This window comes from Adiantum capillus-veneris, chromosome 7, assembly GCF_014529385.1.
Source record: "Adiantum capillus-veneris isolate H3 chromosome 7, ASM1452938v2, whole genome shotgun sequence".
Taxonomy (NCBI): domain Eukaryota; kingdom Viridiplantae; phylum Streptophyta; class Polypodiopsida; order Polypodiales; family Pteridaceae; genus Adiantum; species Adiantum capillus-veneris.
Window position 1 is genome coordinate 86,805,946 of NC_140937.1, and position 72,089 is coordinate 86,878,034.

Sequence of the window (72,089 nt, forward strand, 5' to 3'; positions counted from 1 at the left end):
GTTACTACACTAATATTATTGAAAGGCATCTTATTTTCTTTACACGCATCTTTCGACTAATACATGCTAGGTATCTGCTTGGCATAACGTATTCTTGGGACTAGTCTAAGTGTACAACTCCATTTCAATAGTTATATTCCATTTCAACTGGAAGATGCAATCCGATGTTGAGCTTATAAAGTCAATTTTTTCAAATCATCAATCGCAACCTTACGGGGGGGTCCACTTGATGAATGTAGTTCTTGATAAAGATAGCTTCTAAAATGCAAGTTTATATTTTTGGAAGATCCTCTAGCTAACATATTTAAGCATATCAAGAGGGTTTTCTTAAATACATTGTGTAATGCACGTAGCATTTAATCTAAATTTGTAGAAAAATGACACTTAGTGTCTAGTTTTAGTACCAAACTAGTGTTAATGAATAGAGGATGGTTTCTATAGACAATAAAGTTGAAAAATCATTACATACATCAATACAAATTCTCTCTTTCATCTGTTTGTTATGCGAACTCTATCGATTTTTTGTCTGTCAATCTATTTCGCTCTCCCGTGTCACGTCACAGGTCTAGATGAATTTGTGCCAATGGCCTCATCCTCAATTTGGCTTTGAACAGTGTTGGTTGTGCTTTGTTTGAAGTGGTAGAATTTGAAATCTCAAGATGGCCTTTGCAACGTGTCTATTGCAAGATACTTTGTAGGCTTGTTTATGTGTTTTGAGCTTTAGGGGCATGGTTTGTTGATCTTTGTTTGCACCTTGACTATCTGGTTTCCTTGATGGCATTTTAGCTTCATCTACCATTTGGTGCCTTATTTCATCAATTGGCTCTATTATCCTTCGAGATTCTTGAGCTTCATCAAGTGTTAAGAATCTATTAAAGGAGACGATTGGGGAACATCAATCATCTAGCCTTGACACAAGACCAAGTGGTCTAAGTAGCTTATGACTCTTTAATTCTTTGGGATTTGATCGTCACACAAGTTTAGAGAATCCCAGTGGAATTTCTAGCAAGCTTTGAAGGGTTTCTAAGGGTCTTGAACATTTGGTTCATCTCCTCCTCGAGGGTCCGACTTCCAAAAATTACCTATAGTACGTTCATTCAAGGTGTACTATTGAAATCCCTCTACACACGCATCTTCTCGTAATCTAAAAGACTCCTCTTCCTTGATACCTATAAGCTTTTATTGGATTTTTTCTTTTTAACCCCTCTTGTAAATGTAAATCTATAACCTTTTGATATTAAAAAACCCTTTCACACGTGATGCACATGCTGCATTGAAGTGGCCCCCTTAAGGTTCACCTAAGAGAATACATGTGCTACACATATGGCATTAGATTGAACACAACCTCCGCATTGAGTATAGGGCTAAGAGTTGCAATTCCAATCCATATATATCACCTAACTCTACATATACCATTTGGCCCAAGCTAGAGTCTAGTTGTTTATGCACTCGTAGAGATACCTTCCACCTCAAAGAGAGACCCTAGCACAAAAATCAATTTCCATTCCTTCATTGTGCATATTTATAAGACTCATATGCGTCATGAGAAACTATGAACATGGTAAAATTTGCACTCATGCTTTCTTGCCTCCCAAATTGGCATGCATGGTTCCCAAATTGGCATGCATGGTTAAGACGACCCCCCCCCCCCCCGTATTTGCTTGTGGCAAGTACATCTCCTCCGAGGACATGGCAATACGTTTGTTGGCAAATTGCCTGAAAAGTTTTATTCACTATACTAGTCACTTGTTCCCTCTTCACGACCTACTCATATCACTTCACTTGGGAGGAGTTGATCCTAAGACTCTATGTACATACTGTGGAAAAGCAAGACATTATGCTACTAAATGTTCAAGAGACGACGTGATCAAAAGAAGGATTCCCACCACAAGGACCGCACCAGTACTTCTCTTGGAGCACTTCTCCGCCAACTGCTCCTCGGCACTATCTAACACGGGGTATTAAATGAAGCCCAAACCATGGGATCCATTGCGAAGGACTCCGAGCGGGAATCACTAGATGCACAACACCGTCAGATTTTCGAGAAGTATACAAGGACAAATTTAGTAAACTAGGACATGGGACAATGGACGCCCAAGTTTCGGTGATGGCTTTGAGCCTTGGTTGCCTCTATCCTTTACTCTTCAAGGGGGATACCGTATATATTAGCCTCTTCTACGTGTGTCTCCCACAGTTGTCTCTCACCGGTGAGCTTACGCTCATCTTTTGTGGTTCCCTCACTTCAATGATTTTTCCATTTGGCCGCCTTCATCAGCTATCGTGTACGACTAGATTGGCACGGGCTTACTTTGGTCTACATCTTCCCATTGGTGTTATAAGGATGTTCGTGCTGTGGATTTGGCACTTTTGTTCTTTGGATTTTACACTCTAGTATTGTTAGGCGTGTTGCACCTTCTTCAACATTTGTTGATGAAGGGGGGGTGTTAGAGGCTTCATCTTCCAGATGCTTATCATCCTTCTATGTCTTACTCACCCTTGCACATGCCCGTTGGATGTGGGTTGGCCACTTGTACACTTGCCAAGTTGGAATTCTAAGTGCACGTTAGGGGTTTCTAGTGTAATTTCCCCATGTGTAGCACCTCTTACACACATTTCCCTTATTTTTCCCCTATGGATTTCTTATGCAGACCGACTTTGCCCCTTTCCCGCTATATGAGGCCATGTGGGGGCACCAAGGATTGTAGTGTAGTGTGTGGTCCATGTACCAGTGTTGCTTATTTGGAGTTATAGAGCTTGCCAAGCTTTCATCTTCTCTCTCTCTCTCTCTCTCTCTCTCTCTCTCTCCCCCATTGCCTCATTCTCTCATCGGATAGATCTTTGAGGTTTCTTGGGATAGTTTCCCATGACGTTAAAAATTCTCTTCTTCTTCTTCTCCTCCTCCTCCTCCTCCTACACACTCTGACAGGGTCTGGCTCTGTCAGATAATAATAAGGGTTACTATCAATTCTATAGTTTTCAGGTCTTGTAACGCAACTGTTGAAACACCTTTCAAAGTAAAACCTAGCCAAGACCATGACCTTGCTTTAAAAAATACCAACTAGTGTGATGTTTTAAAAGAAAAACCTGAGAGGTTGCGGATCTTCTACAGTATCCATGTTGAATTGAGCTCAACAAGCACAATTGCCTCACTTTCTCCCTCACGTGCAATAAAACCCTTCACTCTTGATCTCTTCCCTGCGAGTGCGAGTGCTACAACTGAAAACAACAAAATCCAGGGCTACAATCCAAGGCACTCTCTATCTCTCGTGTCCATGATGTAATGGTCCCAAGTAATATCATATGGTAGCGGAATCCACAACATACATGAGTGATGAAGCCATGGCAGAAATTTGCTTAGAGATAATAAACGTCCAAAGTGCTCTGGCCATTATGTCATTGCATGCAGAGGGAGTAGAGCAGAAGAGCCTAGAGAGATGACATTGGCACAATGGAGAGGGGGAGAGAATCGAAAACCGACCGCCCCAAAACCAAAGCAAGCCGAAGTTGCAACCACCACCACAAAATTAAGGGGAAAGTTCCCACTATGAGGAGGCCCCCCAATTGAAGGAGATAGTTCACACTATGAAGTGCAAGCCAAGCACCACAGCCCAAAAGTTACAACAAATACCATGGAGTGAAGGGGACCCTTGGTCCCACAAAGGACATTAGTTATAAAGTATTGACACTAATTTCAGGCACAAACTACATATATTTTGATAACATCAACTGCTACATCTTCCGTGAATTCTCCATCTGTCGTGCAATTCATGGCATCTCCATTTGAGTAAGGTACTGCTTTATCTAGTCATGATTCAGAAAAATCAACTAATACAATCAATTGCAGTTCTTACAACAGACATCCCAGTATGATTGCAGTCTCACACATGAGGCTCAGTCTTACACATGCAAGCAGGGTTGCTTTGCACTGGAAATTTACCTGTTTTGGGGTATTGTAGCTGCTTTTTATGGGTGAAAATGTGAGCTACCTTGCAAAACAATACACTAATTTACGATTGAAAACGTAAAATCCTTGTAATTTTATGGGCAAAGGTGCCTGTCCAAAATCAAGCCTGATGCAAGACTACCTTAAGCACGTTATTAAAGCGTTCTGGCAAGGGATGGACTGATTATATTTAAACCATAGGACTACAATCATTACTTCTGGAAGACATAAACCTCTTTGCACTCAATTGGAACCATGCTCTCTTTCCTCAAAGCCTTGCTGCCCAGCTGCACATCATGCATTCAAAAGTAAATGTATATTGCTTCCAATTCTTATCAGCTATTGTACATGCAGACTGGACACAAAACTTGAAAGCTGTGTACCCGACACAGTTTAGCAGGATGTCAATAATCTGAATCCCAAGAGGGAGCAATCCAACCAAGTTCTTGCTCGATGGCCTTGATTCGCTTTTCTTGAGCTCCAAAATCAGTGATTGGGGTAGTGAATGGATAAACATAGAGGACCTTCTCTGCCAGTGATCTGTAAGTTACCACATCACTTTTCACGAGAAACTCTAGCACATCTCGTCCAAAAAGTCCATCAACCTCCACTTGCAAGAATTGACCTGTAAGATGGGCTCTCTCTCTCTCTCTCTCTCTCTCTCTCTCTCTCTCTCTCACACACACACACACACACGCGCGCGAGCGAGCGAGGGAGGGGTGTGTGCAAATTGCATTTGTCCAAGGGGGCTGCAAGGTTGTAAGAGCTCCCACGCAGTCTTTACAACCCTACCCCACATTTGTGGCTCGGGTTCGATGGATCCGCCTACCGAAGGGGAAGGGCCGGATGTAGATAGCTACACCACCCCAAAAAAAACAACAGCTACATTTAAACGGAGAAACAGAGATACTGTACTATCTATCTCTGTACTATCACCAGGATCCTTACGAGTTGGGAAAACCTCCAGGATATATGATGAGCTAATGATGGAGAAGGTCCAGGTGATGCTCAAATCAGAGCTAAACTATATGAGGGATGACATCAGGAAGGAAATGCACGCGAGCGCTGAGAGCTACAGGAACTCCATGTATGGAGACATGATGAGAGAACTAAGGAGAGAGATCCGGGGGATACAGAATGAGGAAATTCAGATCTTGAAAACGGAATTACGAAACCTAATCAAGGCCGAAGTAAATGTAACAGAATGCGTTAATGCAAAAGAAACTCGATGAGGCAGTAGCAAGTTTTGAAGCATGGAGAACAAATATGGAAAAGCACATGGGGAAAAAGATACAATAATCGAGGAGCTAAAAGGAGAACTTGCGGCTTGCAAATCTGCAACTAAGGAGAAGGGAGACGACCAACCTTCGGTGCTGAAGGAGCTCGAGGACATGAAGGATCAGATGAAAGCTCTACGGGAAGGAGATGAACAGAAATCGAAAACGGCATCTTCATGCGCGGAACATCTTTTCAAGACACAAGAAAAGGTTGATGAAGCAGAGAAATGGATTGAGGATGCGAAGAAAGGGAAGGCCCAGATGCCCGAGACCGCACCTACCTCCACCATTATTAATATGACGATTGAGGAAGAGCAGAAAAGGAAGAATCGGGCTCTGCATGTGCGGGTCACAGGAGTCAAAGACAAAGAGAATGTAGATGAAGAAGTGAAGGAACTGCTACAACGCATGGGCATCACAGAGCCTACTCACACAAGTGCATGGAGAGTGGGCAAGAAAGGAATCGATGAGAAGGGAAACGTAAAGGATAGGGCACTTATTCTCCGCTTCCCGAATATAGAAATAAGGAAAGAATTTCTAAAGAAGAGGCCAACCCTTAAAAAAACCGGTATTTTCCTGGGAGATGACCTTACATTGGCACAAGTGGCACACATGCAAGAGTTGATGCCAGAGATCAGGGCAGCAAGAGAAAAGGGGAAAATCGCTTTTTATAGGAGGGGAAGTAGTGGTTCTGGAAAAGCGCTCATCATGACGGTGCGAGACCTATGGGGCGACGCTCCGGATAGCGGCATGGAATTGTAATCGATCATATAGGCTAGATGAGGTGCCTTTGAAGACAGCTTTAGGGACAGAGACATAGTTTTCTACTCAGAGACACACCAGATACCGGGACAGCTTATGCCACATGTGAAGGGTTATTTATGGGAAACAGCTGGTCGACCAGACAAGAGATCTCTATGGGGTAGCCGGGGTTCAGGAGGAGTAGCAGTCTTATTTAAAGAGGAGCTGAAACCACTACTACAGATTATCAGGAAAGATGAGCAAGCAAGGTATATGTGGGTGAGAATGAGAGACGAGACAGGTAGATTTCTATATATCGCTATATGCTACTTCCCTCCAAGTACATCAGTCTACTCCTCACCTAAAGGACTCCCCTTTCTCCATATTGAATAATGACATATGGGAGTTTCTCTAGAGATGGAGACATCGTTCTGTTAGGAGACTTTAATGCCAGAACGGCCAACTCTCAAGCAATATTCTATGATACTTCTGAGGAAATGCTCAGAGAAGTGGATTTATCACAGAGGGGGCTTACTAGAAACTCACAGGATAAAGAACACACTGAATATGGGAGACATCTGATGGAGATGGCAACTATACATGGTTTGGCCATACTTAATGGTCTAGAGAAGTTCCCTTTATCTGGGGGATTCACACACTTCCCGCACAGGCATGGGGCCAGTACAGTGGATTATGTCATGACTTCACCAAGCTTTATTTCTAGTATCGAGGACTTTAAGGTGGGACCCAGACCGGTTGCGATTGCAGTGGATCATGCTCTCTTGACGTTATCAATCTCCTTCCAATACAATGCCTCTCAAGTACAAAGGAAGAAGACACACACAAGACATACTTTCACGCCAAAGACTGATTCAATCTATGTGGAAAAGATCTGTAATAGGATGTGGGGAGCCGAGCCAGTATATACTATAGAGGAGATTACTTCTCAGTTAACAGAGATACTACATGGAGCAGCACAAGAGGCATACCCACATACTCAACCTAATCAGAAGAGAGGATCTGGGAACATGCCTCAAAACAGTTGGTATGACGAGAAATGCAGAGAGACGAGAACCCAGGTCCAAAAAGAGCTTACACTTGGGATCATCACATATAAGCAGTCTTGGATTGCTCTTCGGCGTATAGTACGACGCAAGAAAAGGGCATTTTTAGCCAAACTGGAGAAGGATTTATATCAGCTCTTCTTGAGTCAAGACTCACATGAGGCCTGGCGTTTATTTCACGAGCACTCACCGCCTCCGACAATTACTTCTCCTAAGATTTGGGGTCAATATGTAACATCATTATATATAGTATCTGGACAGCCTCCATTACCACATCCGCTAGAGCCATGCCCTGCTACTAGTACTTTCTTTACTACGGAAATGGTGAAAAAAGCCATTGATAAGATGAAGACAAGAAGAGCATATGATCATGATGGTTTAGTAGCAGAACATCTGATCCATGCCAGGGATCTACTTTCAGAAGTCCTTGCTCGTCTGTTTAATCGGGTCATGTGTGAAGGATTACCTGAATCTTGGAAATTATCTACTATCGTACCTATTTTCAAGTCAGGGGATCCTATGATACCCGGGAACTACGGTACCATTATGGTAGGTCACACATTGACCCGACTATACGCATCCATTCTTGAACAAAAATTGAGTAGGTGGGCAGAGAATGACGGCATAAGGGCAACAGGACAAGCTGGATTCAGGAGGGGTTAGATCATATTCTTACGCTCAGAGCCATTATTGAGGAAGGAAGAGCAAGCGGGAGAAGGATGTATTGTTGCTTTGTGGATTTTCGGAAAGCTTTTGATACAGTACCAAGGGCCAGATTGATGCGCAGGATGCAAGAGTTAGGGGTCCCCAAAGAGATTATTTGGGGGATCATGGCCTTATACAGGTCAGTAACTGGTTATGTACGTACTCCAGAAGGGGATTCCGACATTGTTCATTCCACTGTTGCAGTAAAGCAGGGATGCCCACTGTCCCCTACTTTATTTGGTATGTACATAGATGAGGTATCAAATTACATTGATAGAGAGGGTGACAGAGGTGCTCAACTTGCAGGGTCATGGATCCCTTTGTTGTTGTATGCAGATGATATTGTATTGATAGCAGAATCACCAGATGGAATGCAGAGGCAGCTAGATGCATTACATAAATTCGCGGAGGACAGTGGACTGTCGGTATAAACTTGGGTAAAACCAAAGTTATGGTGTTTAACACCACACCGCAGTGGGTTAGGAGATCGGCACCTACATTTGCATATGGCCAGGATACAGTAGAGTACACAGATGCATACACATACCTTGGTGTGGTATTTGCAGGACCGAAGTTTACTCTTAAGAAAGCAGCGGATGCTAGATTGTCCAGAGCCTCTGCGGCCTTGGGAGGGTTGGAGAGGATGTGTTCACAAGTGCAGTTTCAGGAACCACGAACAAAACTTTGGCTCTTTGATACTGTGGTGGCTTCGGCTATGCTTTATGGGGTCCAGATTTGGGGACCATCTGTGGATCAGGATAATTAGAAGTCAATAAAGAGACCTTTGGTATCTATGATTTCCCGAATGATTAGAGCCAAGGCCTCCGTACCACACGCGATTACCCGAGCGGAACTAGCTGCCCCTCCGATAGAAATTGAAGCTCTTACCAGATCAGTGTCCTTTATACATGGTTTGTGGGATACAAATAATTGCCGATATACTAGACTGGCCCTCGGATCCTCTCGACAATTAGCAATGAAAGGGGATACATCATGCTGGTATGCGCAACTGTCCTCGTGGTTTCAAAGACACGGGTTCAGTATGGAAAGACTACCCCCCTTCCAATACACTCTTGAGGCTCCATCACTGGCAATTACACGAACGGAGATTAATAAAATCATCCGTCAGGATCTTATACAGTTGAATACTAAGAGGACATGGGTAGACCCTACACAAGAATTGGGCACGAAGATGGCCGACTACAAAGAAAACTTCCTACAGCTATCTGAAGATGGATTTGTGATTCGCCCGAGCTACATGGATACCCACCTGTCTCATGGTTTGAGATGTGCTATTGGTCAAATTCATACATCCTCACACCGGCTGGAAATTGAATTTGGCAGATTTAGGGGAATCCCACCTGAGAGCAAAATTTGCAAGTTATGCGGAATGGAGCCGGAGACAGAATTACACTACATATGCCATTGCACCGTATACTATGAGATACGTGGGCGTTTCCATTGCCTATTTAAAGAAGGCTTTGGACCTCTAGATAGAGTCATGCAATACCAAGATCAAAGATGCTTAGCCTTGTACCTACTGGAACTACATCGGCACAGGGACAATCTAATGAGAAGACAAAGAGCACTACAGCCTCAGAGGCAGATCACAGATTTCTTCGAATCGAGAGAAGCAGGAGTGGAAGGAGAAGCAAGAGGCCAGCAGCCAGTACAAAGGAGTACCCACATTCATACCAAAGGCACCCTCATTGACAAGGCGATTGAGCTTAGGAAATCGAGACGACCACGACCGAGATGCAGAAGCACACTTCACCGGAGGAGACTACAACAAAGGATTAGAAGCATTCTAGCCAGACAACTAGAATGCTCCTAAGAAGTTTATTTAATACTTTGTATTTAGTTTTTCACATTTATTTTCACACTTTCACACTTTTCACACTTAGTACTTTAGTACTAAGGTACCCAGACATTGTAACAGATTCACCACTTTTGTATCAGTTTGGTCTCATGGGTCATTCTGGCCTTTTGAAGACGTTAATATAACATTTCATCTCATCTCAGTCCCAGAGACACATTACAGATTTCTTTTCACTAGATATGGGACAGCCAGAGGAGCAGCCACCACTGCAGAGCTCGTCCCACACTCATTCGACCACTACTGGCACTCTCATCGACCGAGCATTGGAGCTACAGAGATACAGACGACCGCGACTGAGGAGAGGAGCTACACAGCATCGACGGAGACTACAACAGAAGATTCGAGCCATACTCTCTCGACATCCAGAGTGCAGATGAGGATGGATCCTCACCATTTCTTGCATCTTTGTTTCACACACTGTTACATCCAGTTTACCGGGTACCTATTGTATCAGCTGCTACACCCACGTAGTTTTAGATTGTAGTAGTAGTAGTAGTAGTATTTTGTTCCACTTCTAGTTCTTTTCTAGTTCTTTTGTACCCAGACATGGTATTAGATTCACTATTTTGTAACTGATTGGTCTCATAGGTCATTTTGGCCTTTTGAAGACGTTAATATAACATTTCATTTCATTTCTCTCTCTCTCTCTCTCTCTCTCTCTCTCTCTCTCTCTCTCTCTCTCTCTCTCTCTCTCTCTCTCTCTCTCTCTCTCTCTCTCTCTCTGTGTCTCCTGCCCAAATAGAGGAACTCAAAGAAAGACTGAAAAAAGAGTGCATAGTGGAGCTCAAGGAAGACATGATACACGAATTAGATGCAAAGCAAGGGAATTGGATCGAGGTAGTAAAGAAAAACATCAAGAAAGAAGTGCGGGAAGAGAATGCGAAAGAAGATGTGATAAGGGTTCAGGACACACTGGAAGAGAAGAAGCTACGTAATGCACGCAGGCTAAACGTGCGTATTACTGGACTCCCAGAAGGGGCTTCACCCGATTCAGATGCGCAGGAGTTTTGTCGGAGCATGGGATACACGACCATGCCATTCACACGGGTCTGGAGAGCCGGGAAAGATGCAACTAGATCTAGAGCTCTTATTTTACAGATGCAGTCCAGGAGGACAGACTTGCTTTCTTTCGAAAGCGAGCCATACTACGTGGGCGGCCCGGTGAGACCATATATATGGATGAGGACTTGACCAGGATGCAGATTGAGCATAGGAGAGCATGCATGCCCCAAATCCTACAGGCCAGGAGGGAGGGTAGAAAGGCCTTCTACCGTGATGGTAGGGTCTTTATCGATGGTCGCCCTACTAAATAGGGCCACGTGGCCTATGAGACATCAGTACCACCAGAGATATTGATTAGAGGAGCAGTATGGAACTGCAATGGCTCTCTATGGACGCGGCCAGACATGCTAGAGGAGGTCATGGAGGGGCATGATTTCATATGTATCACAGAGACTCATGAGGGCCTGGAGAGGGGACTACCTCGTATTACCGGATTCCAGTGGGAGTCAGCTTTCAGGCATACTACACGCCAGAGTACAGCTAGAGAGTCGGGGGGAGTGGCTATTTTATTTAGACATACTCTACAGAGTCACATTCAGATCATGAGCAGGGATGAGGAGGCCAGATATCTATGGGTACGTCTGGCGATATCACATCAGAGATGGATTTATGCTATTTTCCTCCACGTGGATCTAGATACGCTGGTCAGGAGGGTGCGGGATAGGTCAGAGATAGTGACTCCCCATACGCGTCTCTATCAGAGGATATCCTACATTACTCCACACTCGGAGAAGTCTTCCTCATGGGGGACTTCAACGGGCGCACCCAGACCAGACAGTGTGAGATATATGACATGGAGCAGCCCGATATTATGAGGAATCTTGACCCGGAGGAGATGGGGATCGGCAGGTCTTCAGACGACACAGGCCAGGATACCACAGGATATGGTAGATACCTTCTAGAGTTGGGCAGCAGACACCATCTCGTTATTTATAACGGGATGCATCGATGACCAGATTCTACCGGACTGACTTGCTTCCCACATGGAGGAGGGGGGAGCACTATGGATTACGTCTTGGGACCTCTATCTGCTGCACACTTATTACAGTCATTCAGTATTGGACGCTGCCCACTGGGAGCTGACCACACCTTTCTTAGCTTTGCACTCTCATCCTCCGTCTCACTTGACACTCCACCTCCTACACACACTCACACCACGATCCACTTTACTCATGAGCTTTTAAATGTCTACATTGATCATCTCCACTCACGCTTGCTCTCCCTTGACCCTCATGCCCCAATCAACACACTTACCACACAATTCACATAGATTCTCCATGATTCAGCTCTTCATAGTTTTCCTCATAGCACTCAGACACACCCATCTCGAGTGGGGTCTATGCCACAGAATGGCTGGTATGATGATGATTGCCGTGAGCTCCGCAGAGGTCTTCGCGCAGCAGAGGCTCGTGGCGAGATCACACACAGACAGGCACAAAGGCGCATGCAGTCCCTTATCCGCCATAAAAAGGGGGAATGGGAAGAACGTCAGTATTGGGAGTTATATCACTTGCTCATGAGTAGAGATAGTGGAGAGGCCTGGCGACGCATCCGTGAGCGAGGGCGCCCGACATCTATACATGATCCTCACCTTTGGCATGATTATGCAGAGCACCTCTACCAGATACCAAGGCAGCCACCTATACCCACACCACAGAGACCATGACCGATTACAGCATCATTCTTTACATCACATATAGTGAGCAGAGCCATCTCACACCTCCAGCATGGACGAGCCAGAGATCAGTCTGGATTACAGGCAGAGCATTTGATTTATGGGAGAGATACCCTAGCACCACTTATTGATCACCTCTTCAACAGGGCTCTAGTAGAGGGATTCCCGGACTCGTGGACAGAGCATACCATTGTGCCTATCCACAAGTCAGGGGATGTTATGGACCCGGGCACATATCGCAGTATAATGATAGGGCCCATGCTAGCCAAGTTATATGGAGCAATATTGGAGAAGGCATTGAGCACTCTAGCTGAGACGGAGGGTCTTAGAGCTCCAGGCCAGGCAGGATTTCGGCGATCTTTCTCTACCATAGAACATATCTTCACTCTTAGATGTCTGATTGATCAGACTTGAGCGAAGAAGAGGAGATTATATTGCTGCTTTGTGGACTTCCGCAAAGCTTTTGACACAGTACCTAGAGAGAGGTTATTCAAACGACTGATGGATCTGGGTGTGAGTGAGGAGATGATTTGGGGGATATATGCATTGTATGAGCATGTTTCTGGCAGAGTCAGATGTCCAGGAGGTATATCAGACACTCTTGTTAGCACCATTGGGGTGAAACAGGGGTGCCCTCTTTCACCTACACTATTTGGACTCTATATTGATGAGATTGTGGACTTCATTCAGCACAGAGGAGGAGATGGAGTGGAGATAGGTGGGACTACAGTACACATATTGCTCTACGCGGATGACATAGTGCTAGTAGCAAAGTCTGCTGAGGGGCTACAGCAACATCTTTCAGCGCTTGATGATTTTTGCTTACAGCGAGGGCTTTCAGTAAACCTTGGTAAAACCAAGGTTCTTATCTTTCATACTTCAGCACAGGTCAGGAGGCAAAGTGCATTTATAGTAGCAGGAGGGAGCATTGAGATTACAGGGTCATATGTTTACCTTGGCGTGACCTTCACAGCAGCATCAGGGGCATTCTCGATGGCACAGGCAGCTAGAGATAGACTCACTAGAGGGTATTCAGCACTGGCATTGATGGAGAGGCAGTGCCATCAAGCACACTTTCAGGAGCCCCGTACAAAGGGGTGGCTATTTGATACACTGGTCACACCAGCACTCATGTATGGGGCTGCGATACGGGGCCCAGGGCTAGCTGCTTCAGTATGGACTCTAGTGGAGCGACCACAGATACTCATGATCTCTAGACTCATTCGCAGCAAGCCCTCAGTACCACATGACATCATTCGAGCCGAGCTTGCTGCACCACCTATGCTGGTTGAGGCACTTTTTTAGACTGTATGCATGCTACACAGACTTCAGAGCATGGACAGAGATCGTATTGCATACCGAGCCTTATATTGATAGACTGTCGCCACTACAGTACGACACTCATGCCCCCACCTATTCCCTCACACGATCTGAGAAGAATAGGGTAATTAGACAGGAGATATGACACACCTACATTCAAAGGACATGGGTTGACCCAGGACATGAGCTACCATCGAAAATGCTACATTACCGCGAGCATTTTCTACAACTATCAGAGCAAGGGTTCATTGAGACCCCCCTATACATGCAGAGATATATGCCACATCACCTTTGGGTGGCCATTAGGCAGCTTAGAGTGTCCTCGCACCAGTTGGAGATTGAGAGGGGCAGAGCCAGAGGCATACCACGAGATGAGCGTATATGTCCCATTTGTCATACAGAGGTGGAGAGCGAGGAGCACTTCATGGTGAGATACCCAACTTACTCGGAGCTCATAGTTCAGTTTGGCATAGAGGATACACTCCAGCAGTGTATAGCGAGGAGTGACCAGATCCACCTAGGCCGCTTCCTGACCATTGCTTTTAACATGCATGAGCAGATTCTACAGCCACGACAGCAGGCAGGTGCGAGTACACAATGGACTATTACAGAGTTCTTCCAACGAGAGGTGTCTAGACAAAGACCTCCGACTCACACGAGCGGGCTCACGCTTCAGTAGGCCGACACCCAGAGAGCGCGTCGTAGACCACGAGTCCCTGGCTATCTAAGACGGCGACCATATCACGACGAGGTATTGCGGATGCGGGCACTACATCAGCACCACCTGGAGATGAGGTATGCATCTACGCATTGGACCACCACGCGGCAGGAGGCTCTTCGACCACCCTCCCCTATGTATGACATTCTCCACCCACCCCCTATAGTATGCTTTTAGCTGGACATTGCCCACCATCATGTGGCCTTGTATTATATTGTGTAGTCATTTTCTGTTGTGACAGAGCTACACACATGTGCCTATACTGCTATGCTGCACACACACGGTACCCACTATCCACAGAGTCGGAGCTACCATCCACTCTCATACACATTCACAGTAGGCACAGTCGGTTTATTCTTTCTTTTCTCTCATTTTACCGACACCCAGATCACCACTTTTGTATATGATTTGGTCTCATAGGCCAACTTTGGCCTTTAGTAATAAAGCTTTTTTCTCTCTCTCTCTCTCTCTCTCTCTCTCTCTCTCTCTCTCTCTCTCTCTCTCTGTGTGTGTGTGTGTGTGTGTGTGTGTGTGTGTGTGTGTGGCAAGAAAAGGGGCTGTATTCTGTGTACAAAAGAGACCTCAGGAGATGCTCAATGGCTTTATCACCCACAGGAAGTACAAAAGCGAGGTAACAATGTGTAGGCTATCATCAAAGTGGTCTGTACGATGAGTGTAAAATGAACCACTAGGGAGGTGCATAATGCCATGTGATGTGGGCATGATCCCGACTGAAAAGAACTAACGATCTTGCCCATATCAAACAATCGATCTTCTCAATCTGCTTCTAACTCAATTTTTAGGAAGACGAGGAAAACGAAACCGAGCGAGGGTAAATCTAACAAACCTGAACTCTCTCTTGAGGAAAAAGCCTCTCAAGGAATTGTGGGTGGGCAATTAACAAGCAGAAACAAGTTTTCTATGCTAACAAATTATTGGCTATGGTCTTCATAACACATCTCACTCCTGAGTATCTTTCTTTCAATTCAGCCTTGATTACTTCCAAGGGGACTAGTGATTTGTTTGACCCAGGAGCTTGTTCCCATGGTGATGGATCAGGAGAACGAGTTACTCATGTTTGGATTTAGAGGGGGTTCTGAGGCACAAACTAGATAGTCATCCAAGAAACCAACACAGAAACAAAAGGCATAGAAAAATGATACTTCCCCGTATTGATGACACACTCACACCGAATGGTGTATACGCAGTGAAGCTCTAGCCTATATGGCTAGCATAGTTTCCATGGACCTGGCGGACTCTGGGGGCAATTGTGTGCACTTGTTTGCCATTGGGTTGATATAATTGTCTTTCGTAGGCAGTGCAGTTTTTTGTAGAGTGGTGGTGTGCTTGCTCAACTTATCAGATTCTATCTTTGTTCTTGGAGGCCCCAAATCCCTGGTCTTGTGTACCCACGATCTAAGAGGGGGGGCACTAAGAGTTTTGGAGGTCATCTCTAGGGTTTCCCGCCTACATCTAGTGATGTAACTGGCTTGGCACTGACAAGGCAGTAATCTCACAGCAACACACCAATAGAACTCAAAACTTTAACACTTAATTCGAAAACACCAAGGTAGTCACGACACGAAGTGGCTCCAGATGCACTTGCCCCAAAGTCTAGCGCCCCTTTCGGTACTTTTATTTTAATGATTCACAACGAACTGCCGGGGATCCCAATTTAAGATTGTGCTACCAAGCCGATCTGCAAAAGTGGCTCCCTAGGCTCACTTATAAAGGCCCTTGGCCAAAAAGCAACAAATACAAAAGTTGGCGTTGACTTGAAAAGCATATGCAAGAAAAACTAGCGCTCAAAAAGTCAACGCCTAGAAAGACCTATTTGGTGAGAATTTGAGAGCCTCTCTTGCTAGTAGGGTAAACCTCCAACTTAAGGACAGTGAAAGTGAAATCAATCGCGCTCGTCGCCTGAAGATGCAAATGAGTTATTTGAGAGCTCAAAAAACAGGAGCCCATGCCACAAGCTATGAGGCGATGGTGGCGAATCGCAGCCGGATTGCTACAGGAAAAAGACAACATTACTCTAATTCTTACACAAATTTGTCATGTAAGAAAACAGGGACCCAAAAGCGGGACACACTGTCACAAAACGGGAGCGTACACGAGCACTTGAAAATCTGAAAATTAAAATACTTTGCAAATGTGAGAGAAGGGAGAAGATCGACACAGTATTGGGGACCAGAAGATGGGCTGGTCCCCCCCCCCCCCCGTTAAGAGTTTTCTTTTATTCAGGGAGAATTCGTATACAAGCACGAGAACCCGAGGAAACCCCTCCGTTCTGTAATCTTAGACCCAAAGGTCGTACTTTCCCATAAAGGGCTTGGGCACAAGGCCGTTCCTTCCCGTAAGGGACTTAGGCGCGAAGCCGTACTTTCCCGTAAGGGACTTAGGCGTGAAGCCGTACTTCCCATGAAGGGCCTTCCCGTAAGACGGGAGATTCCTGCAAAACAAACCACACAAACACGCGACAACAATCCGTATGGCGAATCCACAATAGTTACCTGTCGATCTTGCGCGGGAAAAGCGACTTCCGTGCTTCGTAGTCTCGCGATCTCTTGCGGCAGAGTCTTCTCTTGCTGATGTTGGTACCTCCCGTGAGTGAGGGCATGTGGTGCTTTTATAGCTCCCCTGGCCACGACACGAATAACTGCTCACGTAGAGATCACGGCCGTTTTTTTGTTTTTGTTTTTTTTTTGTTTTTTTTTTTGCGTTGTTCTATCCGAAATAGGGAGAGAGAATTCGCTGGCTGGTTTTGTTGCTTTATCTTCTAAGTGGCTGCCCACTTATTAAGTGGACGGCCGGCATATTTTAAAATTGGTCTGAACCTGCCCAAAAACTCAATAAAACCTTATAAGTTACAACCAATGCATTTAGCAACACTTCCCAGGCGTCCCTGGATGCAACCACATGCACGAATGCAATGCAAACATAGATTCCTCGCGGGAAAGCGTCTGCCTTCCCGCGATTGTTCCTGCTTTTCGTAAAAAGCTTCATTGAACCCATCTTTATTCTTGTGCTTGCGTTCTTACGCGTATTTTCTTACTCAGTTCGGATTTCCTCCTTAGCCTACAGGATGCCCCCTTACGGATGCACCCGTCACCCATCATGTGACGCATCAAGGGCACTCGTAACCCGGCCCTTTCCACCGAACTTACGGAAACTCCTTCGCGATGTTTACCGTCACCCATCAAATGACACATCAGAGTTGTCCGTTCCTGATGGCAGTTCCTGTAGCTACAATCCTTTAACAGTTCTTAGTGCACACAATAAAATATCTTAAAAAAGAGATTAATCATTAAAAATAAGAAAATAGTCCAATTAGCAACACACACCTCCTGGGTTGCAAAAGTGCAGCAAGCGGCGAGTATTTAACCCACAATCCAGCGAATAGAAATAGGACATCTCAAGCTTCAGCTAGACCACCCCACCTCTCACTCCATTTGTGACGTCCCTTTGGTGCCCAACAGTACTTATTGTTTGTCATTAAAATGGGGGGTGTCAGAGTATTGGGGGTTTTACTCTATAGTTGCCCCGCAAGACTTCTCTCCTCTCTCTCTCTCTCTCTCTCTCTTTCTTTTGCCTTGAGGTCCCGAGCAATCACAAGTGGCATGAATGTGCTATTTTGTCATTCCGAAGCTGGGAAGAGAGCGTACTATGCATTTGAGAACATGTTTAATGCGGGGAACGTCAAATATTGTTCTCAAGAAGTACCTTTTTGACACATTGGTGACACCGGTTCTTCTTTATGGAGTTGAAGTTTGAGAGGAAGCATCTCAAAATCTCAAATGGCACATATTCAATGTATTGATCTTTACTATACCAAACAGCGTACATAGCAAGATCTGTACATACAGATGGATCTGTACGACCTTTTTTGGTTTTTAAATAAATTCAAAAAACGCATATTTGTGCATGGGCAATTTGGCCTAGTGAGTTTTTTGGGATACGTGGGTGTCCAACCTTGAGTTTTCAAAACATTTTCCTCTATAGTTGAATGTCACAAAGAGAATCTTTCAATGCAAAGTGCTCAAGCTTCTTTCCTTTGTACATTCACAATCATCATATCATACCAAACAGATCTGCTAAGTTCGATGTTTTTTTGTGGGCACTATGATGAGCCTTTTAGAGGTGACGAAATCCTATCCAATATATCATTGATCCTCGGTATTGGAAACCTATTCTTGATGGTGATTTTGTTGAGAGCTCTATAGTTAATGTACATTCTCCATGATCCATCTTTCTTTAATACGAGAAGCACTGGCGAACAATAAGGTGATGTAATGGACTGAATTAGACCCTTTTCATGAAGCTCTTTCACTTTGTTCACGATTTCTGAGCTCTGCTTACTCTAAGGTGGCCGGTCGGTGGTGTGCTGTCGGGAATCAAATCAATCGTGTGATCTTCACGTCAATGAGGAGGTAGCTCTACAGGCAAACCGTCCAAGAAACAATTTTCTAGAGCTTGCAAAAAGTCTCGCCGTTCTTTCTCTAAGTCCGACATATTTAACGTCTTACTTTCATTTAGTTCATTCAAGTATATCGAGTAAGCAAAAAGACTGGATTTCATTAAGTTTGAAACGGCCGCAACTAATACAAGTGAGATGGACTTGCCCTTTAATTTTACATCAAGAATATTGTCTTTGCCCTTCTTGTTCTTCAACGTGGTCTTCCTTTCGACCATGACACCGTTCTTGTGGTACCAAGGGATTCCCAAAAGGACGTCACACCCCTTCAGAGGCATGATCTAAAAGTCCTCGTGCTCTACATACCCCCTAACAATGCAACCAGAGTTTGCCTATGACAAATGTAATGGAAACATCCCGCCCTAGAACTACCTTCATCAATGGTCCCATTTCCTCTTGTGTGATTCCAAGCCGAGCCGCCAATTCTGTCGAGATGAGATTGGCTTTGGCTCCTCCTTTGAAGAAGATAAGAACTTCCTGATCACGTACTCTCCCCCCCCCCCCCCCCCCCCCCCCCCCCCCCCCCCCCCCCCTCCGTAGAGCTCCGTACTCTCATCGGTTTGTTTTGCCTCCATCAGTGGTCCCATTTCCTCTTGTGTGATTCCAAGCCGAGCCGCCAATTCAGTCAAGATGAAGTTGGCTTTGGCTCCTCCTTTGAAGAAGATAAGGACTTCCTGATCACGTGCTCCCCCCCCCCCCCCCCAAAACTCCGTAGAGCTCCGTACTCTCATCGGTCTGTTTTGAGTCAACAGTCCCCACAAAATCTGAAACCAGTCTTGACTCTTGCCTTTGTCTTCCCTTTCTATGCTTACTCCTTTGTTGCTTTGGAACTCTATGGCTTATCCTCGGCCTGATCGTTGGACGCTTTGTCCGGACACTTCACAAGAACGTGCCCCTGTTTCCCACATCCATAGCATTTGCCCTCTTTATAGTAGTACTCAGTACGCTGCTTGACTGACAACCTAGGGCCGGTTAGCTTCTTCTTTTGTTGCTTCCCCTTCTTCTTGTTACCATTGTACGGAGTTGGCCCCTTTTGAGAAAACACTGGCATGTCCGTGCCTTTTGTTTTCCTTTCTTTAATCGCTCCTCCGCCGCTTTGGAACTCTTTGGCTTGTCCTCGGCCTGATTGTTGGATGCTTTGTTAGGACACTTCGCAAGAACATGCCCCTATTTCCCACATCCATAACATTTGCCCTCTTTTTAGTACTCAGCACATCGCTTGACAAAAAACCTAAGGCCAGTTGGCTTTCCCTTCTTCTTGTTACCATTGAACGGAGTTAGTCCCTTCTAAGCAAACACTGGCCTATCCGTCCGGTACGTCAGTGTGCCGGCATGCATACCAAATCTCTGCTTGGCGTGACACATAAGTCTCTGAATGGAGTCCACCTTCTTCTACAAATAGGATCGCGGTATCTCCTTGGGCAAGCCACAAAAAAACCGCTCTACTTGTTGCTTGAAGGTAATTTTCTTAAAGGAAGAGGCTCGCAGAAAGATATCCCCAAATTTCTAGTCATCCTAAGATGATTCCACGCTGTGATAACATCCTCTTCGTATTCTTCAATGAGACATGCAGAGGTGAACACGTTTGAATTTTATCCGCATTGTAGGCACTTTCTTGCGTAGACGCAGTGTGACATATAATGTTTCGTGGTTTCAAATGTTTCGGGGTCCCAAGGTTTTGAAACGTTTCGTTTCGGAGCAAGAACAACATGAAACGGAGGTTTTGTGTTACATGTTTACATATAGTCTATATACACACAAATACATACACATATATACCTACATATATAAGCGGTATGTATATATGTATGTATGCGATTGTGGGATGTGTCACATGTGTGATCGCAAAAGGGATTCATACACATACATTTTAGTGTTCGACGTGATACAATACATGTCCATATGGAAACCATATACAATTCGATGAGAGAGAGAGAGAGAGAGCATGTAAGGTGCAACGGAAATGAATGTTGTTCTTTCTCAAGATGAGTGTTCCATAATTTGCTCAAGGTTCCTTTTAGTTCTTATGGAAGGGAGAGCCTTCCGTTCTTAATGGAGAGTGCTATGATCACGAACAAAGTGAGTGGACACTGTGCGTGCAAGTGTATGAGACTGAGAGATAGAAAGAAGAGAGATACGACACCAGAGACGTAAAACCCTCCTCCGAAGGCCCCACTCTCGTTGGCGAGAGTGGTCTACGATTGATTACACAAACGGGTACAATGATGATGCATGAAACTGATGTAGATCTAGGCTATGTCGACGATGACAACCGGGATGGTGATGACGATGATAGGGCTGAAAACTGAATGGTTCTAACTGCTGTCCAAAAACGCTCAATGCTGAAATCTGCTGCGAATGAAGTGCTGATTTTCGGGGCTGTTTTGGTGCTGCTGAAAAACGCTGAATTGGCCTGATGAAAACGCTGAGGTACTGCTGAGTTTTAGGGCTGAAAACGCTGCTGTCCTGCTGCGATTCAATGCTGAAAACGCAGGCTTATCTGCTGCGGGTCAAGGCTGAAAAACGCTGAGGAAACAGCCCTGCTGATGATGGCAAAAACGCTAGATGCAAAGGTTAGGATGCTGTCCTATGTATGCTGAAAAACGCCAAGGCAAGGGGCTGTTGGCGATGATGCAAAAGGGGAGTACGGTCCGGTATCTGCTGAAAACGCCAAGGGATCTTGGAGAGTCTTGCTGAGAGAGGGGGAAACCTGTCACCAATGGCCTGCTGTTCTCCTTGCTCATCTGCCATTTAGGGCTAACCTTGGTTTGCTTATATATTTTCTTACCCAATTTGCCCTACCTACTTTCCAACAAAAGTCACTTAAATTAATAAGTGAAAAATGTCAAAAATAGGTAAAATAGGCTAAATGTACTAGAAAAATCCCCTAAATGATTCTAATGGGGGAATGCTTATGATCATGCTGTGTGCAACCAGAGGATATGCATCTATACTAAGTGACTGGGCATGCACGGTCTACGAATAGACTCACAAAAGTGCCATATCACTTCTAATCTAGACTGACTGGAATGATGGAACCCTGTTATGCTGTAGCTTGTCCACGGACACATAGGGTTGGATGTGTCACGTGACATCCCCTCCTTTTTAAAGTGAGGTACTAAGACCGAGCTGCATGGCTTCCTTGTAGTCTGTCAACAACTCGGGATAATCCTTGAAAAACTCTTCGTCTACCCACACCGCTTCATGGGTTCCTCGATCCTTGAACTTCAAAAAGTATTGTCTCACTTGCTTCTTCGAACCATGTCGAAACTGATGCAACAACACTTGCTCCGGCTCCATGACTTTAGCTTCATCGATGATCTCCGGTTCTTCTTCTTCCGAAATGTCCTTTAGAAGTGTTCCCTGAAACACTTTCAACCAAGCAACATGGAAAACGTTGTGCATTGACCATGAGTTAGGCAACCGCAATTTCATTGAAACCTCATTTATCTTTTTAATGACTGGAAATGGACCATACATACGAAAAGACAACTTTGGACACTTCTTTCCAATTTGCTTAAGACATTGCTTCATGATTCTTAAATACACCCAATCTCCTTCCTTGATCAAAACATCCTGACGATGCTTATTAGCCTGTCGTGAATAAGATTCCTGAGCCTTGCTTAGCTGAAGCTTCACACTCTCAGAAATCTCATCCAATGACTGACTTTCAGCATTGGCATCAAGCATTTGACTGACCGAGCGAGTCAAAAGTGACTGGAACGGACAGCCAAAAGCTGCCTCATACGGAGTTCGACCAATAGCAGAAGAAAAAGAGTCATTCAAAATAGCCTGAACCAATGGGAGATAGAGCTCCCACTGAGATTGTTGATCATGCACATATGACTTTAAAACATCAAAAGCCAATTGATTGTAAATTTCTATTTAACCATCTGACTTTGGATGAAAAGCCGATAAAAAATTCAACTTAGTGCCAAAATTTTCAAAGAGTGCGCGCCAAAAATTGGACGTGAACTTAACATCCCTATCTGAAACAATTGATTTTGGCAAACCACAAAGGGGATACCAATGCTTAATGAACAACCGTGCTACATCTTGTGCAGTGACTGTGGCTTTACAAGGAATCAACATGCAAAACTTGCTGAAACGATCAACAATTGTCAAACATTGAGTGTTCCTTGAATGCAAACTTGGTGGTAGGTTAGTCACAAAATCCATGGAAATATCCTGAAAAGGTCCATCGGGAATGGGCAACGGAAGCAAGAGGCCTTGCTGCTTACCCCGAGGAGCTTTTACTTTTTGACATATAATACACTGTGTGACGTAACGACACATATCTTTCGCATTTTAGACCAATAAAAGAATCTTTCAATTTTTTTCCAAAGTGGTGTTCATTCCCCTGTGCCCACCCGTGAGAGAATCATGTGCATCATGCAATATGGTTGGCTTGAGAGAGGGCAACACACATAAACGTTGACGAAAAAACAACAATCCATCACAAATGAGATAGTTGTGAGATAGTTGCTTGGCCCTTGGGAAGCAAGAGTGTTATGTCTCGCTCACAGGAGAGGGGATCTAGCCCAAATGCCGTCGGGATGGGCGTCCAGTGTCCGCGCGGACGTAGTGTGAACACGGCCAGTGTGGCCGGCCATTATTATAAAAGGGGGACCAAGGCCTCATTTGCAGGGATCGACCTCCACTGGCAAAGTGTCAGTGGTTAGCCCGCGAGGCTAGGAGTGCGCGAGGTCACCTCGAGGAGGTGAGGCCAAGTGGTATGGGACGCTCGGTCTTACAAGTGCATGCCTACGTCCTCGGACGCTGGCCCCAGCACGGGGGAGCTACCGGATGGATTAACTGTTTAACTGATTATTTTCTTCTCATAAGCTCGTGTACAAGTGAAAATTAATCCTCGGTTGCTGATTTTTGGTAAAAATCAGCATACTAGCAGGTGGAAGTGCTGAGAATTCGAACTCTTTTTATTGGTCTAGCTGAAAAAATCATTAAATTTCTTATTAAAATGCTGAATTTAGACTAAATTCAGCATACTGCAGCTCATTAATCTTTCTCTGTAACTCTCCCCTCCTCTGTGCACACAGAGAGAGAGAGAGAGAGAGAGAGAGAGAGAGAGAGAGAGAGAGAGAGAGAGAGTACTTGCTAGGCAAGGCATTCGGTGTAGGAAGAGAGAGCAGCCAGAGTGGGATTCAGAGTGGAGGGAGCAGCCAGTGTGCTGGTCTTGCTAACGTGGAGGGAGCAGCCTGCGTGGGATCCAGAGTGGAACCGACGTGGGCTGACTTTTGTGCGAAGGTTCCGTGTTGGGCACACGCATGCGCAGGCGGTCTCTCCAGTTCCACACGCGCTGATTTTCTCTCTCCACGCGGCATTAGTTGGCCAACGCTGCCTTCGCAGGTTAATCCATGCTCCAGGTTTCTTTTTTTTTTAACGCTCAGGCCTTGGTTTATTTAATCAAGTGACCCTTTTTTATTTAAGGGTGCCCAGGGCACTTTGGGTTTTTTTTTTAAAGGTATGAAACCTGTCATTTATTAAAACTTACTTATAGAGTTGCAGAGTTTACAGAGCCTCACTTTTTGAGCTCCTTGCTCCTCTCCTACCACTACTCTCTCTCACCCGCTCGCACTCCCGCCATCACCTGCTCGCCTTCAGACGCTCACGCCGACACGTGGAGCTCCTCGAACTTCGACTTTTCACGACCGAAAAGTGCAGAAAAGGCCCGATTTTGCGTGAAAATTCCAGTTTTTCACGCACTTCGCCATGGATTCCTCCAACTCATATGTGCAGCGTGACGACGCGCCAGGTAATATCCAAATTCCATTCACGCATGCTCTCTACACATGGATTACGAGTACTTTCCAGAGTTTCGACCAGCGTGTTACCGCTCTCGAGAACGCGAACGTTCAGACGAACCTTCGCTTGGCCTCTCTCGAAGGGGTCGTGCAGGGGCTCAGTTCCCGACTCTCTACTCTCAAAAATATGGCTCAGTCGACGACTGCGTGTATTTCCGAGGGGGAAACCCATCTCCAACAATTGCGGATGCAGATTGCTGCTTTTGGGCGTTCACAGGGTGGTCCGACCGCCACGATTCCATACAAAACTACAAATTTCTCAGGGGAAGAGAAGGAGTGTACGGAACTGGCCGTGAATAACTGGCTGCACCAGTGGACCACATACTTTGATCTCCATGGGGAGCATGATGAACGGAGGATTCAGACGATTCCTCTCTATTTGCGCTGTAAGGCGCTTACCTGGTGGCGTGACATGATAGAGAAGCCTACGACGTGGGCTGATTTTTGTGTGAAATTCAAGGGGTTTTCGCCAAAATGGACCCTTTGAAAGCTTATGCCAAACTGCAGAGTCTTTCGATGAAAACTCTGTCTTTCGATAAATATACGACAGCTTTCAAAGAGGCGATCACGTTCTGCAAGGTGGATTCTATGTACGCTGTGCACATGTATCTGCTGGGATTGCATGAGGATTACCGTTGGGCCTTCATTAAGGATAAAGCCCCGACTGATGTCGAGGATGCAATGGCAAAGGCCAGGACGTTCCATTTAATAAATGGAGCGAATTATGAGAAGAAAAGAACTGCAGACCATCAATCCGGTGAGGGTGCTTCGAGGAAGCGACCCCGATTCCAGCTAAGTCCAAATCACCACCGAGATCTTCTCAGGAGAAGAAGAAAGCCAGAAATGCTTCAGTTGCTGATGCAGTGAAGAAGGGGGCTTGCTTCGGATGTGGCCTGACGGGTCACCAAATCAAGGATTGCCCCAAGAAGAAGAAGACGCAGAAACCGCAAGGCCGTCCTTCGGCTCAGATTCACGAGATCTCAAATAACTCTGATGTTATTCAAGTTGAAATCCATCATTTAGCGCACAGTTCATGCACTAATTGTACTCTTAGCACCAAAGTGTTTGATAAGCACAATCTTCTCCGTTTCCCCGGGAAGATCAATGGTCACGACGTGACCGTACTCCTTGATAATGGAAGCTCACACAATTTTGTGGATGCAAAATTGGTGCAGAAACTGAGCTTGCAAACGCGGAACAGTGACCATGAGTATCGCGTGAAGATGGCTCGTGGCGTGGATACGGATATATGGAATCGGATGGATCCAGACTTGTTGCTCGAGCTGGCTGATTACAAAGAGAACCTTGATTTCCACATCATGCGCCTGGACAAAGCAGATGCTAGTTTAGGATTCCATGGTTTTATGATAAACAAGACTCATTGTATATAGACTATGTACATCACTCTCTTGTTTTTGTTAAGCAGAACATACCTCATGTATCTGTGTCGCTTTGTAATCAGAAGTCTATAAATAATGGTTTTGCAATACCAGTTGTTACTGCTTTGGAAATGTATAAAGAAATAAAGTCTTCTGATGTTGACTTTTATCAATGTGTACCATCTGCTTGGTTTGATTCATTAGTGCTTGGTACTTCTGTCACTGAATTTCGTAAAAATGTTTCATGTTCCTATGTTCAACTTGGGGATTCCGACGAATCAAACCTTATCCAAGAAATCATGACTGATTTCAAGGATGTTTTTCCTGATGATCTACTTCCTGGCTTGCCGCCTTCGAGAGGAGTAGATCATGGCATTGAGTTGGTGGCTGGTAGTCAGTCCTTCTCAAAGCAACCCTATCGGTTTAGTAAAACCGAGGAGGACGAGATTCAGCGACAGCTGAAGGATTATCTCGACAGGGGTTTTGTTCGGCCTAGCAAATCCCCGTGGGGAGCGCCAGTGCTACTTTCTCGAAAGAAGGATAACACTATGCGCTTCTGCGTGGATTACAAGGGGTTGAATAAGCTCACTGTCAAGAACAAGTATCTACTCCCGAGCATGGACGATCTGATAGATCGGCTCCATGGAGCATTGTATTTTACGAAGATAGACCTGCGATCAAGCTATCATCAGATACGGATCAAACTGGAAGATATTCCTAAGACAAGCTTCCATACGCGTTATGGTCACTACAAGTTTTTGGTCTTGCCTTTCGGTTTGACCAATGCTCCAGCTACGTTCCAGCAGATAATGAATGATCTGCTGAGACCATTTTTAGGCAACTTCGTTGTTGTATTTCTCGATGATATCTTGATCTACAGTCGAAGTTTGTCTGAGCACCTAGTGCATATACGCACTGTTCTCGAAGTACTGAGAACTGAGAAGCTTTATGCTAAAGCTTCTAAGTGTGAATTCTTTAAGAAAGAGCTTCTGTACTTGGGTCACATCATTACTCGTGATGGAATTCGCGTTGACCCTAAAAAATTGGATAAAGTGCGAAATTGGCTCATTCTGAAGATTATACACCAAGTAAAGTCCTTTTTGGGCTTTATTGGATTTTTTCGCAAGTTTATCAAGGATTACTCTAGAGTTGCTGCTCCGCTTACGCAACTTTTAAAAGAACGGGTGAAAGGGCCGAAGACTTCGGGTCCTCATCGTAAAGGTAATCCCCCTGTTGTCTAGAATGAGCATCTCGACGAGAGCTTTCGGACACTAAAGCACTTGGTGACTACTGCGCCAATAGTGCACATTGTGGATCCTAGCAAACCGTTTGTAGTTGAAACGGATGCTAGTGATTATGCTATTGGTGCAGCATTATACCAGGATGGACGTCCTGTTGCGTTTGAAAGTAAGAAGCTTTCCAATGCTGAAACGCGTTATCCAACATACGAGAAGGAGCTTTATGTTGTAGTCCACGCCCTAAGGAAATGGCGGCACTACTTGTATGGCTCTACATTTGTTGCATGGAGAGATCGTCACTCCTTGCGCTATATCTGTGATCAGGGTGACCTCAGAGGCCGAAAGGCTAGATGGGTTGAGCTTATGCAAGAGTTTGACTTTGAGATCCGTTATAGAAAAGGATCCAGCAATCGAGTTGCCGATGCGCTCAGCAGGATTCCTGAGGTTAATGCCCTTTCCATAGCTGAAATCTCGACGGATTTCTATCTCTCTCTCCGAGGGCTATGTCGTTCCGATGGCCATTTTGGCAAGATATGGAAGAAGGTCGAAGCGGGGCATGACTCGCATACAGGCTTGGGTGGTCCGAAGATCCAAGTGAGTCGTGCTGGAGAGACGAGACAGTGACAGTATTCCATTAGAGGTAGACTATTGTTCAGAAATGGTTAAGTCTGCGTACCGGAAATCGATGAGATTCGACAAAGGATTTTGTGCGAATGCCACGATGTTCCTATCGCTCGGCACCCAGGCATCCAGAGAACTTTGGCTTTGGTCAAGCAATATTTCTATTGGCCAAGAATGCACTCTTACATAGAGAGCCATGTGAAGAGATGCGCTCAGTGTCAGGTAAATAAGGCCGAGCGCCTTAGGAAAGCTGGCCTGCTACATCCATTGGAAATCCCAGATGCCAAGTGGCTGAGTATTTCCATGGACTTCATCATTAGTTTGCCAAATACTAGTCGGGGCAATGACGCTATTTGGGTTGTGGTCGATAGACTCACAAAAATGGCGAAGTTTATACCAACGAAGTCGACAGTAAAAAGCCATGAGTTAGCGGTTTTATTTGTCGATCAGCTTTATAAGCTGTATGGTCTCCCAGAAGATATCATCAATGATTGAGATACTAAGTTCACTAGCCAATTTTGGCGAGATGTCTTTGCTCACCTTTAGACGAAGTTGAGTATGTCGTCTTCTGACCATCCTGGGTCTGACGGACAAACTGAGAGGATGAATCAGACGTTAGAGGACATGTTGAGAGTCTATGTCTCTCATAGGCAATCTGACTGGGAAAGGTATCTTCCACAGTTAGAGTTTGCCTATAATAGTAGCAAGCAATCTGGTACTGGATTTAGCCCATTCATGCTGATGTATAGATTCGAGCCTAAATCCCCAATTTCTATTGGCTTAGAGAAAGTCAAGGAACGCCAAGCTCGTGATTTCCTGTATGACATGCAAGAAATGCTTGAATTGGCTAAGGATAGTATAAGAACGGCTCGTGATCGAGTCACTACTTATGCTAATCAAAAGAGATCTCCAAGGACTCTAGATGTGGGACAATGGGTCTATTTGAAGATACCGAAGGATTCCAAGACTATGCGAACAGGAAAGCATTATAAGCTTTCAACTAGATATTGTGGTCCGTTCTTGATCACAAAGAAAATCAGCCAAGTTGCCTACAAACTGGCTCTTCCTTCGGATGTTAGTGTACATCCAGTGTTTCATGTCAACCGCCTTAAAGTAAAATTGGGCGAAGCCGACGTTGTTGTGCCTATCGAGGAAAATGTATGGCAAGATATGCAAACTGAGTATATTCCTTGAGAACCAGAAGCAGTTTTAGATCATCGTACCCGTCATTCGCGCCAAAAGGCTTATGACGAGTACTTAATTAAATGGAAGGGTCAATCTAAAAGGTTTGCTACTTGGGAACCTGTTAGAGCTCTGAAGGCTTAGTATCCCCACTTCATTGATGAGGACATCAATGGTTCTTAAGGGGGGGAAGTATGTTATGTCCCGCTCACAGGAGAGGGGATCTAGCCCAGATGCCATCAGGATGGGCGTCCAGTGTCCGGGCAGACGTAGTGTGAACACGGCCAGTGTGGCCGGCCATTATTATAAAAGGGGGACCAAGGCCTCATTTGTAGGGATCGACCCCCGCTAGCAGAGTGCCAGTGGTTAGCCCGCGAGGCTAGGAGTACGCGAGGTCACCTCGAGGAGGTGAGGCCGGGTGGTATGGGACGCTCGGTCTTACAAGTGCACGCCTACGTCCTCGGACGCTGGCCCCAACACGGGGGAGCTGCCGGATGGTGGCTATGGTTGGGTGGTTCGTCCGACGTGTATCTGCAGGCGGTCCATGTAGCTGGGAGATCCATTCTCATTGTTCGTTTCAAAGAGCCTGCAACCAATGCTTACCAAACTCGGAATCCGCATACTGATTCTTCATGCTGTCAAAAGACTCACCCTGAATAGAAAATGTGGTTCTTGACTCAAGAGCCAAAATCTGTCCTTTGCGACTCAACGCATCTGCAACAACAGAGTTAGGCACATACTCAATCAAACCTCCAAATTGCTCAAAAAATTGTGACCACCGTGCTTGGCGATCACTCCAATGTGCACTAGGCATAGACTGGAGCCACTTGAGGGCTTGATGATCTGTGCGCACTGTAAACTCTCTACCATAAAGAAAATGCTTCCAATGCTTAAGAGAGTGAATGACAGACAAAAGTTCTTTATCATAAACTGAATAATTCTTTTCCACACTATTGAGCTTCCGGCTAAGGAAAGCTACAGGACGACCATGCTGCTGAAGCACAACACCTATGGCGACATTGCTCGCATCCGTCCATACCTCAAAGGGATCATCCCAAAAGGCAAGGATAAGACACCGCGCTTTTGTCACCGCAACCTTGAGAGCTACAAAAGCCTCAATGGCTGCCTCGGGCAAGTCTATGCGTTGACGGCGAGTCTTTACCCCTTTCAAAACATCAGTCATAGGTGCAGCAATGCGTGCAAAATTCTCTATGTGCGAACTATATGCTTGACATAAACCAAGAAAAGAACGCACATCATATGCAGTTTTGGGCAAATCCCAATTACGAACCTGTTCCACCTTCGCGGGATCTAGCTTGACGCTTTCTACAGAAATGATATAACCCGGATAAGTGACTTCAGTAAGAAAAAATTCAGACTTCTTAGCTGCAATGTACATCTGACACTCATCCAAACGAGTTAGTACCCTTTCGACATCTCTTTCATGTTGTTCCCACGATGCAGAAAAAATAAGAATATCATCTAAAAAGATGAACACATATACACCGACCATATCGGCGAAATGACCTACCATGAGACGATTAAATGTACCCACGGCACCTGTCAATCCAAAAGGCATAACAATATACTCCCATTGCCCTCGCTCGGTGCGAAAAGCGGTCTTGAAAATGTCGCCTTTGAATACCTGTACCTGATGGTATCAACTTTTGAGATCGACCTTGCTGAAAACCTTTGCCCCATTGAGCCTATTTAGGATATACTCAATGCGAGGCATCGGAAACTTGTTCTTGACGGTCATCTTGTTTAATGCCTTGTAATCAACACACAAACGAGACGAACCATCCTTCTTACGAACAAACAAAATAGGAGCAGCAAAAGGACTTACACTAGGACGTATGAATCCTCTAGCCACCAACTCCATGAGTTGTCGCTCTAACTCTTCCTACTGTGTCTTGTTCAATCGATAGGGAGCCTTACTGACAGGCTGTGCCCCCTCCATAAGCTCGATACGATGGTCCTCCGGCCGCTCGAGTGGGAGACGAGGTGGAAGATCATCCTGCAAAAAGAGATGTTTAAACTTCGTAAACAACTCGGAATACTTAGCTGGAGCCTGAATGCTCTGGGAAATTGGAGCAACATAGATGAATTCCGCTTGTGCTCCTCGTCGTAATTCACGCTTTACCTGCACATGAGAGTGAGAGGCAAAGAATGCAAGTCCTCCTCAGTACGAATGATGAGAGGGAAATCAGTTTTGGCATGTAAAGTGAGAGTGTTAGCCTCCCAATCAATGAGAGGGTTGAGTTCACGAAACGATCTTATGCCCAAAATCATATCACATCCTGAGAGAGGAGACGGTAAACATTACATCAAGGCACTCCTTCGTGATGAGAGAGTCCATACCAGGAGCGAAGCCAAAAACCTCGAGAGGAGATTTCTGACTAACCTCTAGACGGGCTCTCTCAACAAGAGAGGGACTAATCACATCATGCATACTGCCTGGATCAAACAATATGATAGAACGACGTGACATTGAAAACATCTACCTTCTTTAGCATAAATCACTTGTTCTTCAGCCGTGATGTATCCTCCTACAATTCCTTGTGCAGCTTTTTCATCTGGGGTTAACTTAGGTTTTGCAGGTGCTTTAGCTTTACCCTTAGATTCATTGTTAGAGTTCTTTTCCGAGGAATTAGAGGAAGAAAGGCCAGAAGAATTACCATCCTTACCGTTCTTACCATTCTGCATGTGCTGAGAATTCTGCGGGGTTCCTTGAGAAGTCTTGTTTTCCTTGGGCTTTCCCTTGTTGTGCTTCATCTCGTGTGCGAGAGCAATCGCTACCGCCTTGTTAAGATCGATTGGATCAAGTACCTCGACATCATACTTGATATACTCGTTCAATCCGTAAAGAAATGCCTCTTTGCGCTCCGAATCTGATTTGCATGAGTGAGTGCCGAGCTACAAAACACGATTAGAGAAAGACATAACCGGCATACCATTTTGCTTGAGAGCGCACCAATCGTCCTTCAATCGTGCGAGGTACTGAGGTGGCATAAACCGCGCCTTGGAGCTTGTCTTGGAAATCAGCCCAACTGAAGGACAAGGGCGTGAGTTCGTCGACTTCCTCTAGGTGCGCGGCTAGCTGTGCCTCTTGCCATGCGGGGTACCAATTCATTGCATCACCGGCAAGGTACATAGCTGCCGTCAATACCTTGCTATTCCCTGTCTTCTTAGTTGTCGCAAAATAAGCATTAAATTGATGCAACCAAGAATGATAACCGTAGCATCCATCTTACCATCATACTTACTGAAAGTCAACTTCTCTGTGACTCGGTTGTTGGAATCCGCATCGTGGCTTGCGCCACTTGAGGAACTCCCACGATCTTTAGCTGGTTCGGACTTCGAGGCAAGTACTTGGCGAACCAACTCTTGAGTGCGTAGTTCTCGTTGAGCCTCACGCTCGGCCTCCCAGACTGCGCGCGCGTCTTGCTCCCGCTTCCTCCTTTCTTAGATCTTTTCTTTCTTTTTGTTCGTCGCGTTCACGTTCCAAGGCAATGCGAGTCTCTTCTTGTTTGGCCATCATGTCCATCATCTGCTTGACCATTGCCTCCATAGGGTTTGGTACACTTTGTGGCGTAGATGGCGAAGGGGGAGGGTCGGAAAAATCTCTTGGTGGGGAAAACTCTTCATCGCCTCTCTCATGCTCATCACCTGTATGCGAAGTATCCATTCCGCTTCGGGTGACGACCATGCACTATGATCTTTGGTTCTTAAGTTCACGAGGAACTTGGGTTCTTGAGGGTCTTGAGGTTCTTGAGGTTTTCTTTCGCTTGCAAACCGTGTTTGAGAAGGATCTTCTCTTCACCGAGTTCTACTCCTTTCCACGGACGCACCCCTTGGCGGCCTTGCGCTCACACCAAGGTTGCTTTTTCCCACCTCACATCGATTGGCCGGCCGCTAAGTGCACGGTCCGCTCTCAATGAGTGAAAAGAGACACAAGGGGAGGCTGGACAAGCCCTTCTTTCTTGGGATTCCTGTCACTCTTCAAAAACACAATTAGGAATCGACACGCCCAAGCGAACTTGGGTTCGTGCGACCGCAACAAGAAAAAAAAAATTCTTGTGATTCTTGTGGTTCTTTCCTCCACTGATACAGAACACTCCCCAAGCTCTGATACCAATGTAAGATACAACGGAAATGAATGTTGTTCTTTCTCAAGATGAGTGTTCCATAATTTGCTCAATGTTCCTTTTAGTTCTTATTGAAGGGAGAGCCTTCCGTTCTTAATGGGGAGTGCTATGATCACGAACAAAGTGAGTGGACACTGTGCGTGCAAGTGTATGAAACTGAGAGATAGAGAGAGGAGAGATACGACACCAGAGACGTAAAACCCTCCTCCGAAGGCCCACTCTCGTTGGCGAGAGTGGTCTACGATTGATTGCACAAACGGGTACAATGATGATGCATGAAACTGATGCAAATCTAGGCTATCTCGACGATGACAACCGGGATGGTGATGACGACGATAGGGCTGAAAACTGAATGGTTATAACTGCTGTCCAAAAACGCTCAATGCTGAAATCTGCTGCGAATGAAGTGCTGATTTCAGGGCTGTTTTGGTGCTGCTGAAAAACGCTGAATTGGCCTGATGAAAACGCTGAGGTACTGCTGTGTTTTAGGGCTGAAAACGCTGCTGTCCTGCTGCGATTCAATGCTGAAAACGCAGGCTTATCTGCTGCAGGTCAAGGCTGAAAAACGCTGAGGAAACAGCCCTGCTGATGATGGCGAAAACGCTAGATGCAAAGGTTAGGATGCTGTCCTGTGTATGCTGAAAAACGCCAAGGCAAGGGGCTGTTGGCGATGATGCAAAAGGGGAGTACCGTCCGGTGTCTGCTGAAAACGCCAAGGGATCTTAGAGAGTCTTGCTGAGAGAGGGGGAAACCTATCACCAATGGCCTGCTGTTCTCCTTGCTCATCTGCCATTTAGGGCTAACCTTGGTTTGCTTATATATTTTCTTACCCAATTTGCCCTACCTACTTTCCAACAAAAGTCACTTAAATTAATAAGTGAAAAATGTCAAAAATAGGTAAAATACGCTAAATGCACTGGAAAAATCTATCCTAATGGATTTTGATGAGAATGCTTATGATCATGCTGTGTGCAACCAGAGGATATGCATCTATACTAAGTGACTGGGCATGCAAGGTCTACGAATAGACTCACAAAAGTGCCATATCACTTCTAATCTAGACTGACTGGACTGACGGAACCCTGTTATACTGTAGCTTGTCCACGGACACATAGGGTTGGATGTGTCACGTGACAGAGCACATACATACAATTTCACGATTTGGGCTCGATTTCTTTAGGTCCTCGATTTTCCTATTTGTTGCAATTTGGGCTTTTTTTAATGTGGAAAAAAAATGCAAGGCCTCACACATACGTGTCAACGTTCAATAGTCATCAAAACCTTTAAAGTTTTTTTTAGAAAAGTGCTCGACGTTTCGTGTCGTTTCATCGAAACGTTTCGCCCGCTTCGGGGTTTCAGAGTGAAGAAAAGCGTTTTTATGTCACACTCCATTAAGTAGGGTCGACCACCAAGTCTCAGCATTCCCTTTCAAATAAGAAGACGCTCTTCATACTTTAAAATGCTCAAAGAAGCGTCCTCCCGAAAAAATGTATAAAAGCAAGAGTTTAGTGGGAGTTTTTATAGCCTAAAAAGGTGTCAAATTTGAGTGCTTGCACACCTTCTTTAAAATCCTTGGTATTCCCACCCTTCTTCTCAAGATGGTCAAGCTGGTTTAGTCGGGTACCCATGTCTCCGCCTCTTTCCAAACATTGACTCATCCGGGTCATAACTATCCGAGGACAAAGTATCCTCGTCAAAACTGTCAGAATGTTTTCGATGCTTTCGGAATCCTTGACAAGATCTGCTCTTCTTGGTCAGTTTGTTCTTCTTGCTCTTTCAAGTCTTTCTACGCCTCCAATGATTCCCGTCCTCCCCGCTAGAGTCGGAGGAAAACGAACTCTCGGAGTTCTCTCAAGGCGAAGATAAACTAGGGTCGTCTGCACAACGTACACGCTTCTTGGATCTACTAACTACCTCGAATATAGATTTCCGACCTAGGTTGCTGGGGTAATTTGCTGCACAATTTTTCTTTCGAGAGTTGTTTGAAGCCTTCATTACTTTATTGACTTGTTGCCCTACCTGTCACGTGACACACCCCAACCCTATGTGTCCGTGGACAAACTACACCACAGCAAGGTTCAGTCAGTCCGATCAAGTTAGATTAGCAGTGATCTGGCACTTTTGTGAGTCTATTCGTAGACCGTGCATGCCCAGTCACTTAGCTTAGATGCATATCCTCCGGTTGCACACAGCATGATCATCGGAATTCCCATCAGAATCCATTAGCATCAATTAGGGGAATTTTCCAGTGCATTTAGCCTATTTTCCTATTTATTGGGATTTTCACTTATTATTTTTAAGTGACTTTCCAACAAAAGTAGGTAGGGCAATTTTGCTAAGTTAATATATAAGCAAACCCAAGTTAGCACTTTCTGGCAAAAGAGGCAGCAGGAGCTTCCCGCTCAACAGGCAACTTCTCAACAGTAAACAACCCCCCCCCCCCCCCCCCCCCCCCCCCCCCCCCAGCAGTAGACCCATCGCCATACCTCCCTCATCCCTGACGTTTTCATCATCAGTAGCCATCGCCATCATTCCCAAGTGCTTGGCGATTTCCCCCAGTTACCAGCAGCCCTCAAGAGGTTCTAAACGCCAGCAACAGTCAGCATCAGCCAGCGTTTTTGGAACAGCCTTGGCAGCGTTTTTTCAGCCTTGCCGATTGTATCAGCAGCAGATCAAGGCCATAGCGATGATGACTCTCAGACCTCAGCCAAGGGCAGCCAATTACTAACGCTAGTAATTGCCAACTTCAGCGTTTGCTTCAGCTTTTCCAGCCATTCAAATCGCAGCCTTTGATAGCAGTAGATCCAGCGTTTTCCCACAAATTGCCAGCATGATATCAGATTCCCCAGCGTTTTTCAGCAAGAACAAAAACGCTGATTCAGCCCTTTGAAGAAAGGCAGTTTCAGCCTATGAATCGATAGCAGGACAACCCCATTCAGTTGCAGATGATCCCCCAAAACTAGCCTCGAAAAACGCAGCCGAAAACAGTCCATTTTCAGCCTTGAAACAGTCGTAGAAATTCAGCATCTAGAAGATTCCAGATTTCAGCCCAAGTCGCCGTCGTCATCACCGTCGTCGTCACCGGCATAGTCCCATTGCATCAGTCCATTGCATTGCATTGTACGCATTTGTGCAATCAAGTAGACCACTCTTGCCGACGAGAGTGGGGCCTTCGGAGGAGGGTTTTACAACCCCTCAATGTCGTATCTCTTCTCTCTCCTTCTCTCAATCTCATTCACTTGCACGCACAATATCCACTCACTTTGTTCGTGATCATAGCACTCTCCATAAAGACGGAAAGCTCTCTCTCCCCCTAAAGAACCAAAAGGAACCTTGAGCAATAAAGATCACTAATCTTGAGAAAATACAACATTCATTCCGCTGCACCTAACATTGGTATCAGAGCTTTGGAAGTGTTCTGCATTACTCAAGGAAAGAACCACAAGAATTTTTTTTGCTTGTTGCAATCGCACGAACCCAAGTTTACTTGGGCGTGGCGATTCCTAATCGTGTTTTGTTGAAGAGTGACAGGAATCCCAAGAAAGAAGGGCTTGTCCAACCTCCCCTTGTGTCTCTTTTCACTCATTGAGAGCGGACCGTGCACTTAGCGGCCGGCCAATCGACGTGAGGTGGGAAAAAGCAACCTTGGTGTGAGCGCAAGGCCGCCAAGGGGTGCGCCCGCAGAAAAGAGTAGAAATCGGGTGAAGAGAAGATCCTTCTCCAACGCGATTTGCGAGCAAAAGAAACCCTCAAGAACCTCAAGAACCCAAGATTCTCACGAATCAAGGACCTCAAGAACCTCAAGAACCCAAGATTCTCACGAATCAAGGACCTCAAGACCCTCAAGACCCTCAAGAACCAAGTTCCTCGCGAGCTTAAGACCCCAAGATCATAGTGCATGGTCGTCACCCGAAGCGGCATGGATACTTTGCCGTCAGGTGATGAGCATGAGAGAGGCGACGAAGGATTCTCCCCACCAGGAGGTTTTTCCAACCCTCCCCCTTCGCCATCTACGCCAGACCTTATGGAGGCAATGATGAAGCAAATGATGGCCATGATGGATCGACAGGACGACAAGCGCCTTGCTCAGGAGCGTGAGCGCATTGCTCTTGCCGCAAAACAAGAAGAAAATCGACTTGATTTCGAACGCGAGCGCGATGAACATGAGGCTCAAAGGGAGATTCGTCATCAAGAGTTTATTTCCCACATCCTAGCCTCAAAGACCGAACCACCCAAAGATCGTGGAAGTTCGTCCAGTGGCGCAAGCCACGACGCGGATTCCAACCATCCAGTTACAGAAAAGTTGACTTTCAATAAGTATGACGGTAAGATGGATGCTACAGTGATTCATTCTTGGTTGCATCAATTTAATGCTTATTTTGCGACAACTAAGAAGACAGGAATAGCAAAGTATTGACGGCAGCTATGTACCTTGCCGGTGATGCCATCAATTGGTACCACGCATGGCAAGAGGCACAGCTAGCCGCGCACCTAGAGGCAGTCGACGATTTCACGCCCCTCTCTTTTAGTTGGGCTGATTTCCAAGACAAGCTCAAGGCGCGGTTTATGCCACCTCAGTACCTCACATGGTTGAAAGACGATTGGCGCGCTCTCAAGCAAAATGGTATGCCGGTTACGTCTTTTTCTAATCGTGTTTTGCAGCTAGGTACCCAATTACGCATGTCGGATGATGAACGCAAAGAGGCTTTTCTCTTTGCATTGGACGAGTATATCAAATACGATGTCGAGGTATTCGATCCAATCGATCTCAACAAGGTGGTAGCGATTGCTCTCGCACAGGAGATGAAACACAACATGGGAAAGCCTAAGGAGAACAAGACTTCCACAAGTACCTCGCAGACTCCTCAAAACGGTAAGAACGGTAAGAATGGTAAGAATGATAACTCTTCTAACCACTCTACCAACAGTATCTCATCTAAGAATTCTTCCAATGAATCTAAGGGTAAGGCTAACACAACTGCTAAACCTAAGCTTACTCCAGATGAAAAGGTAGCACAAGGAATTGTAGGAGGATACATCACTTCGGGAGAACAAGGCACGTATTCTAAGGAAGGTCGTTGTTTTCATTGTCACATTAAGGGTCACATAAAAAGAACATGTCCTAAGCTTGAATCGAATGAATCTAAAGAACCCATAGCACCCACTACATCTGTCAATGCAACGAATGATAACACGATTGTGCCCAAAGTTTCTCAGGACCCTCCCATTGATGATTCTCTCATTAAATGTTATGGTCGTACGTCGGGGCACCGTTTTGTCATATTGTTTGACCCAGATAGTATGCATGATGTGATCAACCCCTCTCTTGTTGAGAGAGCCCGCCTCGAAGTTAGTCCCAGATCTCCTATCGAGGTCTCTGGCTTTCGTCCTGGTATGGACGCTCTCATCACGAAGGAGTGCCTTGATGTGTTGTTTGCAATTCAACAGACTGCCTTCACTAGAAGATTTGTTGTTTCTCTTCTCTCAGGATGTGATATGATTTTAGGCATGAAATGGTTTCGTGAAATCAACCCTCTCGTTGATTGGGAGGCTAGCACTTTAACTCTCAATGCCAAAAGTGATTCTCCTATTGTCTTTCATGGAGTGCATACTTCTCGTTCTCCATCTCTCATTGCTAATATGCAGGACGAGATTGAAAGAATTCGAGATAAGGAGACTCTCTCAGTCTCTTTTTCTCCACAGCATGACACACAGGATTTGCATGATTATGCGAAGCATGATGATTTGAATGATAAGGATTTGCATGATGATTTGGATGACAAAGACAAGCATGATGACTTGCACGAAGATGATGTGATTGATGATGTGTTAGTTGATGCTTTTTCTAGCAAAGCTAACCTCGTTGTAGGTTCGATCAATCACCAACAATCGATCTTGGCTTTCGAGTCAAGGTCCACCGATCCCCCACAAGAAGATTCGATAGATCTCGAAGAAGCGATCTTGGCTCTCGAGCCTTGTCCAAAGAACCATCACAAGAAGTATTATATGTTCGCATGATTGATACGCACTCATTGTTCGAGTGTTTCATTCGTGAAGGTTTCCTGTATTTTAGTCAGCATCGTTATGTGATCCCTTTTCCTAGGCATGACTTATTGCATGTTGAGCACGTTTCTCTCATGGATGAGCACGAATGTATGCGGATTGTTCATGAAAAGTTGAAAAGTTTGTATGTAAGGAAGTCACATTCCATGTCTCTTCCTTGGCAGGACACAGTTTCCGAACGAGCACATGATAGTATGAGCACCAAGCATGGGCATTTCCATTGTGATTTGCCACAGTTGATTGATTTTGATCAAACAGAAAAGATTCGAGCGCATTGTTTGCATGTGTTTGATGAACGGGTTGTCACTCCGTCTATTTGTTTATCTACATTGCATGAACAGTCTTTGAGGAAGACAAGATTTTTTTCCTTAACTTTACATGGAATGGGTATGTTCATGGTTTTGTGTTGGAGATTGTTTCAGGAATTTTCAGCCATGGAGATTCTTGAAGATGGAAGAAGCACGACTCTAGACGAAGTTGAAGCAAGAAAGGAGATTCAGAAGACTTTGAGTCGCTTTCGGTGCGGCCCAAAGAAGCAAGCGTTGCAGACCTTTATGAAGTTCAAGTACCGCACGACCCACACATCAGAGTGGGCCGACGAAGAGTCCCTTCCAGGATTCCGGATTCTGTTGGCATTCTCCCTCGACGCCATACAGTTCGGTACCAGTACCTCACTTTGAAAAGGAGGGGATGTCACGTGACACACCCCAACCCTATGTGTCCGTGGACAAGCTACACCACAGCAGGGTTCAGTCAGTCCGATCAAGTTAGATTAGCAGTGATCTGGCACTTTTGTGAGTCTATTCGTAGACCGTGCATGCCCAGTCACTTAGCTTAGATGCATATCCTCCGGTTGCACACAGCATGATCATCGGAATTCCCATCAGAATCCATTAGCATCAATTAGGGGAATTTTCCAGTGCATTTAGCCTATTTTCCTATTTATTGGGATTTTCACTTATTATTTTTAAGTGACTTTCCAACAAAAGTAGGTAGGGCAATTTTGCTAAGTTAATATATAAGCAAACCCAAGTTAGCACTTTCTGGCAAAAGAGGCAGCAGGAGCTTCCCGCTCAACAGGCAACTTCTCAACAGTAAACAACCCCCCCCCCCCCCCCCAGCAGTAGACCCATCGCCATACCTCCCTCATCCCTGACGTTTTCATCATCAGTAGCCATCGCCATCATTCCCAAGTGCTTGGCGATTTCCCCCAGTTACCAGCAGCCCTCAAGAGGTTCTAAACGCCAGCAACAGTCAGCATCAGCCAGCGTTTTTGGAACAGCCTTGGCAGAGTTTTTTCAGCCTTGCCGATTGCATCAGCAGCAGATCAAGGCCATAGCGATGATGACTCTCAGACCTCAGCCAAGGGCAGCCAATTACTAACGCTAGTAATTGCCAACTTCAGCGTTTGCTTCAGCTTTTCCAGCCATTCAAATCGCAGCCTTTGATAGCAGTAGATCCAGCGTTTTTCCCACAAATTGCCAGCATGATATCAGATTCCCCAGCGTTTTTCAGCAAGAACAAAAACGCTGATTCAGCCCTTTGAAGAAAGGCAGTTTCAGCCTATGAATGGATAGCAGGACAACCCCATTCAGTTGCAGATGATCCCCCAAAACTAGCCTCGAAAAACGCAGCCGAAAACAGTCCATTTTCAGCCTTGAAACAGTCCCAGAAATTCAGCATCCAGAAGATTCCAGATTTCAGCCCAAGTCGCCGTCGTCGTCACCGGCATAGTCCCATTGCATCAATCCATTGCATTGCATTGTACGCATTTGTGCAATCAAGTAGACCACTCTCGCCGACGAGAGTGGGGCCTTCGGAGGAGGGTTTTACAACCCCTCGGTGTCGTATCTCTTCTCTCTCCTTCTCTCAGTCTCATTCACTTGCACGCACAATATCCACTCTTTGTTCGTGATCATAGCACTCTCCATAAAGACGGAAAGCTCTCTCTCTCCTCTAAAGAACCAAAAGGAACCTTGAGCAATACAGATCACTAATCTTGAGAAAATACAACATTCATTCCGCTGCACCTAACACTACCGCATTGTCAAACTCATCTTGCTAGTACAGTTTTCGTTTATTTGCACTCAGCTTTGATTTCTGTTTCATTGCCGACTTGAGAGGTGAGTGAATCGCCGCCTGCCATCCCAAATGGGATCCAAGTACCTCTCCCTAAGTCCATGTAGATGCTCCTGTGTAAGCAAGTTGTCTGTCGTGTCGAGGTCATGTAACCGGCCTGTTCAATCCAAAAAGGGCGGTAGACTTTACTTCAAACCTTGATTTAGCTTTCACCCATTATTAGTCGTCTATTTTACCTATACTTTCAAGACACGACAAAGGGGAGAGGGATACAGGCTGCTAGATTGCACCTGTATGAGTAGACCGACACCAGATTGGCCCCTAACTTAGGCGCCCCTTTCGGTATTTCTTTATTGTTTAAAAGAGGGAATAAACGTTGTGGTTCCCTACACGTTGCCCCGCACAAACTCGGCTGAATTTCCACTGTTCCGGCCTAATTTCGGCAACATAACTGTACTAGGACACTTCACAGTCAGTATTCCCACGCATTGACTGACTTTCCCGACGCATACGGGCACTTTGCAAAACCTGGCGAGAATCTGCAGCACGCTGAATTCTCTGTTTTCAGCCCCGAAAATGCGCCAGATCGCCTCTACAGTGGTCCCCTTGCGTCCCCGAACCTCCTGGGGGTATTAGGGTCCGTTTAGGGCCAAAACCCTAAACCTGCAAAAATACACAGCAGGCTGTAATTTACTGTTTCGGGCTCCGTTCCGCGTGCCGGTCGCATCCGTAGCAAGTCCTCGAGCTCCCGCACCTGTAGGGCTACTTGCCCTTTGAATCGGACGAGATTTCGAGCGTGAAACCTCTCCGAATCACCTGTACCTGCGGGGGATTAGCCGCTAGCTAATCCAGTACCTGTGCAAGAGGCTCTTGCCTCGGCAATCGCGCATGAACCCACACAACTATACATTGGTCAAATGAAGAGCCCACTAGAGGGGCATAACATACTGCCAAAGGGGAGAGAGAGGGCAGTGCGTAGCGTGCAGGGCATCACTCCTGGCACCGCACTGTGCATAAGAGGGAAAGCAAGCACTCCATAGCTCTTAACCTGTGACAGAGACTTGCAAAATGAGCCTCCCAGCTATAAATCACGTTTTTGCCTTCTCTATAAATAGTAAACTGGCCTCAGAGTGCCAAGTGTCACTCATTTGTGCATTTCCCGCTTTAGACCCTCGGGTCTAAAAATATCTCACCTGCAGCCTCTGTTGACTTGGCCACAGAGTAACAAAATGATCCCCATGTCAAACTGCACGTAATGACGCGAAGACATTTTCAAGTCCCAAAATAGCAGTTCCCTACATTTTAGGAGATGCTGCCATTGTATCTTTCTAGGTCATCCGACCCTCTTTGTACACTACGGCCACATCCAGAACTGAAATGTAGCCTCTGTAGCAAAGGATTCCACTTTGGCTAGTCAATGACCCCACTTGGCTAACCATAGTCCTTGTCCAACCTTAGTGCTCTCTTGCCCTCAGGCCTGGACTCCCTCTGGACAGTTCCACACTAGCTATGCAATGCAGGGCAGTTAGATTTCCCGAGGGGTGTTTCCAAAAAGTGAAAGTAAATAGATAATAAGAAAGAAATCAACAAAAAGGATAGATAGTAGTCACACGCTGGTGACATACCCCCCTCTTGAAATCTCAAACGTCCTCGCTTGCATCTATGTCGTACATGCTTACTGTCAACACTGATGTATTCAACACCTATCGACACATATACGACACATACATGCTCATTGTCAACCCTGGTGTATTCAACACCTCGTCGACTCATGTATTGCCTGCGTGTGAACCCTGTCCCAATGACATAGTGGTAGCTTCGCACTCTGCCATTGCTTTGAGTCACTAACTTTCCAATGACAAAATGGTAGCTGCACATTTTGCCACTGTCTTATAGTACACGTTGGATCCCGTTACACTTTCGAGCATACCCAAACCGACAGTTTAAGAATGCAGTTACACATGTACTCTTTAATAGAAGCAATCACTGTATCCTTGACAAACTGACAAGAAATACTCACTTCTATAGCACTAACCAAACTTTTGGACATTCCATAAGAGCAATTGCCAAACTGACAATCTGTACAGCTCTAACATTCATGTAACGGGTATTTCATTTGAGCTCACTTTTAATACCATGTACATCATTTGTTTCAAAGGCATTGTCACGCTGACAATCCATGTAGCTCTGAAACTCAAGGGGTCAAGGTAGGTTGCAAACCGAAGGCTTCAAGGTAAAGTGATAACACAGTTGGTGATTCTGCAAGTTCACCTTCTTCCATCCACTTAGCATCCATTGGTGGATAGTTTCTGAACTTTACTAAGTAACGTCTAGCAACCTTGCCTTTCACTTTCCTTTCTTTGTGTGCCAAAATCTGTTCCAGGACCAAGATCTCGTCAAGTTCCTCGACTTCCTGCTGATCTTCAACTGGCATATCTTCTGGCACATCACCCACATAGGGTCTGAGAAGACTCACATGAAACGCATTGTGAATCTTCCAACTGTCAGGCAATTTCAGCCCATATGCAACATCACTGATTATGTCGCATACTTGAAAAGGCCCATAGTAAGTAACGCATGCTGAGCTTTGGAAACAGTCTTTCCTTGCCCTTCATCTTCTTTAACCTTGCCTTTTCAAAGCATAAAAGCACCCAATCACCAAGTGAATATACCACTTCACGACGGTGACGATCAGCTGCTTTCTTTTGCTTTGCCTGAGTCTTTTCCAAGGCCACTTTGACCTTCTTGTACATTTCATCCATGTCCTGAACATACTTATCTGCTTCAAATGTCTTGTCCTTTGTATGCAGTATGGGAGGAACTTTCTTGCCACCTTCAACTATCTCAAAAGGTGCCTTGCCAGTTGATGAATGCATTGTATTATTGTATGCATACTCCACCAATGGCAAATACTGCTCCCACTTTCCTTTATGCTCTGACACATAACACTTCAGCAGATCTAGGACAGTAGAATTTGCCTCTTCTGACTGCCCATCTGTTTGAGGATGAAATGACGAAGAGAATTTGAGCGTTGTGCCCATATTCTCAAACAAGCCTCTCCAGAACAAACTTGTCATGCGTGGATCACGGTCGCTAACAATCAACTGTGGCATGCCATGATACTTGAAAATATTGCTCATAAACAAGCGTGCCATCTGATCTGGCTTTATCTTCTTCCTGACAGGAATAAAATGAGCCTGTTTGCTGAATCTGCAAATGATGGTCCAAATACCATCGTTTCTTGTCTGCGTTCTCGGAAGATCAAAGATAAAATCCATAGCAATACTTTCCCATGGTTTATCTGGAATAGGTAGTGGTTGCAATAACCCTGGTGCCTTTTGCTTGTCAAACTTGACCTTTTGGCATATTAGGCATTCTCGCACAAAGGCATCCACATCTCTTCTCAATGTAGGCCAATAGAAGAATGTCTCAACCGCTTTAACTGTAGCATCGATGCCACGATGCCCTACATACGGTGGGACATGACTCTCTTCCATAACTTTGCGTCACAATGGCTTTGTGACACACAATCTGCCATGCATCATCATGAACCCATCTTTGAGAAGATAGTGTTCATGACGTTGTCCTTGCATTAGCTGCTCGAAGACCCTTGCAAAATCTTCATCATTTTCATACTGTTCTCTCATATCATCAAGTGCATGATGATAAGGAATCGACACAGCTGAAATTTCTGGCTTCCTTGACAAGGCATCAGCCACAACGTTCTTCTTGCCTTCCACATGCACAATCTGAAAATGGAACATGGACAAAATATTTGCCCATCGCATATGCTTCTCAGATAACTTTCTCTGTGTCAAGAAGTATCGGAAGGTCTGATGGTCCGTTTGGACAACGAAGTCTACACCTAGCAGGTAGTGTTTCCAACTTAAGAGCGCATGAATCACAGCTAGTAACTCTTTCTCATAGACCTGCATGGTCATCTCTGGCCCTTGCAAAATTCTACTCTCATAGGCTACTACCCTGTCATCTTGCATTAGCACTGCACCAATGCTACTACCACAAGCGTCACACTGGACCACAAATGACTTCCTAAGATTTGGCAACACAATGACTGGATCTGAAGTCATCTTTTCCTATAAGAGATTAAAAGCTGAAATCTCTTTCTGTGTCCATCTAAAGGTGACTGCCTTCTTTTGAAGAGCATGTAAAGGTGAAGCAATCTCAGCGAAATTTCGGATAAACCTTCTGTAATAGGAGCATAGTCCCAAGAAACTTCGGACATCGTGCACCGTCTTCAAATTTGGCCATGACTTGATCGCTTCAACTTTTGCAGGATCCATTCTGACACCATCCTTTGAGACAATGTGTCCCAGAAAATGAATCTCTTCCAGAAAAAATTCACTTTTCTTTGCATTGATGAGCAACCTATGACTGCGTAGCTCTTTGAACACAATGGACAAGTGATGCCTATGCTCCTCTTCATTCTGAGTAGACTATCATGTCATCAAAGAATGTACCAACAACTGTTGGTGTGGACAAAAAATTCTGTCCATCATCCTATTGAACGTAGCAGGAGCATTTGTGAGACCAAAGGGCATCACTAAAAATTCGTAATGGCCAAACGTCGTTCTAAAAGCAGTCTTGTGCACATCCTCTGATCTAATGCGGATCTGATGGTACCCACTCTTTAGATCTATCCTGCTAAACATAGCTGCTCCTTCTAATTTGTCCGTAATATCATCAATTCTAGGTATAGGGAACCTATTGTTGATGGTATTCTTGTTCAGTGCACGGTAGTCGATGCACATACGCAATGAGCCATCCTTTTTCTGCACCAACAACACTGGAGAACAGAATGGAGATGAATTGGGCTAAATCAGCCCCTTTTCTAACAGCTCCTGTACTTGGCCCATTATCTCTTTCTGCTGACCCGCACTAACCCTGTACGGAGGCTTATTTGGTGGGCTACTGCCTGGCACCAAATCTATCGCATGGTCCTCGGGTCTCTTTGGCGGTAATTGAGACGGTAATGAATCGGAAAAACAGTCACTATACTGTTGTAAAAACATTGACCTTTCTTTATCTAGCACAGATAAATTTGATTCATCACAATCTGACACTTCACGTGCAAAAACCAAGTACGCAGAAAGATGCTTTTTCATTACAGAAGTAATAGCAGAAGCTGATACAGTGGGAATAGACTCCCCTTTAAGCTTTACATCCAGAATGTGAGTCTTTCCCCTGCTCTGTACAGTGATCTTTTTGTTGTAGGCATCCATGATTCCCTGTACACGAAACAGCCAAGGAATACCTAACAACACATCACATCCGTCCAGCGGCATGACATAAAATTCTTCAGCATCTACATAGGACTGGATATGTAGACGCAACTTTCCAATGATGGGTGTCACAACCTCTGTATGGCAGGACATGCCAAACCTACCTCTGCTGTATACCCCATCTCTTCATGTCTGATTCCCAACTTTGAAGCCAATTCTGGGGAAATGAAGTTGGCTTTGGCACCTGGATCAAAGAAGATAAGCATTGTTTGATCCCTGACCTTTCCCCATGCTCTGCAAAGCTCACTTGCATCTGAATTTGGCTTGTCGCCCACCATATCTGGCACTAGACCAGCCATGGGCTTCTTTCCTTTCCTGTCCTCCTTGTCTTCAGAATCAGCTGGCCTTTTCTTTGTAGGACAATTGTAAGCAATGTGGCCAGGCTGCTCACAAACAAAGCATTTGTTCTCTGTCCTCAGGACCTTCTTTTGCTCTTCTCACTTGCGAGGAAAACGTCTTTTCCATTTCTTTGCTGGTCCTTTTTCTGATTCAGCCGTAACTTTATCTTTCCCTGCGTTGGCTAACTCCTTAGTCCCTTTAGGAGCCTCATTGGGAACGTGCTTCTTGGTTGAATTTTTCTTGCCTGATCCTGCCTTGACGCTAGTGTTAAATTCACAATCTTCTCCCTTGAGCAAACCATTGCCAGTGTTTGCTACCTCGATGAGCTGCGTCAAAGTAGTGACTTTTGTCTTCGTACAGTACTTTCTCAATCCTTTAGGTAGGCCACAACAGTATTTTTCAATCTGTTCTGTCAATGGCACAAACCTATAGGAAGTTACTGGAAGTAGAGCTTTCCAAAACTTCCGATTGTAATCATCCAGATTCTTGCAAGTAGCAGCATTAAGCTGGTGCCATTCTGTCATGACATCTGCTTCAAGTCATCAGATAACCATGCTGCTGCAAAAATCTGCTTGAAGTAAATCCATGTGGACGGAGCTTGCCCTTGAAGCAATAAAGTTGTCCACCATTGTCCCGCATTTCCTGTCAAGAAAGTGGCTGCCTTGCGGACCATTGAAGCCTCTGTAAAGTTTCCCCCTGCACAGGCCTTGTCAAACTGCTGGAGGAATGAGAGAGCCTTCTTCCTGTAAAGGTCGTGAAAGACACACCTTTGCCACCTTCTTTGTACGGATTTGGCCTCTCCAGCGGCGTTAAATTGTCATATGGAAGTGACTGAAACATGGGAACACTGTTAGGGTTCATTTGTGTTTCTTGGCCGCTATTAACTTGACCTGGAAATGCCATATTTGGCTGCTGATTTGTAATTCCAGCCATACCAAAATTTGCTTGTGGCATCCCAAATTGGCCCTGAGTGCTCTGAAACCCTGGTAGCATGCCCGTGACACCATACATGGGGTTAGGCATCATCGTTTGAGCACTCCCGAACACTGTTCCTGGCGTGTAAAACTGATTTCCAGGTGGATGACCAGCCATGCTCTGGAATACCGATCCACCTCCAAAATAGCCAGGGTGTACTTAAGGTGGTGGGAAGACCTGTTGCATAGCCTGTAGGTTGCTTCCCTGCCCATTAGAACCAGCTATAGGCTGCTGAAAGGTGGCGGGCTGAACTGGTACAGCTTGAAAGACTGGCATCTCAGCCACCTGTTCTTGCACCTTAGGCACAGGTTGTGGAGACTGCATGTTCTCCGTCAAGTGTACAGGTGTTTCCATTGACTGTGCAGTATGAATCACCTGTGCTCGAGCCTTAACAGGCTTTTGAATATGATCCAGTGACCCAACTTGCTGAGACGGAACAAGAGGTTGCAGAAAGGCTAAAAACCTCGGATTCTGCATTACTTGTGTGAACATAGCCACAGCAGTAGCCAACTGGGTCTTGAATATATCATCATCTGTCTGTGGTGGTCTTGAGGACTCACCCACTTCATGTGTCTGTTGACCCTGTGAAGAGGAAACCTCTTCAATCACATCATCTGGTCTGTCAGCCATAATTGCAATTTCCTGTGTCTGGTCTATGATCCCCTGTGTCTTCAAGCCCAAAACTCACCAAGGCTCACTTCTATGGGAAAAAAGTGATTTAATCCCGTCAATGGAACCATGTAACCGGCCTGTTCAATCCAAAAAGGGCGGTAGACTTTACTTCAAACCTTGATTTAGCTTTCACCCATTATTAGTCGTCTATTTTACCTGTACTTTCAAGACACAACAAAGGGGAGAGGGATACAGGCTGCTAGATTGCACCTGTATGAGTAGACCAACACCAGATTGGCCCCTAACTTAGGCGCCCCTTTCGGTATTTCTTTATTGTTTAAAAGAGGGAATAAACGTTGTGGTTCCCTACACGCTGCCCCGCACAAACTCGGCTGAATTTCCACTGTTCCGGCCTAATTTCGGCAACATAACTGTACTAGGACACTTCACAGTCAGTATTCCCACGCATTGACTGACTTTCCCGACGCATACGGGCACTTTGCAAAACCTGGCGAGAATCTGCAGCACGCTGAATTCTCTGTTTTCAGCCCTGAAAATGCGCCAGATCGCCTCTACAGCGGTCCCCTTGCGTCCCCGAACCTCCTGGGGGTATTAGGGTCTGTTTAGGGCCAAAACCCTAAACCTGCAAAAATACACAGCAGGCTGTAATTTACTGTTTCGGGCTCCGTTTCGCGTGCCGGTCGCATCCGTAGCAAGTCCTCGAGCTCCCGCACCTGTAGGGCTACTTGCCCTTTGAATCGGACGAGATTTCGAGCGTGAAACCTCTCCGAATCACCTGTACCTGCGGGGGATTAGCCGCTAGCTAATCCAGTACCTGTGCAAGAGGCTCTTGCCTCGGCAATCGCGCATGAACCCACACAACTATACATTGGTCAAATGAAGAGCCCACTAGAGGGGCATAACATACTGCCAAAGGGGAGAGAGAGGGCAGTGCGTAGCGTGCAGGGCATCACTCTTGGCACCGCACTGTGCATAAGAGGGAAAGCAAGCACTCCATAGCTCTTAACCTGTGACAGAGACTTGCAAAATGAGCCTCCCAGCTATAAATCACGTTTTTGCCTTCTCTATAAGTAGTAAACTGGCCTCAGAGTGCCAAGTGTCACTCATTTGTGCATTTCCCGCTTTAGACCCTCGGGTCTAAAAATATATCACCTGCAGCCTCTGTTGACTTGGCCACAGAGTAACAAAATGATCCCCATGTCAAACTGCACGTAATGACGCGAAGACATTTTCAGGTCCCAAAATAGCAGTTCCCTACATTTTAGGAGATGCTGCCATTGTATCTTTCTAGGTCATCCGACCCTCTTTGTACACTACGGCCACATCCAGAACTGAAATGTAGCCTCTGTAGCAAAGGATTCCACTTTGGCTAGTCAATGACCCCACTTGGCTAACCATAGTCCTTGTCCAACCTTAGTGCTCTCTTGCCCTCAGGCCTGGACTCCCTCTGGACAGTTCCACACTAGCTATGCAATGCAGGGCAGTTAGATTTCCCGAGGGGTGTTTCCAAAAAGTGAAAGTAAATAGATAATAAGAAAGAAATCAACAAAAAGGATAGATAGTAGTCACACGCTGGTGACAGGTCAAGTGCTAAGTGTCTGTCCACCCAAGATGGTGGTGTCTTCTCTTGGAATGTCGGAATCCCATATGCCATGAGCATGGCCATATCTCGTGTGAGCTCCTCTGATGAATGCATAGGTGTGTCCATAGCAAACCACAAGTCACCACCCCCTCTAGAGTGCGCAACCGCCGGATGATGGCTGGAATGAATATATGTCCCAAGGATCATATGCCCGTAGATGATCAAGCTGATGTCAAAGATACCGTGTACTGCAGAACTCACTGAGAGACCGCACGGACCACCACCGGATGGTGTCCTGGTAGGAGGTAACTTCATCCTGAGTGAAAAACTCAAACCATGTGGCTGCTGTCCACCCAAAAAACGCAATTGCAAGGTGATGAAAACGCTGCTGTCCAGCGATTTTCAGCGTGCTCGTACACTCTCGGCAAGGTCCGGAGCGGTGCAGAAGGTCTATTTGCACAGCCGTCAAAGGGCTGAAAACAGAGAAAACAGCAGGGGCTAATGGCTGAAATCTGATGAAGACAGAGAGGATACTCGTTGGCAATGCACCAGATGCAAAGCCGGGTAGGTGATGGCGAGATCCGGGGCAAAGTGGGCTGCAAAAACGCAGGTCAATTTGCAGCCCACTTTTGCTGCACTTTTTGGCACCAAAAAACTTCTATTTGCTGAAAAAACAAAGGCTTGATTGGTACCCTAGGTGCCCAACACCTTGTGGAAGGTGTCAACGACACAGTAACCATTAAAACCGCCGAAAACGGGCTGAAAACCCAAAAACGCAGATCTGGCTGAAAAACGTACATGGAGCAGAGGAGGTTTCCGACGATGAAATGATCCCAGACGTGAAGCGCTAACAGCCTAATGCAAAAACACTGACCTGATCTGCAAAAAACGCAAGTGGAGGGGGATCCTTCGCAACAAAAAAACGCAAATCTCATCGCGCGCCTGGTTGTTTGCAAAACGTTGGCAGATTTTGCATGAAATGCTGTTTATGCTGATCTTGGAAGGAGAACCTGATGCGGAGATGCGCTGTCCCAGGCCATAGAAAGCCTAAGCTTTGATACCAAGTGAGAGTGCACGTGCGCGGAAGCGTGAGAGAGAGAGAGAGAGAGAGAGAGTAGACCACAAACGCAAGATATGGTGAAGAGGGGGCGATAGTCCCCCCATGACTACCATGAGCAGAAGACCCTGTCAATACATCAGATAATCTCTGTGTGATGAGAGATATATGTGGAAGTCAGTACCCCCAGCCCCATAAATAGGTGCCGAAGTGGAGGCAGGGCAAGGCCTGATGAAAATCCCCACGACCCAACAGAAAAATGATATATGGAAATATATGTGGGCGCACGGACAAAAGTGGGCGACCAGACCAGGTACAACCTAGACTATGGGTGGCCATCCCAAAGACTAGCCGTAAGACTAGCCGTACAAGTATGCCCTAGACCAAGGCAGCAGTAGAGTGGTGTAATTCTAAAAGGCTCTCAACAAAATCACCATAAAAAACAACACAAAAGATTCTTCACATGTGACGCATCTATCATGTGGGGGCAAGTAAATGTTACGACATATCATTGCCCTCCTATTTAAAGCACGAAGCCTAAAGGCTAAACAAAGACTAAAGGCCCACACTACGTCTCAAAACCTTTGTTTCTAACCAGAGAGAAAATGGACATGTTTAGAACTCTCCCCGTTTTTGGGTCTAAATCTGAAGGATTTACCCATTTTTATGTAACATTTTACCAATTTTCTTATAGGCAAGTTGGGAATCTCCTTTTATCGGATCAGGATCGCTCCTGGAGTTCCAAGAGTGAGGCAGAGCACAGACACCATCTCTAACAAATTTTTCAAGCACTACGGCAGCATCGTTTGGTGGTTAATGGGAAGAAAAGCAAGTTTTTCTTGCCAGAGATACACTTTTTGGGACACATTGTCTATGCGGAGGGTGTCAAAATGAACCCGGCCAAGGTTGAGACCATTCGGATTTGACCAAATTTGAAGAAGTTCATGAAGTTTGTAGCTTTTTAGGCTTGTGCTCTTATTGTCGGCGGTTCATTCAAAATTTGCAAAAAATGGCTTCTCCTTTGCATGTTTTAAGGAGTTCTTTTTACGTGGGGACCACCTGAGATTGCAACCTTCAAGACTCAAAGAAAAGCTGACAACTGGTCCGGTGTTGGTAATGCCAGACTTGCAAAAACCATTTGAAGTTTATTGTGATGCTTGTGGTCACAGTCTGGGAGTGGTCTTAATGCAAGAGAGCCATGTTATAGCTTACAAGCGTAGAATGTTTTCTTGACCATAACGGGTTGCACACATTTATGAGAAAGAGGTTTTGGCAGTCATCCATGCTCTTACTCAGTGGCGACACTGAGTAAGAGCAAATTTATGAGAAAGAGGTTTTGGCAGTCATCCATGCTCTTACTCAGTGGCGACACTTTCTATTCGGAGCCGACTTCACAATGTTCACCGACTACCAGAGTTTGCAATACTTTTTGTCTCAGAAGCAGCTTTTGGACAAGCAGATGTGGTGGACAAACATTTTGTCGCAATTTCATTTTCGGATTGTACATGTACAGGGACAGAAAAATGTGGTGGCCGATGCATTATCTCACAAGCCACCAATTTTTGCTATTTCAGCCATTCAAGAACTATCCGGCTTTGGAGGCAAAATGGATGGAGGAGGAAGACCTAGCAAATACTCCTTGGATTTTACACCACCATCTAGAAGCTTTTGGTTTAGCACCTATCGTTCCAAGAGTTACCCATGAATCAGCACGTTGAATCTCGTGCAGTGAGGATTGCACAAGAGGGGAGTTACTCCGCTCCTTTGTCACAGATTACCTCGAGGAAATAAAGTTACTGATTTCTTTTGAGATTTCACAAGTACTGACGGGCTCGCAGTATTCTACCGAATGATTTTATGTAAAGAAGTACTTTGACATGGGAATTCCTAAAATGAATCTGTTGCGTGTGCTCTTTCATGTGTGTAATGTTTGAGTGCATGTTTTGAAAGACGAAATGATTGCAGAATTTCTATCTTGTTCACCTGAGGAGTGATGTGGGTATGATAGTAACGAGATTTAGTCAATCAAGACACCTGTCAAACATCAGAGCGGTCTGGATGTGATTGCTAAATAAGTTACAATAATCATGATTCTCATCTAAGATCTCGACGAGGATATTGATGTGAATTGTGAGTGTGCGCGTGTGTGGAAGCGTGAGAGAGAGAGAGAGAGAGAGAGAGAGAGAGAGAGAGAGAGAGAGAGAGTAGACCACAAACGCAATCAATCCCCCCATGACTACCATGAGCAGAAGACCCAATACGATGATCAGATGGTATGGAAGTGGGTACCCCCTAGCCCCATAAATAGGTGCCCAAGGGGAGGTAGGGCAAGGCCTGATAAAAATCCCCACGACCCAACAGAAAAATGATATATGAAAATATATGAGGCCGCCCAGACAAAGTGGACGGCCGGTCCCAAATCGGGTGGCCGAACCACGTACAACCCAGACTATGGGTGGCCGGCCGGGAGACATCCTAGCCGTACATGTATGCCCTAGACTTGCGAAGCAGCAAAGTGGTGGAAGTCTAACATGAATGTGATGTGCATGTTCAGTAATTGTCGTCTTTGTGCAAGTGTTGGATAAATATGGTCTAGTGCAGAGTCAATGTCTACTGAACTAGTTTTTGTCTTATGTCTCTTTTTGTTGGCGTAATAGAGGGCGACTACGATTCTTTCAAGAGGGGGGTATGTCACCGTATGACACAAAGTGATGACGTGGCATTACCTAAAGGACAGACTCCAGACAAAGAGGGATCAAACCCCTAGTGAAAGATGCACAAGAAGTTTTACCAACTTTGAAGTCTTGCCGAATGGCCTATTTTTTAAGTTCAATTCTCAAAGACAAAGAATTAAAAATAAAGCAAGCCCACTCTCTCATCCCCAAAAATTAGGTAGAAGGCTGATGACGTGGCAACTGTACAAACGCCGCAATTCGCGTTGCTGACGTGGCAAGCCGTATGAGTTTCCGCGATTTGCGTTGGGAGCTTCTGGCGCCAGCTTTTGGGACAAGATGCTTTTAGACTTGACGCTTTTCATGTAATCTGCTTTTGGAAGGCCCAAGGCCTATAAATAAGTTGTCGCGACCTCTCCCCTGCAAATTAGCTCGGGAGCACTTTTGGGAGAAGAGGATCCTCGGACATTGTACTTCGTGAAGCATAATAATAAAGAAATGCCAAGAAGGGGCACCAGTCTTTGGGGCCAGTCTCTCTAGGCGATGCGGAACTCTGTCGTGCCATGTCGTCTCTTTCTCAGTTTTGTTCAGTTCTTGTAGTTTTCTCACGTGTGTTACAGTATATCCTCGGCTTGGAGAGTCCAAGTCTATTACACTATCACCATTAATTCTCTCCATTTACCCGCTGGGATTCGAGTCCTCTTCATCCTCCGACAAAATTGTAGTAGACCGGATGTTGTCCTCTTTGTTGAATTCACCGTTGGAACCCCTGTGTGCTACACAAAATGGATTGGATCCTTTGTAGAAGAAGAATTGTCTGAGCTCTGATACAACTGTAACAGGCTTGGACACCCAAAAGCGAGAGAGAGAGAGAGAGAGTCCACACAAAATGGCGGAGTTTCACTTCCAGATGCATGGCCCCAAAGACTGGCGCCTCTTTCGGTAGCTCTTTCTTTATTGATGATTCACAAAAGTACAACAACCGAGGAACACCTCCTATGTAGCCTGCACGCTGTAGAGTGCTAGAGAAGGCCCCTAAGGCTTATATTTAAAGGCCCAAGGCCAAAAAAGCATCACATATGAAAAGCTGGCACCCTTAGGGCAGTTTCCTAAAAATTTGGGAGTTCCCTAAAAATCCGCTACGAATTTCGAGTTGTTGATACAAGTGCCACATCATCATATTTTGAAGTTACAAACTTGTCTGACTTGAACACATGCCAAATACTATGTAGCTATTCACATACACTCATCTGATCAATCCGGGTTTGATATTTGTGATTCCTGCCCACATGCAAAAGGCCAAGAGATATGAATATGCTTGGAAACTGGTGCATAATCAGAAAGCACTATGCCTAGAAAAATGGTCATCGAATTTATGTGAGAATTCAAAGAGCAATATGAGGACACTCATACACCAGCTAAATTATGTTTCTTGGATGGGGATGCTTTCTCCAATCCTTCAATGTTGGATAATGCTTCACACGTGCAAAGCACCAAAAAAATTCTACAACAATCCCAAAGAATTAGGCCATCAACAAGGTCATGAAAAGGGAAGAATAGCGTTCTTTCCTTCACAAAGAGCATTGACCATGAGATGCGATCTTGCTCAAAAATAGGCTCAAGAGAGGCCTGTTCCTTAAACCTTGCCAGAAAGTGGTGGATACAAAGAACAACTGTCTTAGCCTAAATAAATGCTCATCATCATCCTCGTGGCAAGCCATACAAGCCACTGTTTTCCCTCTCCTAGTAATTATTTTTTCCTTAAACTTTTGTCCATGACAAGAGCCATGAAAGTCAATAATGCACCTCCACTAATCTAAAAAGCAATAAAATCCATACGATATCACACTGACAGCTGCATTGTTTCAAGTGATAGCACGCGAACACTTGGATTCGAGTAATCATGAAAAAGACAAACTCGGTTTAAGCTACACGAATAGTAAAGTCTTTCACTGTGCAAACTTCACGCTTGCTTACCAGTTGGAGTGTCTTCCATTTTAGTAACCTTGGGGTTTCTTTGAGTTGTTCGAATGGCACTTAAGAGCTTCTGCATTGTGGTACATGTTTTAAGACAGCAGAACCATTCAAACCCAAACTCGGTGCTAAAGTTTTCATAAACTTACCCTTGCAGCAGTTTCAGAAGACTCTGGCGGAATCACCAAAGGGGTTCCATACGTTGTATTCATTGAGGATGTGGAGATACAATTTGGGTTGACAATGGATGGACACGGTCTGATTTTTCTGCATGCAGATAATGCCGTTTACTAGATGCATTCAAAGAGAGTGCATTCTAATAATCAAAATTTTGTGTGTACAGAAATGCTTGGAGTAAAGCAGAGGCAGCTTCAAGGAAAGGAGGGGCTCACATTGGGGCCAAGCTCACCCGTTGAGGAGACCCATTTCCATTTTCTGAGACTGCGATTTCGAGTAAGGGGTGTTCGTCTCGTAAGCAAGGGCCACGGGGGTAGAGAGGATGGACCCGGCCAGGCTCACCACGCAAGCAATTTTGGAAAGGTGAGAAGGGAAAGCCGTAAACGAGGATGGGGGTGGTGAAGGATAGACTGATTGAAGCTGACTTTGATGCGACGCTCTTCTGTGGCTATCAGTTAGGCGGAGCACGCAATGAGATGGTAGAGCATGCAGGAGCGTTTCCATTGCTCCACACAGTTCACTCCGCTAGTAAGCATCCTTCGCCAAACTTTGATATATCGATATGCATTCCCTCACGACTAAGGGCGCTTACAGACCGAGACCGAAACAAGCCTGCCCAATCTATACTATATATTAAGCAGATAGACATTCGGGGCGCCACGTGGCACAGTTTACCTCATCCGGTAGTGTGGCTCTGCAACTGATCCGCTAATGCTGAGAACAGTGCACGCTATAGAGAGAGAGACGGCCTAAGGCCGCCGGCCACACTAGTATGTTTTGGGATGGGCGTGCATGCGTTACAGACCACGTCCGCTGCTCATCTGGTGCAAAGACTGAGCTGGCATGCGTGCAGCCAATCATCAAGCGATCGCAGCCCCCGCCCAAGCTTGGACATGGGGTCTCTGCTGCCCAGCACCTTGTCCACCCCGGTATACTTGCAGCCAATCGTACTCCGCCTCTTGGATTCCACGCACGCACACGACCCTGCTACCCAAGTTTGGGTAGCCGATGTGTAAGCACCCTAAGGCTATGGTCACGCCAGGCTTACTATGCCAGCTATGTCCAAATAGAACAAAGCATTAAACTAAATGAATAACTAAGCTCTTGCATGGTCACGCAAGACTTAGTTATTCATTCAACCTCCAACTATGCCAAAATTGGCATAGTTACAAAGGGTAGGCATAGTTATTCATTTAATGCTCTTTTTGTGTGTGACTAAGAATGAGGCTTAGTTATCATTTCAAATAACTTATAAACTAAGCCTCGTATGACCATAGCCTAGTTAAGAAGGAAGCTACCAAGGGGATCAAAAGTAGGGGGAGATAATTACTGGGTTAATCTTAAAGTTACCCATTAATTAAACGAAAAGATTCTCTTCCATTACATTGTCAAAACTATAAACTCCCCTTTTTCCCCTGTTCCCGCGTACACAACACCCCCTGGCCATAGTGTATATGTGCTACAGGTGATCGCGAGAAGAACATCAGATGGGTTCTCGTAGACGCAAGCTACTTGCGCGGCCCTGTCCATGTTGTTCCCCTAACCATAGCTTGTCTTTAATTCGACTCTCCCATCTGCAAATGAGCCTAGGAGTAGTAGATCTACAGAAGGGCCGAGAACTGAAGGTTGTGAAGTATGCAATCACTGCGAGGCGGAAGACCCAGAAGGGGACAATAAGGAATGATCTCCCCAGTCCATGAACTCATTGTGAACTGACTGTCAGCGAGAGCGAGCACGATGCATGACGATCATCACATCCTAAATCAACAGAGCCCAGTTGTTTTTTTTAATGCAAGCCTTCAAGAGCGAAGGCTAAACCACTGACACGGGGACTTCCTCCAAATCCAACCAGCAACACTTGCCCCCTCTCTCCTGCTTGGTCTGTGCTGCCTTCTCGCGCAGTCCAGCTAGGGTTATAAGCCGACCTGCAGTGTGTGCGTCCTCTGGCAAAGGCAAAACTCCATAAAATTGTCTGTGTGCAGTATGGATGCAAGACGCGCACGATAGAGAGCTGCAGAGAGAGAGAGAGAGAGAGAGTGTGTCGTTGACGGACAGAGTGCAACGGTCCTAAAAAATCTAGGCCTACTCTCTGTCTCTTCATCTCTCTCTAATGCCTAAATTTTTTCTCCTATTCCCTTTTGCTCTTCAAACAACGAAGCATCTCCACAGATACCGCTTAATAAGCCCCAAAAAGAACGTTTTGGCTACCTACTTGAGCTGTCAGATACGATTGTGATTGGGGGTAAACACGGGCCTTATGAACTGGAGGTGAACGCCATGTGAACTCGTGTGCGCTCTCAGATATGCAATGTGATTAGAGGGCTAAAGGGCTCCCCCATAGGCCCCTTAAAGGGCCTTGCAATCTGGGGCCCTTTATCAATAGGACGGCCCAAGATATAATCTGGGAGTGCCTCATACACCCAATATTACCCAATAATACCAGCATTGAAATTTGCAAGGATTGAAACTTGCTCTCAATGGTAGCGAGTGTAACGCCATTATCTGTCGTGGAGAGCATGTTCTCTGAGTCCACCATTATCCTTCGTCTCTACTATACCTTCTTTTTTCAACTCACTCTCATCCTCTCATGTCATTTTTAGAATTGACGCTGATGAAATGCAACTTAACTATCATTGCACCAAATTTTGATTCAAATGCACAGTTGATGGTGTGATTCTCTTCTCTATCTCACGTGTATAACATACATGTATGTAGCGTACTGAGTACATCCCATCGCGTGCTAAAAATCACTTGGTGCAGCGGGTGCTAAATGTGATACTTTTATGTAGGGGATGGTTAAAAATGAAATTCGAGCGATCACTTGCGGTTTTCAAGATCGCTGGCACCACAAATTTTTGTGGGTGGTATGGGACACCTCTAAATTAATTTGAGGGCCCTCCAAGCCACCTTCAGAGGGCCTATGGGGAGGCCTCTCACACGGGAAGCATAAGGGCAGGGCGGCTTTCCCTTATCTCCCCCCTCAATGCATCCACGTGTAGCTGGTATAAGCTCAAAAAAAGGCACAAGCTAGTTGAGCGCACAAGAGCCGCAATAGTTAAAAACATACGTAACATTAAGAAGGGCATAGCATGAGCAGTTTACGAGCACATTAAATAAAGCTCTCATTGAGAGTATGATGCATACACTTTTGCAATTTGTCTACAACGACAAGGAGGCCTACCCACCACTCCTTGAACAACTCATGCTAATAAACTAAATGTGAAGGGAAGGCCTCTCTCTTGATGCAATCACTTATGCTTGCACCTTGAAAGCCCATGGCCTTATGCAAGACATTGACATCGGTGAGAGAATTCACAATGAGATTGCCGGTCAAGGGCGGTTAGAGAAAGATATCATGCTATGTCAAGGTGGTTGGAGAAAGATATCATGATGTGCCACATGTAGCTCCTCACTAAAGCATGAAAAGTTCTTCATGGAAAAGGAAGAAAATGCAACATTAATGCAGCCATAACTAAGTTCTCAAGAAAAAGTAATCGCAACAAGGGCAATACCACATTTGGGCTATTTCCTACTCTCCAACATTGCTTTTTGACATTGGCTCATTGTTTTTCTAATATCCTCTTGCATCTCCAAATGGAGAGAATCCAAAACCCGAGCAAGTTTTTTCGAGCAAGTCACAATTCGAGCACAACTAGCCATAATATAATAGTCAAAAGTCCTTAGAGATTAAACATTTTCATGTTCTACAAATCTCTTTTATAAGAAGACAAATGAAAAGAAGATTCATATAGAGCACTTTGCATAAATTTATCTACATGGCCCAATGTATATTTTTTTTGTGCACCGATTTAGCGTTGTAGATCCCCCCCCCCCCCCCCCCCCCCCCCCCACGTACCCCCCTCGCTCTCTCCAAGTCTAAGTCACTCTTTCCACCTAAATTAGTAGAGTTCTATCATCAAAATACTTCAAAAAACACTATATTTCATTTTTGACGACTCTTGAGACTTTTTAAGTCTCTCTAAAAAGACATCTCACATATCTTGTAGCATGAGCGAGACACTATGATAATTGATTAGGCCATGTTTGTGGAGTAGCTGCCCAATGTACATTATTTTTGTGCACCAATTTAGCGTTGTAAACCCCCCCCTCTCTCTCTCTCTCTCTCTCTCTCTCTCTCTCTCTCAAGTCTAAGTCACTCTTTCTACCTAAATTAGTAGAGTTCTATCATCAAAATACTTCAAAAAATACTACATTTCATTTTTGACGACTCATGAGACTTTTTAATTCTCTCTAAAAATATATCTCACATAGTTGTGCAATGTTTGTGGAGTAGCAAGAGGTTACAAGGAAGGTGAGAGAAGAGTGAGAGGGATTGCACACTTGATGGTGAATAATTTATTAGGAGCATGGGGGGGGTGCAAGAGTAAGCACTTGGTAAGGTTTCAAAACGTTGTTTTTGAAACTAGTCTTATTACAGGGTATCTCATGAGATACCCTTTGGGGAAGGAAAGTAAAAAGGGGGTGGTGTGCAAGATATAGAATCCGAGAAACATGATAGATGGTAGCAACACGTGCACAATAGGTTGTAGTAGAAGGAGGTGTGGCAGTAGATGGTGACAATAGGTGCGACACACGTGCTAGTAGGAAGACGATAGAGGAGGTGGACGCATGTTCATGTAAGATTTCTAAAAACATTATTGGATGCAAGTGTGAGCATTGTGGACAATCATCTCACTCGTTTATGATAGTGGCACAAGAATGCTCTGCGTGGGTTCGTCTTGGTTCGAATGCATCAACTCTACAAGTTTAAGGGAGGGTTACAACCTTGAGTAAACTTGAGTAAAAGAAATCTTACGAGATTCCATATAATAGAGATGAAATAAACCGAGTTGGTATAAATAGTGCGTGTGAATGTTGCTTAGATTAACTTGAGATTTTTCAATTCAAATTTTACCTTAACAAAATTGTCCCTACCAGCCCACATCGGCGTGGACCCCTAGAGGTAAGTTTTTGTTTTGACACATTTTTCAATACTCACATACTTTAGTGCATTCCAATACAAGGAATGTTACTTAGACTAGGTTGAACTTTCAATTTTATTTTAACAAACTTGCCTCTGCCAGCCCACGTTGGCGTGCACTCCTAGAGGCAACTTTTTGTCTGATACTTTTTGCAAAACTCAAATAATTTAGTGCATTCCAAAAGCAAAAAGATAAGTGCTTTCTTCAATAGACCTTGGCTTTGATATTGCAGCCTAAATGACTTTCAAATTGAAAAGCTCACTTTCAAATTGAAAGGCTAACGGTGTTCAGCAAATCCATCTCACTAAAGAGAAAGACAAGACCATCACTTTCTTTCAACAAGAAAACTCAATTAAATTTGATAAAACTTCTAAGAGCTTGGTCACACCCCAATGATCCACTAAGTGGGATGAGTGGGAGTAAAGAGCAAGGGAAGTAGGAAGCTGCAACATGTGTGTAGTTATTGAGAAGACAAATAACGGAATATAAATGCTCCCTCATTGATTAGGAAAAATCCATTACAAATGAGGAGGGACTTAGTTTTCTAAAATTTAAGCTCAGTACCCCTTTTCTCATTTTGTATCGATGAAGGACTAGGAACCCCTCTACAATTATTGATTTTTGTTCATTAATTAGTCTGCCCCCTACCCCTCCCTTTTGAAAAAACAAAAAACAAGAAAAACACATTGATCTTATGTATACACATTTACATCACTCAAAATAGAAGTTAACATATATCATCAAGGCAACAAGATTTTGTTAACATCACAATGCGACCCCCCCCCCACCCCCAACTCTCTCTCTCTCTCTCTCTCTCTCTCTCTCTCTCTCTCTAGACTTGAAGGAAGAAATTCCAAGGTCAAAAGAAATTGGATCAAAGGGAGGACAGTTCCCTCTAGTAATCTGAAATGGGTACAATGACTAGCAATAAATATCAGTAATAAAATATATATCTTGTGGAACTTGTTTGATTTTCTACATGCCTGAGAAAACTTGCTCACCATTTAGAAGTCTCAATTTTGAGTTCATTTCTTTATTGCATATTCCTACTAGCAAGAATGTAAAAAACATGTCATTCATCACAACATAGAGTGCAACACGTAGCGCAAAATGGGTCTTAACCATTTAGACATTTGCTCGGGTTTTAGGTCGCTCGGAATATCTTGCTCGGGCTACAGTAAGACTCCTCCAAATGGGGGACAAGTCAACAGCTATGTTGGCCTCCTCTCCGACACACATATCATCAAGGCATGAAATGATTTTTTCTTTGTGTTTTCTTTCTCCTCATTTCAATCTCTCTCTCTCTCTCTCTCTCTCTCTCTCTCTCTCACACACACACACACACACACACACACTTCCTTTTCTCAATTTTCATGGCCAATGAATATCTTGTAACCATCCCCGATTTTGTGTGTGCCAAACAAAAACACTAGCAAATTCACTAACAAATGCAAAGAAGAAGCAATGTTCACTACACAAGTTGAGCATAAACAAAAAGAGTGTGAGGAGGAGTCAAAAGCAACAAAAAACATTTGATTGGACTAAAAACGTGTGTTCAATAGAAGGATTTGTACGAAGTCAATAGGATACACATTAAGCTCCACAATAGTGGGCTACTTCAGAAAAGGCAGATTGGTGAGTGTGTATGCCAAAAGTGGTACCCTCACAAAAGCATGAGAAGTTCTTGATGGACTTCCTATCTGAAACATGTTGATTGTAGGACATTCTCAACATGGTTGTGGCAAGGAATCACTCTATTGTTTTCATTACATTCGAAGGGAAGTCCTCTCTCCATATGCAATCACCAATGCTTGAACCTTGAATGCATGTGACCTTATGCAAGACATTCATTGACATGGGTAAGAGAACTCATGATGAGATTGTTAGTTAGGGGTTGTTGGAGAAAGATGCCATGCTTGGTGGTGCTTTGGTCAATATGTATGTCAAATGTGGTGCCCTTATGAAAGCACAAAAATTCATTGATGGGAAGCTCAATGTCATCACTTGGAATGTGTTGATTGCCCAACATGTTTGTGACAAGGAAGCTATGGGCTATTTTAACCAAGTACAAAGGGAACTCCTTTCTCCGCATGCTTTCACCTATGCTTGAACCTTGAAGGCCTATGTCCTTATGCAAGACCTTCACACAAGTGAGAGAATTCACGATGAGAGTCAGTGGCTATTGGAGAAACATGTGTTTCTTGGCAATGCTTTGGTCAATATGTATGCCAAATGTGGTGTGCTTATTAAAGCACAAAAGGTTCTTGATGATCGTTTGTCCAAAATGCCATCTCTCAGAATGTGTTGATTGCAAGATATGCCCAACATGGCTATGGCAAGGAAGTTTTGTGTTTTTTTACCATATGTGAAGGGAAGGCCTCTCTCCACATGCAATCACCTATGCTTGTAGCATGAAGGCCTTTGGTGTTATGTAAGACATTGGTGAGAGAATCCATGATGAGATTGCTAGTCAAGGGTTGTTGTGGAAAGATGTCATTTTTAGTGCCCTTTTGTTCGGCTAAAATAGAAAATTTTGAGCTTACCTTTAACTGACAAATGTATTGTCTGGGATTTGATCTCTTTGAATGTACGACTGTGGAACTTGATCAGGGCTATGAATCTCGGGCCCATTTTCAAAAAATGTGGAGCAAGTTTTCCCTCTATAGGGAGTCTCTTGGATTGCACTATTATAAGAATATGGCGACTTAAAATCTACTTAATTTTTTTTTGCATGTGTAAGGCTTTATGACTAACTATGTCATCATCGGACTAGGTGTCTGTTAAGAATGGCAAAATGCGACATTTGGAACGTTCATGAGAATTACAACCAGACCGATGAAATGCGTCGGTGTGTATTAGTGGATGATGTTAGGGAGGAGGTGTCAGGACAACAGCAAGGCCGGACTAGACAAGGGCAAGGCCGGGCTAGGCAGTGTGGAAAGGGAGTCCAACTAGGGCAAAGAGCTAGGAGCCATACTATATAGTGGGTGGTTGGGAGGTGGAATCCTAGGTTCTAGTTCCCCTTGTCTAACATTGGTATCAAGAGCAAGGTTCCTATTTTTGGGAAGGGACAGGCGTGGTGTGGGAGAGCCACACAAAGCTTTGCATGTTTTTTGCATGTCGGGGTCAAGAGCATCGTGGAGCTCACCCCCTGTGAGGAGGACGACAAAGAAGATGGTGTGGGCAACACCGCTTGCGAGGAGAAGGGGCCGACAGGCAACCTGCACCAATTTGCCTCCTCTCGGGCTTGACGACATCGTGCGGGCATCCTGATCGTTTCACGTGCCTGAAGCAGCAGCTCTTGACCACCACTCAAGGCGGGGGGAGCAAAAGCTCCCACCTTGCGCTGTCTGCTGCGGGCCAGCGGGCTGCCATCGCTAAGTTGAGCTTTGTTTTTCATACTTAGTGGACGCCCAACCCTTTGGGTTAGTGGGCACCCTAAATTTTTTCACAAACAAGGGACGATACCCACAGAGCAGGGTACCCCCCTCCCTCTTGTGAAGCTTCGGGCAAGGCTTGCCATACCAATAGGGCCAAGCAAGGGAAAGGCCGGGAAAATACCAAGAAAAAGTTCATGTTCTGCTGTGTATACTACATATAATTTTTTCAAAACTTCATTCAAGTCGTCTTCAAGTTATCCAAAATACACAGACCAATGCAGTACGAGTGCTCAAGGCAACCACACCTACACTATCGGATTGTTTTCTTGGAACCGGGAGCAAGATTACATCCTCAGTGGCAATTCGAGCACGAACAAATTTAGCAAGGCTAATTATCGGTATCAACAGGATTATTTATCAGTATTTACCGGTTGCGGTACATCATGTATTTTTTCTTGCTATTCCTTGCACTGCACTATGTCGCCATGGATTCAGATATCAATATGACTTTTGATTTCGAGAAAAATATGCCTGATCCTGCCCATGATGGCTCGTGACCGAATGCTCTCACGGAGAGTGCCCGCGATGCTACGGCAGGTGACGACACTTGTGAATTGCTCGACATTCAAGAATTTTGTGCACTTCAGACAAGCATATCAGTCATGGAAGGAAATTGTAAATCTTTAAATGAAAACGTCACTAAATTATCCACGTTAGTGATCCAATTAATGCAACAAGAGTCCAAGGGTCCTGCTGACACACACATGCATGAGCACATTGCTACACAGGGGCAAGGCCCTTCTAATCAGGGACAAGGCTCATTTGTTGATACTTTGCACACTCTCACTGCAAAAGAGGTGGATGAGTTGTTGCAAAACACCAAACCACCGACTTTTAAGGGAGAGGACCGCGATCGAAATAAGGATGCAGTGAATATCTTTCTCAGCAAGTGGGATGAAATTCACGCCTTACGACATACTCCGGACGCGGTCAGAGCACTGCAAACAAGTTTAACTCTCGAAGGCGAGGCCTACAAATGGTGGATGCCTCTCAAGGAGAAGAATATCATACCACAAAGTTGGGCAGCTTTTGAAGCTATGTTTCGCAAAGAATTTTTGCCTGCAAATGAGGCAGATCGGAATTGGACGGCTTGGGACACGTGTGCTATGCGCCAATACCCATCATTACTTGAATATATATCTCACTATCGGGATGTTATCCTCAAGTTGGAAGGCTTCGATAACTTTCAGCAAGTACGGGGGTTTATACGTGGTCTGATACCAGAGCTTAAGAAGTACGTCAAGACCCAAGACCCTAAAACACTTGAAGAAGCCATAGTGAAAGCACATATTCATGATAAACCAGATGAAAAGAAATCACATCATAATCATGTGCCTGCTAATACACATGGTAATACACGCACACAATATGGGCACAATAAAAGAAAATTTATAGTAGCCAATTCAGAAGCATCTAAAAACCCCAAGGGGTCCAGAGGTCCTCTCTCTCCTGAGGACTTTGATCTTAATTTCAATGTTTAGGAAGTGGTCATGGCAAAAAGGATTGTCCCAAGGGGAATTCTGCTGCTCATGGCAAGGAGAAAGCAGTGCACATGGTGCAACTGCTGCCTCTTGAGTCTTCCTCACGCTTCTCTACAGTGTAAGTAACACACACCGAGGTGGTGAATGAATGTTGTCTCATAGCTTCCATGAGACCTTTGGACCACATGAGTTAGTACGTATGCACGGATCTCTGCAAGGGCACAAGGTGCGCATCTTGGTAGATGAGGGTGCTACTCATAATTTTATCAATTACGGATTGGTGAAAAAACTCAAATTGCCTCAAACTCCGAGTAGCCACCGCTACAAGGTAGCAATGATGAATGGACATGATACCAAAATCTGGGATACTCAAGTCCGAGTTGTTCCGTTGGAAGTACAAGTTTACTCCACATCCTTGGATTTTCAGGTTATGAACATGGAGAGGGCAGACGTGGTCCTTGGTAGGGAATGGTTGCATAGCCTAGGACCATCACTGAAGCGTAGCTATGAGCACAACAGCTTGATGTTCTAATCCCATGGCGCACATGTGTTGTTGTTAGGAGAGAAGGATGTACCTTCTTCACCATTGATATGTACAACTGAGCTTATGCAGCTCGTTTATGATAATGAAATAGATCAAGTTTTATTGTGTTACTCATTGTCTCATTTTCTCTCTAACATTGAATCTGTTGAACATTCCTCAACGCCGCATGCTTCTCTCTCATCTCTTCCACCAATGGATACTTCCAAACAAACAAAAGTTGCTAGTGAGTTACAAAAATTATTAAAGGAATTTCAAGATTTTTTTCCTAATGATTTGCCACCAGGATTACCGCCGACATGATCGGTGCAACATAGCATCGATGTGGTTGCAGGCAATAAACCTGTCTCAGTAAACCGCCATACCGTATGAGTTACTCTGAAGCTGCTGAGGTGGAACGTCAGCTTGCTGACTACCTTAGCAGAGGGTTTATCCAACCCAGTTCTTCACCATGGGCTTCTCCTAACCTATTAGTGCGTAGACTATCGTGGCTTAAATGCGGTTACTGTTATGAACAAGTACCCATTACCACGCCTGGATGAGTTGTTCGACAAACTCACTCATGCTCGCATTTTTACGAAAATAGACTTGTGGTCAGGCTATCACCAAGTCCGTATTCGACTGGCTGATATACCCAAAACTGCATTACGTAAGCGGTTACATGGGAACCTCCTACCTTACCGCATGAACCTGAACGTATTACGTACGCGTCATCATGTACATCAACAAGTCTTAATCAAGTGGAAAGATTGACCTGAGGAAGGCGCCACTTGGGAAAACATTAGTGTTCTTAAGAAGAAGTTTCCCACTTTTGTTTTCGAGGACGAAAACTCTTCTTTAAGGGGGGAGTAATGTCAGGACAACGACAAGGCCGGACTAGACAAGGGCAAGGCCGGGCTAGGTAGTGTGGAAAAGGAGTCCAACTAGGACAAAGGGCTAGGAGCCATGCTATATAGTGGGTGGTTGGGAGGTGGACTCCTAGGTTCTAGTTCCCCTTGTCTAATAGGAGGCAAAATACCCAATGCCTAATAAGACAAAGTGCGGCCTAAAATTAGTCAAGATGTAGATGTTGGGTGGATGAAAATGAACATATTTATATTTTGTTGTTGGGGATGCTAAACATCCAAATCTTTGTGAAGTGGCACATATGATTTTGCTTAGGTTAATGCAATAGCTCTTGAGGCTCTATGTGAATGCACATGCAAGCATTGGAAATAGTGCGTCGAGTGCTAGGGTGCATGCCAAGCCTTGATGGAGCAAGCAGCTTGGAACAAAGTGAGAAGAATAACAACAAGTGAGGCATGTAAGTCTTTCCCTGCAAAAAGAAGCACGAGTCCAGCCAAGGTGTTTGGATAAGTATAGATGGCTATGGTTTTTAGATGTAGAGGAAGAATCCAAAAGGTCACCTGATGTGAGACACAAAGAAAGCTTCAACTTTGTGCACATGCATGCATAATTAGTAGCTTGGCCTTCTGTAACTCAAGAGGCTGAGAAGCGAGAGGATTCCAACACTCTACAAGGTCCAAGTGTTAGCGATTACAGAATATAGAGCGACGCTCTGTTGAAGAGAACCCAACACATGGATTGGAAGAGTCTATGATAGCTGCAGTCTAGAGTTTGGCTGGAGAAATGTGGCAAGTCAGATTAGGCTTGACAAAGGATGGTACTACTGACTTGGGCACACAGAAGATTGCAAGCCTATTTGGGCACAATATGGGTGGCCCTCTAAATTTGCATACACATTGATTGCGGGTTTCCAGAGCCGGGCCGCGGGAAACAACCACAAGGGGGAGCTTCATAATGCAAGGAAAACTACTTTTTAAAGAAATTTGTTTTTCTCTTTTTTGTCCGCACACGATCGCCACCGCCACCCTCTCTCCCCCCTTTTGCTCGTGCGTGTGCAGTGGGCCGCCCCTTCCCCTTGATAACACCCTTCCTCCTCTCCCCTCCATTATCTCCCTCTCTCTTCCCTCAGCCTAGCGCCACCCTTTCTCTCTCTCCTCCATTATCACTGCAAGCCAAAGTTCTCTCTCTCCCCCCTCGTTCAACCCGTGCAGGACACAACATGCAAAATCTCTCTCTCTCTCTCTCTCTCTCGCTCTCACCCCCTTGACTCCCGCCTGTCCTGTGTCGGCAGCCCGAGTAGCTCTCTCTCTCTCTCTCTCTCTCTCTCTCTCTCTCTCTCTCTCTCTCTCTCTCTCTCTCTCTCTCTCTCTCTCAACCCACACACACATACACTCGCACCCACCCACCCACACACACACTCCCTCTCTCCCCATCTCCCGCTCACTCACGCTCCGCTCTCGCTCTCTCCTTTCTGTGTCGGTAGCAAGCGGGCCAGCCCATAGGGCGCAACACAGAAACTCTCACTCTCTCTCTCTCTCTCTCTCTCTCTCCCTCGTTACCTACTCTCTCTCTCTCTCTCTCTCTCTCTCTCACCCTCAACCTCCCTCTCCCCATCACCCGCTCTCTCCATCTCTCTCTCTCTCCTTTTCTGAGTCAGCCAAGCCAACATGACATAATAATAATCTCTCTCGCGTTCCCACACACACACTGATCCGAGCCTATCACAAATTTTTGTTTACTATATTTTGTTGGTTTTCCTTGCTTCTAGAGGTTTACAATAAAAGAAAGAGTGAGAACAACCTCTTGGAAAAATTCAAAAAATGATTTGATGGGAATTTTTTCTTGACTAGTTCACCGGAGGTGAAAGGTAGAGGGAGAACCTAGTGGTAAAGGGAAGGGAAAATATGTAAATGTGAAAAGAAAAAGATATGATGTGGTTGTGGAGCCATGCACCCATGATTCAAGGGTCATGAGTGGCTCATATCATCATGGCTTTGGAGCCATATGATGATTCAAACAGATGGGACCCAAGTGGAAGCATCGTGGTCTTATCTCCATTGGGAGAGAGGATCCATGGTGAAGGGATCACTCTAGAAGATGCCCACTCCAACAATGAAGCATAATATCAAGCTCTAATCATGGCCGTTGTTGGTGCCTGGATAATTCAATTGAGAGATTAAATGCTTTTGGTGACTCTATGCTTTTGGTAAGGCAAATGCAAGGTACATGGGCTTGCAAAAATGCCAATCTCTCTACTAAAATGAGAGAAGCCAAAGCTCTTATGAGGAGATTTAGGGAGACACAAGTACATCATGTGCCAAGAGACCAGAACAAGGAGGCAGAACACCTAGCATCATCGAAGTTAAATGAGTCAATAGTGGGAGCAGTGTCCATCCAACTTCCACTTCAGCAAGGAAAGGAGGACTTAGAAGATATTATGCACATTTTGGAGCAAGGAGAGGCTCTAAACACATGAATGCAGGGGAAAGGCGATGGTTAGCTAGGAAAGCTACTAGGTATCGCATAGTAAATGATAATTTTTATTGTCTTGGTAAGGATGGTGTGCTTAGGAGAGTGCCTTTGAAGAGTGAAATTGAAGAGATTTTAAAAGCTTGTCACGATGATGTGTGCGGAGGACACTTTGCACACGACATCACTAGTAGAAAGGTTCTACAAGCTGGGTTTACTTGGCCAAGTCTTCATCGTGATGTCAAATACTGGTGTCAAACATGTGATGAATGTCAGAAAGCAGGACCACGACGGCTCATAGCTGAACCTCAGAACCCAATAAAGGTATATGGGCCCTTTGAGAAGTGGGAAATTGATGCCATAGGGCCTCTACCACGCACTCAGTCAGGTAAAGAGTACATCATTATGGGAGTAGACTACATGACTAGATGGGTTGAGGCTATTCCAACCAATAGAATTACTGCTAAGGATGTGAGTCAGTTCATCTTTGACCACATCTGTTGCCGGTTTGGCACCCCTCTTGAAATACTATCTGATAGAGGACCAGGGTTTAGAGAAGACTTGGTAGGAGAACTCATGTAGAAGCTAAATATTCAGCATCAACACTCTACTCCTTACTACCCTCAGTGCAATGGCTTGGTGGAAAAGGTAAATGGAATCATTTGCAAAATTCTCACCAAACAGGTATATGCCAGGCGCCAAGATTGGGACAAACACCTGAATGGAGCTCTATGGGCCTATAGAACCTGCTTCAAAACCGCATTAGGGTACACACCCTTTCATTTGGTTTATGGAAAGGAGGCGCTTTTGCCCATTGAAGTGAAGTTAACAAGTCTTCGAATATTGGGTAGCCAGGTAGGCTCTCAAAAGGAGAAAGTACATAAAAGGATCATGGATCTAGAGAGGTTGCAATTGGATCGTGAAGAAGCCATCAACCACTATTCTCAAGAAGCAGAGAAGCGCAGAGAAAAGTTCAACAAAAAGCTAGCATCCAAAGACATAAAAAAGGGATCTCTGGTGCTTCGATATGACAATCGCTTCGACACTTGTAAGGATGGAAAGTTTCTTTTTCTATGGGAAGGCCCGTTCTTGGTCACCAAAAAGTTCAAAAATGGCTCTTACAGACTTCAAGACATTGATGGTAAAGCGCACAAAACCAGGACAAATGGATGGCGTCTAAAGCCTTATCACATCAGGATAAGGTCAGACCAAGATCAAAGAAAGTAGGCTAGAGGCATAAATACCCCTAGCCAGGTTTGGGGGGGCTATGATCCGAGCCTATCACAAATTTTTGTTTACTATATTTTGTTGGTTTTCCTTGCTTCTAGAGGTTTACAATAAAAGAAAGAGTGAGAACAACCTCTTGGAAAAATTCAAAAAATGATTTGATGGGAATTTTTTCTTAACTAGTTCACCGGAGGTGAAAGGTAGAGGGAGAACCTAGTGGTAAAGGGAAGGGAAAATATGTAAATGTGAAAAAAAAAAGATATGATGTGGTTGTGGAGCCATGCACCCATGATTCAAGGGTCATGAGTGGCTCATATCATCATGGCTTTGGAGCCATATGATGATTCAAACAGATGGGACCCAAGTGGAAGATTTGGTAAAGGAAGGAAACAGACACATGATTTTGCTGAATTTTTAAAAAATAATTCCACTCCGATCCAAGAAAAGTTGTCTTCATCAAAGTTGTAGCTGATGAGCTGGAGATTTTGACCATATTTTTTTAATAATTTTTGCATGTACGGTCTAGGAGATATGGCCAAAATGGCGGACGCCAGTTTTTTCAACTGTGGTGGAGACCACCCCCTCTACCTTTACACACACACCCTTCCTTTTCCACATTGAGACCTTCTCTAAAAATCAGCCATTAGTCTTCTCACCCTCCCCTCCTTCCTCCTCTCTCTCAAGCTCAAAAAACCATCACAAATTCCTCTTCTAATCACCTCTCAAATCATGCTTAATCTTGTTGTAATTCATAAGTTCTCATTCAACCCCTTTCTATTATTACTAGATATGCATTGATTTTATGTAGATTCTTTACATTTTAAAATAAGGAAGCTCTTGGACTCAAGCTATGGAGGAAGGAGTGAGGACAACACAAGTGATGATGGAGCCAATTAGTTGCAAATTGGTCAACAAATCACTTGGAAGGAGCTTCTTCATTGGTTGAATGTCCCTAATCAAGCTTCATTTGTACAAATTGCACTCGGATCTTAACCTCACTCCTA

General features: G+C 45.0%; 1 protein-coding gene across 3 annotated transcripts; it reads right to left on the reverse strand.

The window, feature by feature from the left end:
- Nucleotides 1–4,006: 4,006 nt before the first annotated feature.
- LOC147454170 (thylakoid lumenal 17.9 kDa protein, chloroplastic-like) lies at nt 4,007–56,690 on the reverse strand. 3 transcript variants are annotated; one of them, XM_086516196.1, is made up of 5 exons: nt 56,332–56,689; nt 56,072–56,189; nt 55,926–55,995; nt 4,327–4,568; nt 4,007–4,230 (listed from the first exon to the last, which is right to left on the reverse strand). In XM_086516196.1, the coding sequence occupies exons 1-4, from the start codon at nt 56,601–56,603 to the stop codon at nt 4,348–4,350; spliced, it is 681 nt and encodes a 226-aa protein (XP_086372322.1). In that variant the 5' UTR covers nt 56,604–56,689; the 3' UTR covers nt 4,007–4,230; nt 4,327–4,347. The 3 variants fall into 3 exon arrangements, with proteins under 3 accessions (XP_086372322.1, XP_086372321.1, XP_086372323.1); XM_086516195.1 differs by having other exon boundaries at nt 4,007–4,568; nt 56,332–56,688; XM_086516197.1 differs by lacking the exons at nt 4,007–4,230; nt 4,327–4,568 and having other exon boundaries at nt 55,912–55,995; nt 56,332–56,690.
- Between the last annotated feature and the right edge of the window lie 15,399 nt (nt 56,691–72,089).

What these genes read in the sequence shown, in the direction of transcription:
- LOC147454170 (XM_086516196.1), bottom strand. Translation starts at nt 56,603, where the DNA reads ATGGAAACGCTCCTGCATGCTCTACCATCTCATTGCGTGCTCCGCCTA. An exon ending in GAAATGGGTCTCCTCAACGG is followed by an intron (nt 56,190 to 56,331) that starts GTGAGCTTGGCC and finishes ATCTGCATGCAG; the next exon opens with AAAAATCAGACCGTGTCCAT. An exon ending in AATGGAAGACACTCCAACTG is followed by an intron (nt 4,569 to 55,925) that starts GTAAGCAAGCGT and finishes CCCATCTTACAG; the next exon opens with GTCAATTCTTGCAAGTGGAG.